This window comes from Periophthalmus magnuspinnatus, chromosome 4, assembly GCF_009829125.3.
Source record: "Periophthalmus magnuspinnatus isolate fPerMag1 chromosome 4, fPerMag1.2.pri, whole genome shotgun sequence".
Taxonomy (NCBI): domain Eukaryota; kingdom Metazoa; phylum Chordata; class Actinopteri; order Gobiiformes; family Gobiidae; genus Periophthalmus; species Periophthalmus magnuspinnatus.
The window spans coordinates 77,260-149,348 of record NC_047129.1 but is presented as its reverse complement, the minus strand read 5'-3'; the positions used below and the strand labels follow the sequence as shown (position 1 = coordinate 149,348).

The 72,089-nt window shown below is 44.4% G+C and overlaps 2 protein-coding genes and 1 long non-coding RNA gene across 3 annotated transcripts; 1 reads left to right on the top strand and 2 right to left on the bottom strand.

The window, feature by feature from the left end:
- The first annotated feature begins 17,663 nt into the window (after positions 1–17,663).
- On the top strand, positions 17,664–41,226 carry LOC129456191 (alpha-tectorin-like). Its single transcript, XM_055221326.1, has 16 exons — positions 17,664–17,847; positions 19,928–20,004; positions 25,817–26,038; positions 26,469–26,537; positions 26,855–26,889; positions 31,856–32,084; positions 32,257–32,401; positions 33,885–33,963; positions 34,504–34,566; positions 34,850–35,049; positions 35,890–36,012; positions 36,425–36,612; positions 37,734–37,885; positions 38,788–39,033; positions 39,783–39,942; positions 41,131–41,226. Exons 1-16 carry the CDS (start codon positions 17,664–17,666, stop codon positions 41,224–41,226), a joined length of 2,268 nt encoding a protein of 755 aa, XP_055077301.1.
- Positions 41,227–53,493: 12,267 nt separating this feature from the next.
- LOC129456187 (uncharacterized) lies at positions 53,494–54,143 on the bottom strand. The gene is made up of 3 exons (XR_008648679.1): positions 53,990–54,143; positions 53,859–53,905; positions 53,494–53,718 (listed from the first exon to the last, which is right to left on the bottom strand). It is a non-coding gene; the product is annotated as an uncharacterized LOC129456187 (long non-coding RNA).
- A 124-nt stretch (positions 54,144–54,267) lies between these two features.
- Positions 54,268–57,955, bottom strand: LOC129456190 (protein NLRC3-like). Its single transcript, XM_055221325.1, has 5 exons — positions 57,861–57,955; positions 57,622–57,806; positions 57,166–57,361; positions 56,305–57,112; positions 54,268–54,390 (listed from the first exon to the last, which is right to left on the bottom strand). The coding sequence occupies exons 1-4, from the start codon at positions 57,953–57,955 to the stop codon at positions 56,569–56,571; spliced, it is 1,020 nt and encodes a 339-aa protein (XP_055077300.1). The 3' UTR covers positions 54,268–54,390; positions 56,305–56,568.
- Positions 57,956–72,089: the final 14,134 nt, after the last annotated feature.

Sequence of the window (72,089 nt, the reverse complement as noted above, 5' to 3'; positions counted from 1 at the left end):
TCAAATATTCGTAGAAGACAAACGCTTTGATGTGGACGTGTGAAAAAATTGACAGGACCCTTATTTGTGATGGGGCACAATGTGAGAAAGTCACATGACTGTAGCTGTTATGGTTTAGGAGAAAAATAATGGGTGGGAAATGCGTTTCCATTCTTCTTCTTCTTATTATTATTATTTTGGTCGCGACTTTGAATCCACTTTTGACCCCCTGAACGTTAACGAAAAGTCAATTTTATTGGACCCAAAATTCAAGGTTGGTGAAAAATTTATTATTTTGATGTTCAAAAAAATTTATGTATCAAAATGACTCAATAGCGCCACCTCAAAATTTGAAATACATTGCGGCAATGAGAGACCTTTTTCATCATAGACAAATGAAAATTGGTACAAACATAGAACATGTCAAGACAAGTAAAAAAATTATACTATGACCCCACTCTAAACCCTACAGGAAGTCGGCCATTGTGGGCGGAACCCCATTTTTCCCAAATTTTAACTCTCACATTTGGATTTTTTATGTCGTGGATTTTCATTCAAGAAACTTGCAAAATGGTCACAATTTACTAGACCCATGTGGGATTATAGGGAACTCTTTTGGAATTTATGGAAGTTATAAAATGTGGGTGTGGCCAGCCTGCAAAGAAAAAATATGTTTTTTGAAGTTTTAAATGGCCCGTAGCTCAAACATGCAGTGTCCTAATTCCCGGCATTAATACACATTTTGTTCAAAATTTTGATCTGAGTGCATAGATATGCAATTTACATGTATCAAATATTACATTGCTCCACAGCGCCCCCTTGAAAATTTAAAAAGGCACGGGAAAATATTACTTTGTCACAAACATTTGAAATTTGGCAAGGACATCCCTCCTCCGATACTGAACAAAAAAGTCAATGACACTATACCTCTATTTTGAAAGGTGTTGCCATGACAACATCTGACATTTCTCTTTGAAATACATGGGTTTTGGATAAATAGGATGAAAAATATTTACTCTGTCAGAGACCATTGAAATTTGGTACACATATTCCTCTCATCATACTGAACAAAAAAGCCAATGAAGACAAACTTCTATTTCCAACCGTTCAGGCGTGACAATGTGATAAATGGTCCCATTCGAATGAATGGAGTAGTATTACTCAGTCGCTGATTTTGGGGGAAGGCGCGATGTAAGCGGGAACGAAAGGCAGGATCTCCGCGGTGGCGTGTACCCCGCGGTCGCAAGGGGTGGCGAGGGCCTTTATCACTGCTTGCAGTTTTAATTATTATTATTATTATACGTGCCGGATTGAAGTCATTTTTGACCTCCTTAACGTTAACGAAAAGTCAATTTTATTGGACCCAAAATTCAAGGTTGGTGAAAAATTTATTATTTTGATATTCAAAAAAATTAATGTTTCAAAATGACTCAATAGCACCACCACAAAATTTGAAATACATTGCGGCAATGAGAGACCTTTTTCATCGTAGACAAATGAAATTTGGTACAAACATAGAACATGCCAAGACAAGTAAAAAATTATATTATGACCCCACCCTAAACCCTACAGGAAGTCGGCCATTGTGGGCGGAACCCCATTTTTTCAAAATTTTACCTCTCACATTTGGATTTTTTGTGCCTTGGATTTTCATTCAAGAAACTTGCAATTTGGTCAAAATGAACTACACCCATGTGGGATTATAAGCAACTCTTTTGGAATTTTCTAAATTATAAAATGTGGGCGTGGCCAGCCTGCAAAGAAAAAAGACGTTTTTTACAGGTTTTAAATGCGTGTAACTCACACAGTTATTGTCCTATGTCCCGACAGGAATATACTTTTTTATTCAAACTGTTGATCTGAACACATAGATATACAATTTACACAGGTCAGACAATAAATTGCTCCACAGCGCCCCCTTGAACTTTTGAATTGGACCAAAAAAATTACTTTGACATAAACATTTGAAATTCGGCAGGGACATTTGGCTTGGCAAACTGAAGAAAAAAGCCAATACAACATACCTCTATCGGCAACTATGTTACCGTGGTAACATAATAAATGTGTCATTGAAATGAATGGGGTTCAGAGTACTGGACTTTGTTGTAGACTAAATAGATGCTCTACACTCATCAAACTATGGCCTAAAATTCAAAATTGGCAAAAAATTTAGAATTCTCATGTGCAAAAAAATTAATGTGTCAAAAAGACTCAATAGCGCCCCCTCAAAATTTGAAATACATTACGGCAATGAAAGACCTTTTTCATCATAGACAAATGAAATTTGGTACAAACATAGAACATGTCAAGACAACTAAAAAAATATATAATGACCCCACCCTAAACCCTACAGGAAGTCGGCCATTGTGGGCGGAACCCCATTTTCCCCAAATTTTACCTCTCACATTTGAATTTTTTACACCTCAAATTTTCATTCGAGAAACATGAAAATTGGTCAAAATGAACTAGACCCATGTGGGATTATAAGATACTCTTTTGGAATTTTCTACGTTATAAAATGTGGGTGTGGCCAGCCTGCAAAAAAAAGCCATTTTGTAAAGTTTTTAATTGCATGCAACTCACACAGTTAGTGTCCTATGTCCCGGCAGGAATATACTTTTTTATTCAAAATGTTGATCTGAATGCATAGATATACAATTTACACAGGTCAGACTTTATATTGCTCCACAGCGCCCCCTCAAACTTTGATTTTCGTGGGGCTGAATGTCTCCAGGAGCTGGACTGACCACCCCTCAATGGGAGTGTCACATGCTTACTTTGAAATGTATGTCCTCTGGTCATCTCAAACTATATAAACTGGGTGCTTTCCAGCATTCGGGGTCTGACATAAGGGGGAGATGTTATTGGTCCTATTTCTTGCAAGAAATAAACTCTTTGTCTTTGCTTCAACATTCATCAGAGCCTGCAAAAGGAGTCTTATTTCCACGACACAAACAACTTGTGTATAATTTATTTCCTCACAAGGGATAACAGTTAGCTTTGATGCACTGTATTTGTAGTGACAGGTAATACTTTGTTTTGGAGTGGGACAGTGATATGTCCTCGCTGATGCTTCTCCTGTATTTTTACCGCAAGCTGCTGGAAAAAAGTGGGCAAAGAAAATCAGTGTTGAGGAAGCTACAGAACATCTGGTGAAATATCACAAGGTTTGTTTAAAAAAGCCTTGCACCTTTTTATAAGCAGGTGTCTCATAAATGATTGTTATATTTTGTGTTTATTTCAGTCCTTCCAAAGTCTTGAGGATCACAGCCATATGAAATCCACAGCCATATGTCCTCGACCAGGGAACACCAAAAGCCCAAGTTTCATTGTTTTTAACAAAAAGCTTCCCTGCCAGTCAGGCACAACTTTGAAAGTGTTTCCCATACTGTTTTCAATGTAATTTTGTCATTAGCTTGAGGTATGATGACTCCCGGTCCAACAAGATGTTTAGATGTCACCTTTGCGCTCTGTTATTTAGCGCTGCTTTGCTTTTCTTCTGGCATCTCAAATGTATCCATGGAATGTGCCCCGGGAAATTTCTAAGGTAGGTAGGCTGTGGCTTAATGTTCAGTTGTTTTTTTGTTTTGTTTTTTGTGTTTTTTAAATGCATGTTCAAAAGTACAAATGTATTTTAATGGAAGTAGATACAAATGTTTTATTTTAGTATTTGCTAAATAAAATGTCTTATTTTGGCAGATAATGTCTCTTCTCTATAATTTTATATGGATAAAATCAATATTATAATAAACCCCCAAATCTCAACTCCCCAAAAGGGTAAAAAAAATGGCCCAAAAACAACTCCAAAAAAAGACAACTTCACATCTGGCTCAAATCCTTCTGCACCACCAACCATATCCCCTACATCAGACATGTCCAAAGTCCGGCCCGGGGGCCAAATGCGGCCCTTGGTCAAACTTCATCTGGCCTCTGTCATAAAATCAATAACTTCTGGCCCGAACATATACTTACTACCGAGAGTCCCTAAAATTGGGGTGCTGTTCCTAATTTACCCACTAGAGGGCAGGAGCACTCTACGCGACATCACCCCGTGTGACCTTTTACCCCCAATTTTCTAAAATGGCGACAATAAACAAAAAAAGGAAAGTTGACTGCGAGGGTCGACGCTTCAAAGATGGGTGGAAATTGGACTATTTCTTCACAGAAATACGTAACAACTGTGTCTGTCTCATTTGCAAAGAGACAGTGGCTGTTTTTAAAGAGTTCAACGTCAAGCGTCATTACCAAACGAGACACGCTGACATGTACGACAATGTGACAGGGGAGGAACGCAGCAAGAAATTGACGCAACTTGAAGCTAGTTTAATCTCACAGCAGCAGTATTTTGCAAGAGCCCGAGAGTCAAATGAGAATGCCACAAAGGCTAGTTACGAGGTAGCAGCATTGATCGCAAAGCATTACAAACCTTTCACCGAGGGTGAATTTATCAAAGGCTGCGTCATGACTATGGTGAAGAAAATATGTCCTGAGAAGCAGCAAGAGTTTGCTAAAGTCTGCCTGGCACGTAACACCGTGTGTTCTGACCTGTCTATTTTGACTATTTTCTGTGTTAGTTTGGCCAAGTGCGCTGGCCCTTTAAGAAAATCAGGACGTTGTCCCTACAGGTCACGTGCGGTAATGCGTGTGTAACAGACATAAGTGTAACAGAAAGGTCTTGTTCGGCTGACATGTGTTAGTCACGCTGTAGTTCATGAAGGCATTTCCTGTAAGTATACAAGTCTAAAAGTTAAAGATATTCATAATAAAATGTGTTTAAGTAATTAAAAAGGTACAAAAAAAGAACAATTCACAGGCTAATTTACATGCTATTTATGTTGCGTTGCTGGCCTGAATTTGGTGTATTAGCATGTTGCTATTTGCCGTTTCCCGTGTTAAGTCGCTAATGTACTGTGTATTATGCTGTTACAGTTTCACACCTGCCATATAAAGACAGTCTACACCCATCCTGGCGTCAGTGACTTATTGTGTGGAGGTGTTTAACTCCTGGATAGTAGAAACGGGGTTCTACGACGCCAGTACAGTGAAAAGGAACACCCTACAACGAACTCCTGACCCGCTGCACCGTTACACGCTACATCCACGCTAGCACGACGGACGCAGTGCCACCAAGACAGCGTAAGGGCACTTCACATGAGCACAAAGATGGAAAGAGACCAGTATGAAGCCAGATCTTCAGTGTCAAAGAAATCAAGCCACTCCTCTGCCGCAAGTGTTATTTTAGCAGCTGCTGCTGCACGGGCCAAAGCACAGGCTGCCCAAAAGAGAGCGGAATATGCTAAGAAAGAAGTTGAAATTAAAGTGGAAAAAGCTAAATTAGATGCAAAACTTGATGTTTTAGCAAAAGAAAGTGAAGCTGAAGCTGCAGCCGCTGAAGCAGCAGTTTTGGAGTCTGCTGCTGCGGGTTTGGACACAAGTGATGAACACCTGATGTTGCCACAACAGGCAGAAAGTTCCTTCGAGCGAACTGCAGAATATGTAAAGAGGCACCAGGCACACAGTGATTCTGGTCATTCAAAGGACATTCAAATTGAAAAAAATATGAATGCGATACAGAAATCACAAAATGAGCTGCTCACAGCAAAAGACTACAAGTCACCTAGACCCCCAGATCAAAGACATTGTTCACCTGAAAGACAGAAAGAACAGCCACACCCTGTAAACGATCAGCTATACAAAGGCCATGAGTCTCCTAGGTATATGCCTCCCTCTGCTGGGCGTTTTCGGTATTACTCTCCTACGCCAAACCATTCCAGTGACATTAATGAGCTTGCCAAATATTTAGTGAAGAGTCAGTTGTTAACATCAGAGCTCACCAGATTTGATGACATGCCCGAAAACTATCTATCTTGGAAATCATCCTTCATCAGTGCTATCGAGACACTTGAACTTAGGCCAGCAGAAGAAATTGGCCTCCTGATAAAATCACTTGGTCCACAGTCCACCAAACATGCACATCGCATAAAAGCTGTAAATATAAACAAACCAGGTGCAGCATTAGAGCTTATCTGGGAGAGACTAGAGGAGATATATGGGTCACCAGAAGCCATAGAGGGCGCTCTTTTTGCCAAACTGGATCAATTCCCTAAATTAGGGCCCAGAGACAATCAAAAGTTAAGAGAACTCAGTGATTTACTACAGGAGATTGACTCGGCAAAACAAGAAGGGTACCTGCAAGGACTCTCTTATCTCGATACTGCAAGGGGGATCGCTCCTATTGTGGACAAGCTGCCATTTGGGCTACAGGACAAGTGGATGATGGAAGGCTCCCACTACAAGCAGCGATATCATGTGACCTTTCCTCCATTCACCTTTTTTCTACAGTTCATACAGACACAAGCAAAGGCACGTAATGACCCGAGCTTCAATCTGCTGACACCATCCACCTCAGGAGTCAAAAAGGACAGGTATGGAGAGAGCAACAACAATAATCGCAGAACTGTTTCAGTTCACAAAACTAATGTCACAGCACCACCCACTGAAGGACCAGATAAACAATGTCCTGTGCATAACAAACCACATGCCTTACAACAATGCAGAGGCTTCAGAGGAAAAACATTACAGGAACGAAAGACAATATTAAAGCAACACAAAATCTGCTTCAAGTGCTGTGCATCTAACAAGCATGTGGCTCGTGACTGTGAAGCAAACGTTCAATGTTCTGAATGTGACAGTGACAAGCACCCAACAGCCATGCATCAAGATGCTCCTCGCTTCTCCAAATCCCCCCAACCTCCAGCCGAGCACGGCGGGGAGAGACAAGAAGAACAGGAGGCAGCAGTCATTTCGAGTTGCACTGAGGTCTGTGGGGAGGGTTTCTCTGGGAAGTCATGTTCAAAAATATGTCTAGTTAATGTCTACCCTGCCGATGACTCCAGCAAGCGGCAGAGGATGTATGCCATGCTGGATGACCAGAGTAATGTATCGCTGGCACGCTCTGAGTTTTTTGATATGTTCAAAGTCAATGGTAATGCAGCACCATATACCCTCCAGACATGCAGTGGTATAGGTCTCACTTCTGGTAGAAGAGCCTATGGTTACGTGATAGAGGCTATAGACAGCTCTCTTGTTATACCCCTGCCCATGTTGATCGAGTGCAACATGATTCCCAATAAAAGAGAGGAAATTCCTACTCCATCTGCCGCTCAGGCACATCGCCACCTTGAGAGAATAGCACACAAAATACCACCTTTGGACAATGGTGCTGACATTTTGCTATTGCTTGGAAGGGACATTCTGAGAGTCCATAAAGTGCGCAGTCAGATCAATGGCCCGCATGATGCACCATATGCACAGAGACTAGACTTAGGCTGGGTGATAGTTGGAGATGTATGCTTAGGCAGCACTCATAAGCCTTCACATGTCACCACTCTTAAGACTCACATTCTGACAAATGGGAGGCCCACCCATTTTCCCCCATGTGAAAATCACTTCACTGTCAAGCCACACACCAGTCTCTCAAACAGACAAATAAGGCTCAGCGACTCAAGCATTAAAGGCAACACACAAAATGATAGTATGGGAAATAATGTGTTCTGCCAGACCAAAGATGACAACAAGCTTGCGCCTTCAATGGAAGATCTGCTGTTCCTCAAAATGATGGACAATGAGTGTTTCCAGGACGAGTCGCAAAGCTGGGTAGCTCCGCTACCATTTCGTCAGCCAAGGGCACTGCTGCCAAACAATCGCCAGTATGCGATTAGCCGCCTCAAGTCACTTGAACGAACTCTAAACAAAAACCCTGAAATGAAGGCTCACCTGATAGACTTTATGCAGAAAATGCTAGACAATAGGCATGCAGAGCTTGCACCCCCAGTACAAGAAGGCAAAGAGTACTGGTACTTGCCCTATTTTGGAGTATACCACCCACAAAAGCCATCACAGATACGAGTGGTATTTGATTCCAGCGCGCAGTTCGAAGGTACATCACTCAACGCTGCTCTGCTCTCAGGACCTAATTTAAACAATAGTTTATTAGGTGTGCTTGTCAGGTTCAGGAAACATGCAGTCGCAGTCACCGCAGACATCCAACAGATGTTCTATTGCTTCCTGGTGCGTGAGGACTGCAGAGATGTACTCAGGTTTGTCTGGCACAAGGACAACGACCCACAGAAAGAGCTTATTGACTATAGGATGCGTGTACACGTGTTTGGCAACAGCCCCTCACCTGCTGTAGCCACATATGGGCTGAGGAGAGCAGCACAGCAAGGAGAGGCCAAATACGGCAAAGATGTGCGCCACTTCATCAAACGTGACTTTTACGTGGATGACGCCTTAAAGTCTGTCCCCACCAAGCACGACGCCATCGACCTTCTGAAACGCACACAAGAGATGCTGGCAAACTCAAACCTCCGCCTCCTCAAAATAGCATCAAACGAAGTTGAGGTGATGGACGCATTCCCAGTTCAGGACCGAGCCAAAGACCTCCAGGATCTGGACCTGTTCAAAGACGACCTCCCAGATCAGCGCAGCCTCGGAGTAAAGTGGAATATAATGAAGGACTATTTCACTTTTTACATTCCTCACACTGAAAGGCCTTACACCCGAAGGGGAGTCCTTTCAATTGTGAACAGTGTGTTTGACCCGCTAGGGTTTCTGTCCCCAGTCGTTATTCAAGGACGACTGCTCCTCAGAGAACTATCATTACAGAAAACAGAGTGGGACTCACCTCTTCCAGAGGACCTAAAAGGACGGTGGATAGAATGGAAACTGTCTCTTCAATGCCTCAGCGAAGTCCATGTTCCCCGCACATACACTAAAATGTCATTGTCTCAGTCTAAATGTGTAGAACTTTGTATCTTTTCAGACACATCTATGAAGGCGATATGTGCAGTCTCATACCTCAAGGTCACTGCTCATGATGGCACAACAGAGGTTGGGTTCGTCCTAGGTAAGGCACGTCTTGCTCCACAGCCAGAGCTTACAGTTCCTAGGCTCGAACTCTGTGCCGCAGTAATGGCAGTCGAAATGGCAGAGGTCATAAGTGAAGAGATTGACCACCCCATAAACAAAACTAGTTTCTACACTGATAGCAAGGTGGTTCTAGGTTATATCCACAACCAGTCCAGGCGCTTTTATGTGTATGTAAACAATCGTGTGCGTCGTATTAGAGAGTCAACTACTCCAGAGCAGTGGCATTTTGTTACTACGGATCAGAACCCTGCTGACCACGGCTCACGATCTGTTCCAGCTGCCGAGTTGCAGAACACAATGTGGTTTACAGGTCCAGCCTTCCTTCAGCGCTCTTCAGACATCCAGCCAGTGCCACCTGGATTTGAGCTGCTGGACCCAGACAACGATGCAGAGGTACGCCCAGAGGTACACCCAGAGGTAAAGACATTTTGCATTGACATCTCAAAAGGCATTATGGGCTCAGGACGTTGGGAGTGTTTCTCCACATGGCGCTCATTAAACAGGACTATGTCAAACTTGATGCACATTGCACAATGCTTCTCTCAAACTAAAACTGACCTGAACTGCACAGGATGGCACATCTGTAAAGCAGCCATCACTCCTGAACTGTTAGAGCAAGCAGAGACATTAATCATTAGAGAGGTGCAGTCTGAAACATATACAGAAGAAATAAAATGCATCACAGAAAAGCAGAACCTTCCTAGAAACAGCTCAATCATAAAGCTCAACCCCTTCATTGGAGAGGACAAGTTGTTGAGAGTCGGTGGCCGTATTAGCCGCTCTGGGCTGGGTGTGAAAGAAACTAACCCTATAATCTTACCAGGCAGCCACCACATCACTACCCTCCTTGTGCGCCACCACCATGAAAAAGTTAATCATCAAGGCAGGCATTTTACCGAGGGTGCTGTCCGAGAGAGTGGCCTGTGGATTGTAGGAGCAAAGAGATGCATTGGAAAGGTCATAAGCAAATGTGTGACGTGTAAAAAACTGAGAGGGAAATTTGAGGAGCAATTGATGAGCGACTTCCCTGTAGACAGACTTCAAATAGAGCCCCCGTTTTCTTACGTGGGTATGGACATGTTTGGCCCATGGGAGGTAACCACAAGGCGAACAAGAGGGGGACAGGCCAACAGTAAGCGGTGGGCAGTACTATTCACATGTTTATGCACAAGAGCTGTCCACATTGAAGTAGTGGAGGAGATGAGCTCGTCAAGTTTTATTAATGCGCTGAGGCGTTTCTTTGCCTTGCGAGGTCCTGCAAAACAACTGCGCTCGGATTGTGGCACTAACTTCATTGGTGCCCACAAGGAAATGATTGCAAACACACCAGAAAAGGACAAAATACAACACTTTTTGCTGGATCAGAAGTGTACCTGGATCTTCAACCCACCCCATTCTTCTCATATGGGGGGAGTATGGGAACGAATGATTGGATTGGCACGCCGGATTCTTGATAACATGATGCTGCAAGCTGGTCGTGTTCAACTCACCCACGAAATCTTAACCACATTCCTTGCAGAAGTCGTGGCTATAATAAATGCACGCCCATTGTTACCTGTATCATCAGACTCTGAGCATCCTCACATTCTCTCACCTGCTATGTTGCTAACGCAAAAAAACACATGTTATGTCCTCCATCTGTGAGAATGTGAACCCCAGAGATATGCTCAAAAGCCACTGGAAGCGAGTCCAGTTCCTTGCGGACAATTTCTGGAGCAGATGGCGCAAGGAGTATCTCAATAGCCTTCAACTTCGTCAAAAGTGGCTTCATAAGAAAATCGACGTCAAGCAAGGGGATGTTGTGCTCCTTAAGGATAAACAAACAAGAAGAAACGAGTGGCCAATGGGTGTGATCATAAAGACAGTTCCGAGTGAAGATGGTATCATAAGAAAGGCTGAAGTTAGAGTTAGTTCCCAAGGGACTGTTAAAACTTATTATAGACCCCTTTCTGAGATGGTTTTCTTATTATCTAGTGATGTTTAAGTTCATAGTTGTGGTATCCCTAAGATACCAGGCGGGGAGTGTTCTGACCTGTCTATTTTGACTATTTTCTGTGTTAGTTTGGCCAAGTGCGCTGGCCCTTTAAGAAAATCAGGACGTTGTCCCTACAGGTCACGTGCGGTAATGCGTGTGTAACAGACATAAGTGTAACAGAAAGGTCTTGTTCGGCTGACATGTGTTAGTCACGCTGTAGTTCATGAAGGCATTTCCTGTAAGTATACAAGTCTAAAAGTTAAAGATATTCATAATAAAATGTGTTTAAGTAATTAAAAAGGTACAAAAAAAGAACAATTCACAGGCTAATTTACATGCTATTTATGTTGCGTTGCTGGCCTGAATTTGGTGTATTAGCATGTTGCTATTTGCCGTTTCCCGTGTTAAGTCGCTAATGTACTGTGTATTATGCTGTTACAGTTTCACACCTGCCATATAAAGACAGTCTACACCCATCCTGGCGTCAGTGACTTATTGTGTGGAGGTGTTTAACTCCTGGATAGTAGAAACGGGGTTCTACGACGCCAGTACACCGTGGCACGCAGGATTGAAGAAGTGTCGTCAGACATCAAAAGACAATTGGGAGTTAGAGGAAAGGAGTTTGAATTTTTTTCGCTCGCTTGCGACGAAAGCACAGACGCCTCGGACACTGCTTAATTGCTTATTTTTTTTGAGGGGAGTGGATCATGAAATGAACATTACTGAAGAACTACTTGACCTCCAGAGCCTGAAAACCCAAACGAGAGGAACAGACTTATTCTCTTCTGTTTGCGCTGCCATGGATGACATGAAACTCCTGTGGAATAAAATTTCTGGGATTATTAGGGATGGCGCACCATCCATGAGTGGCGAACGAAGTGGATTAGCGACACTAATATGTAACAAAGTAAGTGAAGAAGGGGGTAGAGCTGTAAAAATCCATTGCATCATTCATCAGCAAGTTCTGTGTGCCAAACATCTCCAATACGAACATGTTATGAAACCGGTGATAAAGGCTATTAACTATATCCGCTCCAGAGCGCTATGCCACCGTCAGTTTCAACAGTTTCTAAGTGAGATTCATGCAGAATATGGAGATGTTGTCTATTTCACTGACGTGCGATGGCTCAGTCGGGGTTCTGCACTGTCGCGCTTCTACTCTCTTAGGCAGCAAATCGGTGAGTTTTTGGCTGAAAAGGGACAACCTATGCAAGAACTAAGTGACCCCATGTGGCTAGCTGATTTGGGTTTTCTAGTTGATATTACAAAGCACCTTAATGTCCTCAACACCAATCTCCAGGGACCAGACGCAGTCATAAGCCAACTATATTCACAAATCAAAGCCTTTGGAACCAAGCTCAAACTGTTTGAAAGACACCTGTCGCAGACCCAGCCCAATACTGCACATTTTTCAGCGCTGCAAGAAATCATGGCCAGATTCCCAGAGAGCAATGTCAGTGCGCAAACGAGGAGGTACGCATCAGATATTTTATCTTTGGCTGAAGAGTTCACACGACGCTTTCGGGATTTTGCAGCTATTGAGAAGGATATCGCTTCTCTTTCCTCACCTTTCTCTGTGGACACAGATGATGTTCCAGACCATTTACAGCTGGAGCTCATTGAGCTGCAGTGTGACGCCGAGAGCCGCAGTCGGCATCAGCAACTTTCTCTCGCCAACGTTTACCGACAGTTGGATAAAGGCAGGTTTAGAGAGATTCGAGAGTTTGCTAAGAAAATGCTGAGCTTGTTTGGGTCGACGTATTTGTGTGAGAACACATTCTCGGTTATGAACTTAAATAAGAACCGTTTGAGGACACGGCTCACAGACTCTCACCTACGAGACATCTTGCGCATCAATACCACTGCCTTTGAGCCAGACCTGGCCTTTGTGCTGCAGTCCAGATCTCAGTATCACCCGTCACATTAATGCAGGCAAGTCATTTGTCATTTAAATAACTCTCTGACTTAGTTTTGTTTTGTTCAGTCACAAATTCAGACAAGTTGTCAGTTTTCACTTCAGAATAAACTGTTCAATCAACATTTATATTTGATGATATGTCATATATCAAATGAGCCCTGCACTTGTGGTTAATGACTATTGCTTACTCATTTCTGTTATTCAGAAATTCTGTGAACATTGAACTCCCATGATGATATAATTCATGTTCAAATGTAATTTGCACTCAAGAGTATAATTACTTCTGTTTAAGAAAAAAAAGTTAAGTGAATATTCAATTGCATGTGATATTCATGTTTCAAATGAACCAAAATACATGTTTGGTTGTTGAAATTAAAATAAAAAAGCAAATGTGAAACACAGAATGGCTTGCTAAAATGTGTTTAAATATATTGTTGCTCTATGTAATGAACGTCAGCCGAGGTCGGCCCCCCCACATTTGACCACATCAAATCCGGCCCCTTTGTAAAAAGTTTGGACACCCCTGCCCTACATAGACAATTTCCTTCTGTTCTTCAAGAGACCCGGACTGTTCAAAAAGGACCTTCTTCATCCAAATCTCCATGGTTCATTTCTTCTTTCCCAGAACATACAGCTCACAATAGAATCTACATGACGGTTTTCTCCAGAAACCCCATCACCATCGTCCACGCCATCAATAGAATCATCACATCATATCCCGGTAATTTTCAGCAGAGAGCGGCCTATTCACAAAAACTCTTACAATCGTACAGTTAACATCAATAATTTATCACAGCTCACCAAAATTAATTTATCAAAGATTCCTCCTACTCATCCTCCTTCAACAATAAACATGGCACTTTTAAATGTCCGCTCTCTGCTGAACAAAGCTTTTATTGTCAATGACTTAATTTTAGACCACAAACTTGACTGTCTCTTTTTAACGGAAACTTGGTTGGGTGGAGATGGACCGGTTGTTCTCAATGAGGCCTCCCCCTCTGATTTTAACTATGCTTTTTCAATTAGGGGTAGTAAAAGGGGAGGTGGCACTGCTTCTATATGTTCAAGTACTCTGGCCACCAAACCTATTTTATTTAATCATTTTAAAAGTTTCGAATACCACGCAGTTGTTTTTAATAACCCACAAATTTTAGCAGTAACAATTTACAGACCACCAAAAAAGTGCAGTATTTTTATCAATGAATTTTCGGAATTTTTATCAATTCTACATAATTCTTACAATATGATTATTTTAACTGGTGATTTTAATTTACATGTAGATATTTTAGACCCTGTTGCAAGGGAATTTTTAAATGTTCTTAATTACATGGATTTTACCAACTCACAACAGAGGACACACTCTGGACTTGGTCATCACTCATGGCCTGTCTGCGAGTGTGTCCTCTGTTGTTGACCTGGCTGTGTCAGATCATTTCTGTGTGTTTTTTAATATCACTGGTTTTATTCAGCGGGAGACCTCTGTGAGAACTGTGAGGAAGCGTCATCTTACCCCAAATTTTATTCAAATTTTAGAGAACACTCCTCCAATTGTTTTACCTGCCTCCTGTGATTTTATTGTTGATGATTTTAACAGCAAACTTCAATCCACTTTAGATACAGTTGCTCCTCTTAAATTAAGCAAGGCCCCCTCCAAACCTGTGGCACCATGGAAAACTGAATCAATAAAACAACTTAAACGAAATTGCAGAAGGGCAGAAAGAAAATGGAGGAAAAACAAAATCACAATTAACTTTCAAATGTATAACCAACATGTAAAAACATATAATAACGCCATCAGAAACAATAGAAACTCATATTTCTCCAAACTAATCACAAACAATAAAAACAACCCCAAAATTCTTTTCTCCACTATCGACCATCTCACTAACCCTGTTTTTAAGAATTCCAAACTCCCTCCCACTGACTCCCTTTGTGAGCAGTTTGCAGACCACTTCATGGGAAAGATAAACAAAATCAGATGTGACATTTTATCTAACCAAACCACTGTTTTTAACACATCTGATTGTTTGTCTTTACCAGAGGAAACACTGGACAGTTTTGTCCTGGTTAATGCTGAGAGGCTTGATGAAGTTTTCTCCTCAGTGAGACCCACCACATGTCTTGTTGACCCCATTCCAACACGGTTCTTCAAGTCATTTTATGAATCTTTTAGAGACGAGCTTTTAAACATGATGAACTACTCTCTTCAGACAGGGGTCTTTCCCACTGCCTTTAAAGCTGCAGTGGTGAGGCCCCTGCTGAAGAAGAGCAATTTAGATTTGAATGATTTTAACAATTACAGACCAGTGTCTAACTTACCATTTTTAAGCAAAATTTTAGAAAAACTTGTTTTTACACAGCTTAATTATTTTTTAAACACACAGAACATTCTTGAAGAATGTCAGTCTGGTTTTAGAGTAAACCACAGTACAGAGACAGCCTTGACAAAGATTTTAAATGATTTTAGACTAAATTATGATTCTAAACAGGTGACAGTGTTGGTTCTACTGGATCTAAGCGCTGCCTTTGATACAGTAGACCACACTATTCTTTTAAACAGACTCAAACACCTGGTCGGCCTCTCTGGTACTGTACACAAATGGTTTACTTCCTACCTCACAGACAGAACATTTATGGTAAGCTTAGACACCTACTCCTCTCAGGTTCATAAAATCACATGTGGTGTGCCCCAGGGTTCCATTTTAGGTCCTATACTTTTTAACCTGTACATGCTCCCTCTTGGTGATGTCATCAGGAGACATGGAATCAGCTTCCACAGCTATGCAGATGATACACAGCTTTACATCTCCATGTCTCCTGATGACACCAGCCCAGTGGATGCTCTTTTTAACTGTATTTTAGACATGACATCCTGGATGGCACAAAACTTCCTCCAGCTTAACCAGGACAAAACTGAGGTTTTAATCATCGGTCCTGAGGCCCAGAGAGAGAAACTTTTACCCAAATTACAGTCACAGTCTTTTAATCCATCATCACAAGTAAGAAACCTGGGCGTTATTTTTGACTCTGAGCTGACTTTTATTCCACACATTAAAAACATCACAAAAATTGTTTTTTACCATTTGAAAAACACAGCCAGAGTCCGTCCCATTCTCTCTCGGGCCAACACAGAGACGCTGATGCTTTTATCACCAGTCGTATAGACTACTGTAATGCCCTGCTCTCTGCTCTTCCCAAAAAGGCGATTTCAGGTCTACAATTATTACAAAATTCAGCAGCACGTGTCCTGACTAAGACCAGGGGGCGGGGCCACATTACACCGGTTTTAGAATCCCTGCATTGGCTCCCTGTGTGTTTCAGGATCGATTTTAAAGTTCTTTTACTGGTTTTTAAACGTCTTAATGGTCTTGGGCCTTCTTATCTTACAGAACTGCTTTTATCCTATGAACCCTCGCGGCCCCTGCGCTCCTCCGGCAGCAGGCTCCTAGTCATTCCCAAAGTCAGGACACACACTCATGGAGAGGCCTCTTTCCAGTTTTATGGCCCCCGTCTATGGAACAGTCTGCCGGAGGACCTCAGGGCCGCAGAGAACATTCAGGTTTTTAAAAGCAGGCTCAAGACCCATCTTTTTAGCATAGCTTTTGATTAGTATTTATCACTTTAGTTTACTTCTCTATTTATTTAGTCTTATTTAGGCTGGCTAGTGTGTTTATGTTTTACTTATGTTTTATTTACTTGTTTAGTTTTGACTTATTTTATTTTTTATTGATTATTTTATTATTTATTTATTTTATTATTTATTGACTTATTTATTAGTTTTGACTTATTTTATTATTTTAAATCATTTTAGATTTGCCATTGTTTCCTCTGAGGAGCCCTCTGCACCGGGAGCTGTGGCTGCTGGGCCCTGGCTCGTGGGCCCTGGCTCGTGGGCCCCGGCTCGTGGGCCCTGGCTCGTGGGCCCTGGCTCGTGGGCCCTGGAGGTTTGGTCTTGACCTCATCTCTTCTCTGGGCCCTGGGCTGGTGTCCTGTGGCTGTGGGTGACCCTGCTCCTGGTGCAGATGGTTCCTCTGGTGGTTCTCTCTCTCTCTTTATCCAGCCTATGGCACTTAAACATATTTAAATGAAACCAAAGGTATTTTAACATGTGTTGGGGTGGGGGGTGGGAGTGGTGGGTGGGACTGATTTTAATGCTTTGTAAAGCACTTTGTGTTACTTTTTTTGTATGAAAAGTGCTCTATAAATAAAGTTTGATTTGATTTGATATATTTGAGTAATCTTTAAATCGCTTCTCTGCTCCCATTGGGCAGAAGTCAGCAAACTCTTTTCTTTTATTACGTTGTTTTAGATTAATATTGTGATTTAAAATGTGCACAATTTTTATATTATTAAAATAAAGGCAGAACGAAAACAAAACAGTGAGTTGTAATATGTCTACTTGGTAAACTCCTGCAGTTGGCTTGTACTGTGCAGCTGTGTTGTTCTCATAATCGTCTTACAGGGGACAAAATGACACATAACAATCTCAAAGTCTGACAAAGTAGTTTCAAACACAACATGCAAATAAGGAAAACCTGTTCTGTACACATTCTGAAAGGCACAGATATTGTAACAGGGATAGAGTGACAGTCAAACTGCCAAACCCGATTTCTGAAACAAGAAACTCTGAGTTGATCCTGTCTGAGTGGGATAACTCTGAGTTCGTCCATCCTCCTTTGTGAAACAGGGTTGATTCCAACGCAGTAATTATGAGTTGGTCAACTGTAACATTTGTTGATATAGCGCTTTTCCACCTTCAAGGCACTCAAAGCGCTTTACATCAAGAAATCACTCACCCATTCACACACAAAGGAGATGAAGTGTCTTGCCTAAGGACACAGTCAAAGTATTCTGGATGAAATGCCTGATGGCTGTGGTAATGGGAGTGAGTTCTGTGAACAAGTCAAACAGGTGATTATGAAACAGAAAAAAATGCGCCGCCAGGCTCAGGTCAAGAGTCTTAAGAGGGAGGCCAGGACGGACCATCTCATAACGAGTGACACGGCGCATCTCTACTGCACGGCTCTTCGGCTCTCCTCCTCAGGTGAGTCTTAAATAGTGTCGGGCAAAAGATCGATTAAATTGATAAATTGAATTCAAATGAGTTGGGAAAATTTCCACTTTTTCGTACATTTCAAAGTCTTATAACGACTTATTCTCTTCATTGAGGAATGTGAAATTTGGCACAGTGATTCTTCAGGTCGTCCCCGTCAAAAAAGTCCGAGGTGCCAGCTTTGTATTTTGCACGGTGTTGCCATGGCGATGCCTGGAAAACCCATGTTTTTGCATTTTGTGCATCAGCACTTCCAATGTGTTTTGACTTGTTTGGTGACAAGTGCAGCCCAAAGCCGCAATAAAAAAGGGACAAGTGGCGCGTTAGCGCTACCCACAGGGAGTGCGGGGTCGGCCGAGTGCGAAGCACGGCCCGCGAGGACCGTTCGATGCCGCTTGCGGCTTTAATTATTTTTTTTATTTTTATTTTTACTTAACTACCAAGCTACAGATTTTAGACAGACCATAAGCAAAAACTATTCATATTGCTACCTTTTCTTAAAGCGCAGTTATTGAGCTTATGTCTGCTCTATAGTTATAAACACCCGTGGATCATTATGTTAGAATTTGTACATTTTAAACTGCAATATTCATCTAAAACAACTTAATAAAAGAAACTAGTTAACCTCATCATAAATGTCATCACAAGAGAGAGGTGCATGTTGTCAGCCTCTCCTGTGGATAGCTGCAGATCACACTAGTGAGCAGCGGATTTTTTGAAAACGTGACGCTGCCGAATCCTAGCAGTATCATCAATTAAGAAAATAAAACTGGAGAACGAAATTAGCACAGAGCGTGTACTGGTGGCAGTGAAAACGGGTTGATCAGGAAAATGGTGTCTTGAAAATAAGTAGTTAAAGGTTGCTCAAACATGCACGAACCACTCCAGATACAACTTTGAGAAATGAGAAAGAAACAACTATAACATGGTTAAAAGCCTTGAAAAATGTATTTTGCAGAATAGGTCTGCTTTACAAGAGTGCAAGTTTTCAGAGAGCTCCCATAATCCTTTATACCTGTTGTGTTAAACAGACATGGGGGCAAGTCAAATATCTAGTTATAGTGTGTTGTGTGTATGGACCTTGTCACTAATGTAAATGATCGAGGAAAACATTTATGGGCTTAATGTTTAGAGAGTTCTTATGACATTTTTTTTTTGTTTTTAGTTTCTCAGGGACCAAACGCACTGAGGGCGCACTGCTCCCTGCTGGTTTAACATGCTCCTGTTGGTGCTCATCGCGGCTGGACTCTGTTCCACCGAAGGTACAAGCTAAGAATGAAAAGCACTTTGGTATTGTAGTGTGAGCTCTGTGAGTACTGACTGAGTATTGACTGTGTGTATCAGGCGTATGTGAGTATCGATTGTGTGTGTATTAGATGTGTGGGGGTGTGTGTGAGTATCAGTTGTGTGTGTGTGAGTATCAGTTGTGTGTGTGAGTATCAGTTGTGGGTGTGTGGGTGTGTGTGTGTGTGTGTGTGTGTGTGTGTGTGGGGGGGGGTGTGTGTGTGTGTGTGTGAGTATCAGTTGTGTGTGTGAGTATCAGTTGTGTGTGTGAGTATCAGTTGTGGGTGTGTGGGTGTGTGTGTGTGTGTGTGTGTGTGTGAGTATCAGTTGTGTGTGTGAGTATCAGTTGTGGGTGTGTGGGTGTGTGTGTGTGTGTGTGTGTGAGTATCAGTTGTGTGTGTGTGAGTATCAGTTGTGGGTGTGTGTGTGTGTGTGTGTGTGTGAGTATCAGTTGTGTGTGTGTGAGTATCAGTTGTGTGTGTGTGAGTATCAGTTGTGTGTGTGTGAGTATCAGTTGTGTGTGTGTGTGTGTGTGTGTGAGTATCAGTTGTGTGTGTGTGAGTATCAGTTGTGTGTGTGTGTGTGTGTGTGTGAGTATCAGTTGTGTGTGTGTGAGTATCAGTTGTGTGTGTGGGGGTGGGGGTGTGTGGGTGTGTGTGTGTGTGTGAGTATCAGTTGTGTGTAGTATGTGTGTGTGTATCGATTGTGACTATGATCTGTGTGAGTGAGTATCGGTATCGGAGAATCGGCCATGTCTGCTGACTGACTGACAATGATTCTGTTGCAGGGGCTACCTATCAAACACTGCTATCCGTGAGCTCGTGTCCCTGGAATGTGTACGGAAAAAACTATTCTGCCATTTATGTGAGTATTACACAAGAACTTAAAGTGGGACTATAATATGATTTATGTGAGTATTACACAAGAACTTAAAGTGGGACTATAATATGATTTATCTGAGTATTACACAAGAACTTAAAGTGGGACTATAATATGATTTATGTGAGTATTACACAAGAACTTAAAGTGGGACTATAATATGATTTATGTGAGTATTACACAAGAACTTAAAGTGGGACTATAATATGATTTATGTGAGTATTACACAAGAACTTAAAGTGGGACTATAATATGATTTATGTGAGTATTACACAAGAACTTAAAGTGGGACTATAATATGATTTATGTGAGTATTACACAAGAACTTAAAGTGGGACTATAATATGATTTATCTGAGTATTACACAAGAACTTAAAGTGGGACTATAATATGATTTATCTGAGTATTACACAAGGAGAACCTAATTCAATTCTATTTATTTTTTTAAAGCCCATAATCACAACAGAAGTTGCCTTTTAGGCAATAAAAGTTTAATAATTGATTTAACAAACAGAAAGTTAGAAAATCAATAATGAAACAGACATTGGAAAAAAAACAAACAAACAAGCAAATGGATAACTGTCCCAGAACATGCCCTGTCCTTAGACCCTCCTTCTCACCAAGGAAAAACTAGAAAAACAAAAACCAAGTTGGGAAAAAGAGAAAACTCAGGGAGGACAACAATGAAGGAGGCTTATCCATAGTAGGGCAGGGGTCATCTTAGCCAGGAGAGGGAAGGGAGCGTCCAGCTCCACAGAACAGGATCAGGGCACAGGAAGGGCATCTATGGTCCAGTCATGACTGGACAGTCATAGCAGTGAACAAACTCCAGGTGAACTGAAGAGTGAATGTTGTTGACAGGGAAAGTAGTGGAAACACAGGATAGTGCTCAGGTTACCATACTTCCGACAGCATAGCTGCTTCTAAGGCAGTGTAACTAAAATTATTGATTATATTTCTGCTCCTAACTGGTCTGGCCATAAGCTAATTCAAAGAGGAACGTTTTAAGCCTGTTTCAAATGAGACTTCAACAGGAGCTGATGAAGAGCCCGGCTGTTGCATTTTGAACTAGTTGAAAGCTTTTTGTAGAGTTATTAGGACACACAGTTTGTAGGGAATTACAGTAATCAAGCCTTGATCTAACAAATGTGTGAATAAGTTTTTCAGCATCATTTTTAGAAAAGATTGTTCTGATTTTGGCGATATTACACAGGTAGAAGAAGGCTGTTCTACAGGCTTGATTTATGTGTGCTGTGAGTGAAGGCGCTTGGTCAAATAAGACTCCAAGGTTCAGTCGAGCTGGAGGCTACACTGACACTGTCCAGAGTGACTCTGGTCAGATAGAAAGTCTCACAGGCCTTTGGGGCCTAGAACAATGACCTCTGTTTATTTGGGTTAAGAAGCAGATAATTAAGTGTCATCCGGGTTTTTGTGTCCTTCACACAGGCACTAAGTCTGTCTACTCCATCAGTCTGATCTGGTTTCATTGATAAGTTCAGCTGTGTGTCATCAGCAGAGCAGTGGAAATGAATGCCATGTTTTCTGATAATATTACACATAAGTGTGAACAAGATTGGGCAAAGTACAGAACCCTGTGGCACACTGTAGGCATCTTTAGAACTTGGCAAAGACCTCTGATTTACATTAATAATCTGGTACCTATCAGATAAATAGAATTTAAACCAGCTGAGGTTTGATGGGGTCAAACACTGCACTGAAGTTCAACAGAACCAGAACTTAGACCAGTCAGCAGATAATAATAAATCATTTGTGACTTTAAGAAGTGCAGTTTCTGTGGTGAGCTCTGAATCCTGATTGAAAAACTTCAAATAAATGATTAGCCTGTAGGTGGTGACAAAGCTGCTACTACCACTGTAGTTGGGTAATAGATCAGGATCAAGATTATTTTTTTCCGAAGTGGTTTAATCACTGCATATATTTTGTTTTAACAGACATTTTTGAGGACAGGCTGAAGTTAGCTCTGCTCGTCCACAGCAGTGAACCTCCTGTCACTGATGGATTTATGTGGGACACCATTTTACAGTCTGGGCTTTTTATTTATCTCTAATGGTTGTGATTTAAAAAAAAAAAAAAAAAAAAACTTAAAAACTTAAGAAAGTCGTTGCAGCTGAGCAAAGCAGGAACTGAGGGACCTGAGGGAGGATTTAAAGTAGGACTACGAATAAAGTAGGACTACGAATAAAGTAGGACTACGATATGATTTATGAGGATTACACAAGAACTGAAAATATAACACATCACTGCTCAATAATGTAAAGCAATACATTAAAAATGTAAAATAAATGTGAGGATGAAAGAGAGACAGAGAGGAGGATGAAGAGGAGAGGAGGATGAAGAGGAGGGGAGGATGAAGAGGAGAGGAGGATGAAGAGGAGAGGAGGATGAAGAGGAGGGGAGGATGAAGAGGAGGGGAGGATGAAGAGGAGGGGAGGATGAAGAGGAGGGGAGGATGAAGAGGAGAGGAGGATGAAGAGGAGAGGAGGATGAAGAGGAGAGGAGGATGAAGAGGAGAGGAGGATGAAGAGTGGGGGAGGATGAAGAGGAGGGGAGGATGAAGAGGAGACGAGGATGAAGAGGAGACGAGGATGAAGAGGAGACGAGGATGAAGAGGAGAGGAGGATGAAGAGGAGGGGAGGATGAAGAGGAGAGGAGGATGAAGAGGAGAGGAGGATGAAGAGGAGGGGAGGATGAAGAGGAGGGGAGGATGAAGAGGAGGGGAGGATGAAGAGGAGAGGAGGATGAAGAGGAGAGGAGGATGAAGAGGAGGGGAGGATGAAAGAGAGACAGAGAGGAGGATGAAGAGGAGGGGAGGATGAAGAGGAGGGGAGGATGAAGAGGAGAGGAGGATGAAGAGGAGGGGAGGATGAAGAGGAGAGGAGGATGAAGAGGAGAGGAGGATGAAGAGGAGAGGAGGATGAAGAGGAGGGGAGGATGAAGAGGAGGGGAGGATGAAGAGGAGAGGAGGATGAAGAGGAGAGGAGGATGAAGAGGAGAGGAGGATGAAGAGGAGGGGAGGATGAAGAGGAGGGGAGGATGAAGAGGAGACGAGGATGAAGAGGAGACGAGGATGAAGAGGAGAGGAGGATGAAGAGTGGGGGAGGATGAAGAGGAGGGGAGGATGAAGAGGAGACGAGGATGAAGAGGAGAGGAGGATGAAGAGGAGACGAGGATGAAGAGGAGAGGAGGATGAAGAGTGGGGGAGGATGAAGAGGAGGGGAGGATGAAGAGGAGGGGAGGATGAAGAGGAGGGGAGGATGAAGAGGAGAGGAGGATGAAGAGGAGGGGAGGATGAAGAGGAGGGGAGGATGAAGAGGAGAGGAGGATGAAGAGGAGAGGAGGATGAAGAGGAGGGGAGGATGAAGAGGAGGGGAGGATGAAGAGGAGGGGAGGATGAAGAGGAGGGGAGGATGAAGAGGAGAGGAGGATGAAGAGGAGGGGAGGATGAAGAGGAGGGGAGGATGAAGAGGAGAGGAGGATGAAGAGGAGAGGAGGATGAAGAGGAGGGGAGGATGAAAGAGAGACAGAGAGGAGGATGAAGAGGAGGGGAGGATGAAGAGGAGGGGAGGATGAAGAGGAGAGGAGGATGAAGAGGAGGGGAGGATGAAGAGGAGAGGAGGATGAAGAGGAGAGGAGGATGAAGAGGAGAGGAGGATGAAGAGGAGGGGAGGATGAAGAGGAGGGGAGGATGAAGAGGAGAGGAGGATGAAGAGGAGAGGAGGATGAAGAGGAGAGGAGGATGAAGAGGAGGGGAGGATGAAGAGGAGGGGAGGATGAAGAGGAGACGAGGATGAAGAGGAGAGGAGGATGAAGAGGAGGGGAGGATGAAGAGGAGAGGAGGATGAAGAGGAGAGGAGGATGAAGAGGAGGGGAGGATGAAGAGGAGGGGAGGATGAAGAGGAGGGGAGGATGAAGAGGAGAGGAGGATGAAGAGGAGAGGAGGATGAAGAGGAGGGGAGGATGAAAGAGAGACAGAGAGGAGGATGAAGAGGAGGGGAGGATGAAGAGGAGGGGAGGATGAAGAGGAGAGGAGGATGAAGAGGAGGGGAGGATGAAGAGGAGAGGAGGATGAAGAGGAGAGGAGGATGAAGAGGAGAGGAGGATGAAGAGGAGGGGAGGATGAAGAGGAGGGGAGGATGAAGAGGAGAGGAGGATGAAGAGGAGAGGAGGATGAAGAGGAGAGGAGGATGAAGAGGAGGGGAGGATGAAGAGGAGGGGAGGATGAAGAGGAGACGAGGATGAAGAGGAGACGAGGATGAAGAGGAGAGGAGGATGAAGAGTGGGGGAGGATGAAGAGGAGGGGAGGATGAAGAGGAGACGAGGATGAAGAGGAGAGGAGGATGAAGAGGAGACGAGGATGAAGAGGAGAGGAGGATGAAGAGTGGGGGAGGATGAAGAGGAGGGGAGGATGAAGAGGAGGGGAGGATGAAGAGGAGAGGAGGATGAAGAGGAGAGGAGGATGAAGAGGAGAGGAGGATGAAGAGGAGGGGAGGATGAAGAGGAGGGGAGGATGAAGAGGAGGGGAGGATGAAGAGGAGGGGAGGATGAAGAGGAGAGGAGGATGAAGAGGAGGGGAGGATGAAGAGGAGACGAGGATGAAGAGGAGGGGAGGATGAAGAGGAGGGGAGGATGAAGAGGAGGGGAGGATGAAGAGGAGACGAGGATGAAGAGGAGAGGAGGATGAAGAGGAGACGAGGATGAAGAGGAGAGGAGGATGAAGAGTGGGGGAGGATGAAGAGGAGGGGAGGATGAAGAGGAGGGGAGGATGAAGAGGAGAGGAGGATGAAGAGGAGGGGAGGATGAAGAGGAGGGGAGGATGAAGAGGAGGGGAGGATGAAGAGGAGAGGAGGATGAAGAGGAGAGGAGGATGAAGAGGAGGGGAGGATGAAGAGGAGGGGAGGATGAAGAGGAGGGGAGGATGAAGAGGAGAGGAGGATGAAGAGGAGAGGAGGATGAAGAGGAGGGGAGGATGAAAGAGAGACAGAGAGGAGGATGAAGAGGAGGGGAGGATGAAGAGGAGGGGAGGATGAAGAGGAGGGGAGGATGAAGAGGAGAGGAGGATGAAGAGGAGGGGAGGATGAAGAGGAGAGGAGGATGAAGAGGAGAGGAGGATGAAGAGGAGAGGAGGATGAAGAGGAGGGGAGGATGAAGAGGAGGGGAGGATGAAGAGGAGGGGAGGATGAAGAGGAGAGGAGGATGAAGAGGAGAGGAGGATGAAGAGGAGAGGAGGATGAAGAGGAGAGGAGGATGAAGAGTGGGGGAGGATGAAGAGGAGGGGAGGATGAAGAGGAGACGAGGATGAAGAGGAGAGGAGGATGAAGAGGAGACGAGGATGAAGAGGAGAGGAGGATGAAGAGTGGGGGAGGATGAAGAGGAGGGGAGGATGAAGAGGAGGGGAGGATGAAGAGGAGAGGAGGATGAAGAGGAGAGGAGGATGAAGAGGAGAGGAGGATGAAGAGGAGAGGAGGATGAAGAGGAGGGGAGGATGAAGAGGAGGGGAGGATGAAGAGGAGGGGAGGATGAAGAGGAGGGGAGGATGAAGAGGAGGGGAGGATGAAGAGGAGGGGAGGATGAAGAGGAGAGGAGGATGAAGAGGAGGGGAGGATGAAGAGGAGGGGAGGATGAAGAGGAGGGGAGGATGAAGAGGAGGGGAGGATGAAGAGGAGGGGAGGATGAAGAGGAGACGAGGATGAAGAGGAGGGGAGGATGAAGAGGGGGTGTTGTGTGTATATATTTTTTTCCTTGTATGTTTAGTCTAACAGCTCTGTGTCTTTTCCAGGTTTTCTCAGACATGACCTCGGTCTCTCTGTGCACACAAAACTCCACCATCGCTAACGTCTCTAATCTCTGCGTGATTCTGAACCTGACCAATATGGATATGGTTTTTGTGAAGTTATCCAACTCTACAATGTTCTTCAACAGTTCCACCACCAACGAGACGATAGGAGGACTGTCCACATGCTATTATGAAGTAAAGATATACGGGGGCATTATTCCAACGGTAAGAAAGAAGAGAGGAGAGAGGAAGGGGTGAGAGGGGAGAGAGAGGGGAGGGTGAAGAGGGGTGGAGAGGAGGAGGATGAAGAGGAAAAGGAGGGCGGAGGAAAGGGTGAAGAGGAGGGAGTGCTGAAGAGGAGAGGAGGGTGAAGAGAAGAAGACAAAGAGCACAGGAGGGTGAAGTGGAGAGGATGAGGAGAAGAGGAGCATGAGATGGGGAGGAGAGGAGGGAGAAGGGGAAGGGAGGGTGTGGAGAAGTGGAGGATGAAGAGGGGAGGTGGATGAAGGGCAGGTGAGGGAGAGAGGAGGGTGAAGGGGAGAGGACGGTGTTGGGAAGTGGAGGATGAAGATGAGATGAGTGAGAGAGAAGGATGAAGGGGGAGGGGTTAAAGGGGAATGTGAGACCACCCTAATGCCTCTGTCTCGTTCTGCAGGCCAAACTCTTTCTCCGAAGCTACGGCAATCACGGACATGTCAATGCCACGGCAATCAGTCCCTTCAAAGTGAGTTTCGGTTCTTCTCTTTTCTTCCAGTCTGACTCTGGTGTCCTCCCCTCATCCTCCCCTCATCTTTCCCTTCACCCACTGTCCTCTTCTCTTCGCCCCTCCTCTCTCCCCCTCTGTTCCTCTTCCCTCCTCTCCTCCCCTCCCCCTCTATCCTTTTTTCCTCTCCCTCTGTCCTCCTGTCCTCCTGTCCTCACCCTGCCCTCTTCCCTCCCCTGTTCTTCCCTCTGTCCTCACCCTCTATTCTTTTCTCCCCTCCACTACTGTCCACCACCCCTTTTTCCTCCACCCTAACCCCCTGTGTAATGTCTCTCCAGATCCAGTTTAAGGTTAACTCGGACGTGAAAGCAGAGTATGATGTTGCACTTGAATCATTCGTTGATTTTTGGTTAAGCGGATGCACAGGTAAGTTTTATTCACTTTGACCAATGCGAGAAGAAATATCACCCCTCCAAGAAATACCACTGCTTCAACGAGTCCCTAACTGTAACTTAAAGCCCGCCATGCGCTACAGGATCATCTGCTCCATTTAGGGCTCGATTTGCTCCTGCTCGACTTTGGGAAAACGTGATGTGATTTTGGATCCTCATATGCGATTTTTAAACCACAGTGCTCCTCGTGTGTGGTGTCAGCGCGACTCTAAGCTGCTCCGTCATATCGTAACCACAAAACATCACCACGGCAACAGTCAATAAAATAGTCTCAGGGCAGACGGAGGCGCAAGATACAAACTCGGGAAATAACAAGAATAATTAGGCGGCTTTGTGACTCATAAAGTTGAAGTTAAACTGCAGCGTCCTTATTATCCATTAGAATGTGTCCTTTATTCACAGATGTTAAAAAAGGAAAAAGGAGAGAGTAGTTCCTCGCGTGTGTCTGTTTACATCCACACAGCGAGGATCGGGCTGAAGCTGCTGCAGATTAGCGATAGTGACTCCACTTCCTATCACCAGCCTTTTGTGCATTAAAAGTATTTATCTGAACTACTACGTTTCACAAATAATAATAATAACAACACAGTTTTGACTTGCATCTAAACTAGAAATGCAATGCTCTGATCTTCTGAACTCTCTGAACTCAAAGTGAGTCGATTTACTGTTGAAACAGCTAACGCCAGGTGCACTCACAACTTTTAGCTTGTGGTGCACTGTCTCTTCACTGCCATATCCCGCTGCAGTCTTTGTGCACTGAGATTCAAAATCTCATCTGATTCTCTTTGTGTCTGTGGTGTGCGCTTTTTGCTGCACGTTTAAAAACCATTAAGACTGAAACATTTTTTGGTGAAGTTTTTATCATTTTACTTCCTGGTTAGACATGGACGTATTGACACCACTGAGGTATAAATGGTCGTACTGTAGGCCGTAACCACGCCAAAACAAGAGCAAAACAACAACAGTCTCAACTCACTAGAACCTGTCTCCAAAACAGACCAGTAACTGACGAGTAGAACCCATCCCATCCTTGGCGGCATAGCAACCAAGGGACACATAGTAGTTACATTAACAACATACCTCAACGCGGCCACGTCTGAACTTCAAACCGATGTCATCGCGGTAAAAGAGTTTACGTCGTGAGGACCAGATTTTTGGAGTGAGTGTGTACAAATGTCGAACCCCACAACTTTATAAATATCCACCCACACAAAGGAAACACAGCACATAAGAGCACGACAAACAAAATACACATTACACTCCACACACCATTATATTTAACATTGAACAAAACAAATCTTACTTTAGTTCGTACAAACAAAAAACTATTAAATAATTAAATTGGAAGTAAACCACCTAAAATTGTTGTAATGAAAAAGTGCACAATCTCTAGTGGAAGCCCTCCAAGTATTTGTTGACCTCTGAAGAAAAAAACAAAAAAGTGTATGAGTGTGTGTGTTAATTTCATTGTTTTAAGACAGGGGTGTCCAAACTTTTGTCATTAAGGGCCACATATAAAAACACAGACAAAGCTGAGGGCCGATTGAGGCCCATAGACTGGTCACTAATACAGTGAATACTTCAAATCTGTGTGTTTATTACAAGTTAGACTGAACCACTAGACCTTTATTCACGCTTACATCCTCAGAGGGACACATTCAATATTTGACATGGGCTTGTTAAAGTAGATTTTCAGAAATGTAAAATAAAAAAGTACTGTTTAAGGTAATATGGGCCAATTCACCTGGAAGCTTGAGGGCCAAGAAAAACTGGTCCACATTCGGCCGCAGTTTGGGCATGCCTGATTTAAGTTATTTGATTATCCTTTTCCCAGTGCCTTTTTATTGCGCATTGACATTACAATAAAATATATATATACAGGTAATTCCATAACCATCACCGAGCAACCATAATGCAAAAAATAAAAAATAATAATGTTATAATTAGACTAATAAAAATAAATGCAACACCTTTATTTTGTTAAATGATGGTTTAAACTTGATGCTATGGGCAGAAGTATTACATTTTAGAAACCTGTATTTTTGTTCTCAACGTTTTTTCCCACAAACTGCTAATTTACCGATGTAAAGCTCTGATAAATATTTACCACAGGGACTATCCCACCAAACCAAGTAAGAATTACAACAACATCAAACACGTGCACTTTAAAAACCAACATAAAAACTGTGCAACAGCTATTCTCCTTGTGGAGCCAGAGACCATGGACTGTATATATAAATGGACATAGCTAACCTGCTAGCCACCACGTTCCATTCCACTTTCTATTGAAAAACTGTCATCCATCTCTCTGTAACTGCTGCAGTGAGCCTTGTCATTTTGGTCTTAAATATTCGTGTTAACCAACTCTACATGATCCTGGTATTTTTTATTACGCTATTTTGTCAGTAAATCAAGATATGTACATTAATAACATTAATATGTACAGCATTGCTAAGCACTAAATACTTTTAGCTTGAGGATATGAATAAAAATATATTTAGTAGAGTTATTTCACTTTTTTTCTTTGCCATATAATTCCATAGATCTTACTTCATGTATTTGATGTCTGTTTGTATATAAAATGTAGAAAATAGTAAACATAACTTTTTTTTTTTTTTTAAACAAACATTGAATGAGATGATGTGTCTAAACATTTGATTGTTAGTGTAAATGCATGTAAACCCAGGAACTATCCCCACTAATCCCAATAACACATCTGGATACGTTGATACATACTTGGATATTAGCTTCATGTAACAAGGGAGGCGTTCAACTGCACTCAGTTAGAAACAGACAGGAAAATATTAGACATGTGTTTAGACGTGTTCTCACTCATTTAAGTTCAGCAGTGATAATAAACTACGCCCTCTTCACTGAGTGATGCTTTCGTTTACTCCAGTACGTTAAAGTGAAAACTACCAGCGCTTCACTGTATAAATTTGCCCTGCAGAGAACAAAATAACTTGTGAGTAACACAGTTCGTAGCATGTTTGAAAATCAAATGCTCAAAGTAAATGAGATGTCACTGATCTATATGTGTGATAGTAATTTTTATTAGTAATTATTGCTGCAACGTTTTAGTCCACATGCTAAATAACTACTCGCCTCGCAGCTCTCGTTCGAATCTTTTTGGATCTTTGATCTGTTGTAGACTGGGACTGGGACTGAGTGGTCTGACAGAGTTTGAATTTGGTTGTTTAGCTCACTGGTTTTACTCTGCAAGTAAACGCAGTTGTAAAAAAGGCCCCCTTGTGGCCCCTTCGAGCCACAGACCGTGACTCTTACTCTCTCTCCTCATTTGCTATGCACCGCACTTTACCTGGACTCTCATCCAATCAGAGGATGCCTTGGACTTTCCTTTGTGCAGAAGTTGGCAGTCGCTCGGAGAGTTCGCTACAAGCAGCAGTGTTTGTGTAGTTCCTGTTGTTGAACTGCTATAATAGTTTAATAGCTGATTCTGTGTATTGTGTGCGTCTAGTGCAAGTAAGTGTGTGACCAGTGCGAGTTAATAGTGCATTATTTAATTGTATTTTTAATGCCTTTGCTTTGCTTATTTAGCTTTAGCCAACTGTCCTTCGACGCCTTGTGCCTCCCATCTCATTTATATTGTAAAGTTCATATTTGGCAATGTCAAACGGGTTCACTATTTCATTCCTTTGTACTGTGCATTGTGCATCTTCATACTAGCGTTAGTTCTGACGTTTACAAGTTACGCACTGCGTGCGCCTTAATTGGTTGTAGGCCCCGCAGCACATCACGTGGCTCCAGCGGCCCTTGTTATTTCTGTTCGTGGCCGATAGAGGGAGCCATTCGTGTAATTATTTTCTTAACCACTAGATAGAGCTATTTCTCTGAATGGCTTGTCATTGGACATAAGCTGACATTAATATTGAGGCTTTTTGTTTCATTGGATTTATGTCGTTTTTATTAGTTTGTAACTGTTTTATCATTGTTCATCATAGTGTGTTATTTGTACATTTACGTTCATTCATTGTTGTTTGTATTTCTTCTTGTTTCAGAACCACACACACATACACATCCATATTCACCATTCATAATAAACATCACAAAATCAAGAGAAGCATTATCGTGATTCTGACCGATCACCTGCTGTGGGTTCTACTGTAACGATACAGAAAATTAATATATCGAGGAAACCCATCCTTCCTCACAGCAGTCAAAGAGAAAGACACACACACAGGAGATACACAGAGTTTATATTCAAACCATTTTGTCATATTGACATAATTCTCTCCCATCATCCAGACGACACTGACTCTACATTCTTGGATCCCAATACAAAAATGTGCTCCGGTAGCACATTCAAGACATGCTCTTTGTCGACAAATCTCCTCGAGAAAGCAACATGTTACGGGGGCTGTGACAATGCAACGTAGTAAGTAACTATTATTGAACATTAATGAGGTCCATATGTGTGAGTCTATGCATGTGTGTACAAGTACACATGTACACGTCCACTAGGACCCTCCCAGCTTCCCCGGCTAGTCACGCTTTAAAAATATCAAAGTTACAGGTGTCCTCTGCGGAGCTAGCAAAATCTTTGATCATTGCCCTGCCATGATGGAGCCCAGCTAAGGAGATTTTGGATGAAATTAACCAAGAAAAAGTGTGAGGAGTGGATGTGTGCCTAGTGAGTGTGGTGTGTGTGTATTGGTGGCGGTCTGAGTGGTCAATGACACAGACTGGCAGTCTCGCTTCTGTTGGTCTTCCCCAAGGCAGCTGTGGCTACAATCTTAGCATACCACCTCCCAATGTGGAATGAATGAATAATGCACAAAATTGTAAAACGATTTTGAGTATCTGCAAAAACACATCATTATTATAATTATTTGGAATTCAAATAACTGGTGTTGTCTTTTCCCTCAGCTGTAGGCCAACCACGTGCTCAGTGTTGGGCAACAGAGTTGTCGACATACTCGGTTTCAACACCTCAGTGTTTGACTATTGTGCTTACATGCTGCTGTCGGGCACCGGATTAAAGCTGGGGGCAGTATTTAGAGACCGTCGCCGTGGAGACTTTCCATTGCTGGACCATTTGAAGCTCAGTTTAACAGACACAAATATTACCCTGGGACCAGGGGCAGCACGAATGCAGGTGAAGACACTCCCGAAACATGGCAAAAAGCATTTTGTGTCACATTTGGAATGATTTTTGGCACGTTTCTTGCTTTAAGTGCGGGGAATCTTCATGAGGGTGGATCAGAAACATGTCCAGTGAACATATAAGTGGGAGCCTGAGCTGTAGTTTTGTGCTTAATTTGTTGCAGGTGAATGGCTCTACAGTAAACATCAGCACTGCTGTTATGCCACAGGGAATTAATGTGTCTAGAAGCTCCAGCGGAATCTCTCTTCACTACATGGAAAAATTTGATCTGGTCTATGATGGCTACTCGGCAGCCCTCTACCTCAAAGGTACTCTGACATGTGTCTCATGTCCCCATGTTTCCTTTGAATGAAATGGACCATGCATTTCTCTGACTGGTAAATTTGCCTGTAAATTACATCCTTTTGAAGTTGTTGAGAGAAGACCTGCTCCCAGCTGGTTGTAAAGTATATTAAAGCAGCCCTGTTATGCAAAATTGACTTAAGCTGTTTTCCCTTCTCAATTACTGTATTTGGAATGATTCATGCATGTTTTAGTCATTTCTAATCGCTTATTAACAAGACGCCTTTTTGCTAAAGAACCCCCACCCTTTCACTGCCACTGATAACACAACCCCTGCTCTGTACTTTGTTTTTCAGTTTTATTTTATTAATCGCTCATATGTGTAGGATTCAGCAGCGCCATGTAGTCATTTTGGTACAAATGGAAAAAAAATCTACTACTCGCTAGTGTGATCTAGGCCTCTCCATAAGAGACGAGGACGACAGCTGCATGGCTCTTTGTTGCAATGATGTTTACAGCGACGGCAGCTACATTTGGGCACTGCAGTTTTCTAACGCAGAAGTCAGAGGCCTTGGTCCTTTTATTAAGTTGTTTTAGATTAATATTAAGATTTAAAATATGCAAATTTTAAGATAATGATTCACAGGTGTCATATAACTATACAGCTTCTTTAAAATGCCCATTTTTGGCTGGATAGAGCAGGTAGACATCTCCAGAATGAAACAAGATTTTGAAATCTCATAACTCATACATCACACCCAGAGGAACACTGCCTGCTCTATTTGGATCTGGATTTAATCAAATACAGAGCTTAAATAGTTGAAAGGGGTTAGAGAGATTCGCTGCAGAGAAGTGAAGAAATAAAGAAGTAAATTTCTTATACATTTTTCTAATAGACTTTCAGATAGATAAATAAACTAATTAAAAGTTTGAAAGCTCAAAGCTAGTCAGCTCTTTGGTAACTAATGACCTATAATTTTATTTTTAAAAATGTGTAAATCTCTTAGTTATTAAAGCATTTCGCAGAATCTAGAGTTTTAAATGTGCTTTTTGGACTTAAAATAACCACATTATGGATATGAGTGAGCATGTAGCTTGAGAGCCTCCGCGATGCCTTTGAACTCTTAATATTAGATTTTTTCGAAAAGTCCATGGGAAAAATGAGCTCCATTAAATGAGTTAAAATTGGTCATTGGTCTTTAGGCCTGAGTCAAGGCTTGTGATTGGTCTTTAGATCTGAGAGGGTGGAGTTTGTGGAGTATCAGAATCAGAATCAGAAGACTTTTATTGCCATAGTCTGTGAACACAGTTCACAAACTAGGAACTTGCTTCGGTGAAAAAGTGCAACATAAACACACTGAATAAATACAAATACAAATACAAATAAGGGCATGCACAAAGTTAAAAAGATATGCTTAAAAAAATCAAATGAAATACTTAGAGGGAGAAAAATGTGGGCAGGTCATACAGCAGCACCATATTTATATGTGCTGACTCTTCTGTCCACAGACTTGACTGGAGAGACAGGTTTGTGCATCAACTCTTCAGATGTGCAAAACTCTAATTCCTCTTTATGGAGCGAGAATGGGTAAGATGCCTCCTTCACAAACTGAATTAAAATTTGCTTGTCAGAAGAGGACAGCACTGTACCACCATGTCATTATAAGGGGCTACTTGATAGACTGCCTGAATATCTCACTTGAACTTTTAACAAGAGATCTCAGGGTTGTCTGCACTCAAATTGAAATAGAAAAGAAAAAAAAAAAAAAGCTTTTGGTTATTTTTGCACCCCAAAAATTGACATCTATAATCAAACTTGCTCCTGTTTTTAATGTTTTAAATGGACCTATGCAGTCATTTGTTTTGTGTGTCTTTGTTTGTATAGTTCTTTTAACAGGGCACCCATTAAAAAGAGTGTGGTACTGTCATTGGACTGTAGAAATGAACATAAATTAATGCACAATGGCAGCAGTTTTTTGTGTCATAATTTTCCTCTACTCTTAAACTGCTAACCCTGAAGTTTATCTCTGCACAACCATTCTGAAATACATGTGATTTTAGTTAGTTTAGTTCATTTTACATATGAAAGATAAGCATGATAAGCATCTGAATGTGTTTGCTGCTGTAGATGTGGCGCACTGTCCATAGACTTTACGAATGTTACCGATGACTGTACCACCGCCCAACAAAGGTAAGCTGCTGCAACACCTCACACTTAGACACACATACATGTTTATTTAAGTCAGAGGTAGTGATCCTTCAGCACTACTTTAAGTTAGAGTCATGCTATACTTTGGTTCTGTTATTCTGAGCACATCTTAAGATATTTAGCATGGGTATTTGGTCTAGCTTCATTTTTTATTAACTATATCACTTGTACATACACTCATTTCCTTGTGGATTACTAAATAAAGTTAGTATAAGTCTAAATTTTGTGAAAGCGAACACAGTGATCACGTGTGTTTTATCCACAGTTGTATGCTCATGAACAACACCCTCTTCTCCGCGTGCCACTCTCTGATTGACCCCGCTCGGCTTATGGGGATTTGTCAGGAGGATGTGTGTAAATATCCCTTAAAAGACGGCTATGACTGCGCGTTCCTCCAAGCCTACGCCTCCGCCTGCTCCATGTTTAACATCACACTGTCCCAGTGGAGAACCACAGCATCATGTGGTGAGGACGAGTCTTCATTCTAAATCTAGTCCAATGCATCTTTATTACTTTGGCTCTTCTCCTCTGGCTCTCCTCTTCTTGTTCTGCTCTTCTGGCTCTGCTCCTCTGGCTCTGCTCCTCTGGCTCTTCTCCTCTGGCTCTCCTCTTCTTGTTCTGCTCCTCTGGCTCTGCTCCTCTGACTCTTCTCTTCTTGTTCTGCTCCTCTGGCTCTGCTCCTCTGGCTCTTCTCCTCTGGCTCTCCTCTTCTTGTTCTGCTCCTCTGGCTCTGCTTCTCTCTCTCCTCCTCCTCTGGATCTGCTCCTCTGACTCTGCTCCTCTGGCTCTGCTCCTCTGACTCTCCTCTTCTTGTTCTGCTCCTCTGGCTCTGCTCCTCTGGCTCTTCTCCTCTGGCTCTCCTCTTCTTGTTCTGCTCCTCTGGCTCTGCTCCTCTGACTCTCCTCTTCTTGTTCTGCTCCTCTGGCTCTTCTCCTCTGACTCTCCTCTTCTTGCTCTGCTCCTCTGGCTCTGCTCCTCTGACTCTCCTCTTCTTGTTCTGCTCCTCTGGCTCTTCTCCTCTGGCTCTCCTCTTCTTGTTCTGCTCCTCTGGCTCTGCTCCTCTGACTCTCCTCTTCTTGTTCTGCTCCTCTGGCTCTGCTCCTCTGGCTCTTCTCCTCTGACTCTCCTCTTCTTGCTCTGCTCCTCTGGCTCTGCTCCTCTGACTCTCCTCTTCTTGTTCTGCTCCTCTGGCTCTGCTCCTCTGGCTCTGCTCCTCTGGCTCTTCTCCTCTGGCTCTCCTCCCCTCTTCTCCTCTATGCTCCCCGCCTGTGTGCTGATGTGATGTGTTCTTTCTTTGCGTTGCAGCTACAAACGTGAGTCTCTGTCAGGAGACTTACTGCAGTGACCATGAGTTCTGTGGACAACACAACTTAAACGAGGTGTGCCTCTGCCGCGCCGGGTTTAACGCCAGTGTCAACAGCACTTTAGGTAGGAACTGCTTTTGAATGAAACCCAAAACTTTATGATCCAAAAATAGTAGATCTTATGATTATTTACTGGGGATTACTAAATATTAGAAAAAGTATAAGTCACACCAGAGAATAAGTCGCACCAGCCAAAAAATGCATAATAATGATGAAAAAACACATTTCACATATAAATCGCATCTGAGTATAAGTCGCACCCTTGTCCAAACTATGAAAAAACTTATAGTCTGGAAAATAAGGTAGTTAAATATGTTATGTTCAAATCTTCAAAGTCTGTTTCTAATCTGGTCACTTCTGGAAGGGTCTACTAGTAAAACATCTTGTAAAGGGTCTACTAGTAAAACTCACTTCAGTGCACTCCTCTCTCTGCTCTTAGTGGTGAACTGAGGAACTGTCCATTTGTTTATGTCCAGGTGAGTCCACGATGTGTTACAACAACTCCGCCTCCCTCAATCTCACTACGTGCCTATTGGTTGAGAAAGGAATCAATTACGAGGAGTTACGCCTCAATGATCTCAACTGTACCGGCCAATTGGACCCAGTGACCCACATGCTGCTCTTTGGGTTCGACTCTGGCAACATGTGTGGGACCAATATCACGGTATGGGCAATTTATCCATTTTATTTGATTTTTTTTTAATAAAATTCAGTCATTTTCCATTTTGCATCAATAGTCAATGATGAGCTTTGTTTAATGAAGCCAATCTCTCAGTAAAAGTGTTTTGGAGTTGGAGTTTGGAGTTTGGAATAAGCTATGTTTTTCACATACACTACCAGTCAAAAGTCAACAAAATATATATTTTTTATATTTATTTTGAAATCCTAAAAGTAGCCTTAAAACATATTTAGAAGAGTTATTTCATGTTTTTCTGGGCTACATAATTCCGTATATCTTACTTTGTACATTTTGTGTCCTCTGTGTGTATACAAAATGTACAAAGTAGTAAAAATAAAGAAAAAAAACATTGAATGAGAGGGTGTGTCAAAAATTTTGACTGGTAGTGTGAATTTTGTCATATCACCCAGATCTATAGCTCACGGTGATCATTTTTATATTTTAAGTGGACATGTTAAAACAGCATTACCTCATCATAAACATATTCAGTCATTCGATTGATTCATGATCCATGTTTGAGTGATCCTGTATTGTCCTGATCGAGCGCTCAAAAAATCACATCTCACAGCTCTGTACCAAAAATACATGTTCTGAATACTAATAATATTAATCAGAACGTATTCTTGTACAGCTACTTTTTCATTTGGTGGTATTCAGAATACAGTTACTTTCCTAAACTCAATGGAATACATGGTGGTACTTCATCATGTCATTTTGGCTTTGAGCTGCTCAGTATCAGTGAGAAAAAAACAACAACAACAAAAAACAACAACAACACACAGCTCTTGCAATGTGTGTGTGTGATTTTTTTCATCTGTAATTACACATAAATTAATGCATAATAATATAATGCAAATTAGTGTAAAAGCATTCTAAGTATTCAGAATATAGTAACTGAATAATAGAAAATACATTTTAATTTGGGTATTCAGTATTCTGTAACTAAATACAATTTCATTGTTCCCAATTTCTTTGTGATTATTTGAAAAATGAAGGTTCCAGGTCATACATGTAGGGTTAAAACATGTCAGTGCAAAGTTTGTATGAATAAAAGTGTAGTTTCCTCAGCGACAATAAAGTTTTCTTGTGGTGCATGTGTGTGGCAGGTCCAAGGCGATCAGCTGATTTATGAGAACAAAGTAGTGCTCACGAACAACAGCGGGAGTATAATCACACGCCATGACCAGTTTGAGGTAAAGTTCTCCTGCAACTACAACCAGCCTGACACCCGGACTGTGGCCCTCAAGATCAGAGACAGGTGTGCTCCTAGTCCTGGTTTAGTCCTGGTTTAGTCCTGGTTTAATCATGGTTTAATTATGGTTTAGTCCTGTTATTAGTCTTGGACTTAGTTGTGGTCTTACTTCTATTCTTAGTCCTGGTTTAATCCTGGTTTGGTCCTCTTTTAGTCCTGGTTCAGTCCTGGTTTAATCCTAATTTAATTATGATTTAGTCCTGGTTTAGGACAGGGGCTCAGTGGTTGAGTGTTGGTCCCAACCCAAAGGTCGGTGGATCAAGCCCCGCTCGGACCAAGTTCTGTCGTTGTGTCCTTAGGCAAGACACTTCACCCACATTGCCTAGTATGAAAGTGGTGTGTGTGTGTGCGAATGATAGGTGGTGGTCAGAGGGGCCGATGGCGCAGATTGACAGCCTCACTTCCGTCTGCCCCAGGGCAGCTGTGGCTACAATAGTAGCTTACCATCACCAAGTGTGAAATGAATGAATAATGACTATAGTGTAGAGGCTTTGAGAGGCTTTGACAAGCCTGTAAAGAGCATTACAAGTGTAAGGCATTATTATTATTAGTGCTGGTTTAGTCCTTGTTAGTCCTGGTTTAATCCTAATTTAACTATGGTTTAATCCTTGTATTAGTCTTGGTCTAAGTCCTGGTCTTACTTCTAGTCTTAGTTCTGATTTAGTCCTGGTTTAATCCCATTTTAGTCCCAGTCTTAGCCCTGGTTCAGTCTTGGTGTAGTCCTAGTTTCAGATCTTAGTCCGGTCTTAGTCCGGTTTTAGCCCTGGTTTAGCCCCAGTCTTAGTCCTGGTCTTAGTCCCAGTCTTAGCCCTGGTTCAGTCCTGGTATAGTCCTGCTTTAGTCCCAGTCCTGGTTTTGTTGTAGTTCAGTCCTAAAAGCTCTCCTGTTTTGTCATGTGTCTGGTGCAGCTCTGTGGTAGAGACTGTTGTTGCTGGAAACTGGTCTTATAATTTGACCATGAAAGCCTACAAGGACTCAACCCGGACCCAAGCCATCACCCCGAACACGACGCTGCAGTTGAAGGAGCCAGTCTGGGTGGAGCTGACTGCCGAGGGAGTGGACCAAAACACAGTGTCCCTAGTTACAGACAACTGCTGGGGCACCAGTCAAAAGCTGGCCAACTCTACGCCTAAATATTACCTGATCAAAAATGGGTGAGATACTGGCTGAATGTCCACATTATTCCCTACCTAGGGCACTATTTAGCGGTCACGCCATTTTTGTGCTGCCTGCATGACCTGTGAGTGAAAAAACTGCAAATTTCCCACAATGCACCTTGTAAAGTAGTGTCCAGTTATGGTCACTAGATCAGTCAACATAGACCACAATGCATTCAGAGAGTTGGAAAAATGAACAGTGCAGCAACAGGTCTTTAACTGGGCACAATACGACTGAATAAAGCAGATAGAAGCTCTGGTTTATCGCACTGTTAACCCTGATTATGAATAAAACACTATTAAATAAATCGGTGCTGTGTTAAGTTGCTAACGTTAGCCGCTTACTTTAGCTCGAGCTGTTAAAAGAGCAATAACTTTCATAAATAATCTAGTCCGTTTACGTGAGATCCATTTGACAAAAACTTGTGCGGTTGTTATTAGTCCATAAATATTTGTCAAATTGTCACTGCAAACTCCACGATATTAGTGAGAAAAAAGACAACATCATTCCTGCCTCAAAAATAAAGCATTTTGTAATTCTATGCAGTATTTTTTCACTAAAATATACTGCAACTCAGTGTTGAAGTATTATAAATAATACAAAACACATTTTAAATGAAGTACTCTGTATTCTGTAACTAAATACATTTTAAACGTATTCTTCCCATCACTATGTATATAATACAAACACTGGAGTTAGTTTTTCTCTTTTTTAATTCTTATTCTAATGTTATTGTGATGTGCAGCTGTCCGAACGTCAATGACTCCACAGTGACAGTCCATGGGAACGGTGTGGGAATCTCCAATTACTTCTCCTTTCAAATGTTCCAGTTCACCGGCGTCTCCACTGACGTCTACCTCCACTGCTCTGCGTCTCTGTGCGTGACTGCTAATAACTGTACCCAGGTAAGTCCAATCTATAACAACTCACTCTGAATTAACCCTCATTTTACAGAATTGTAACTAATATTCTAACAATATAGTAATTGCATTTAGCCAAAACCATATTTGCAATATGATTTTTTTCAGTCACCCATGCTGTGTGTGCCGGGGGACAAGGGTCAGGCGCTTTATCAGAGGCCTGTAGCAATAATTACTATATCAACTTGCTGTTCAATGTATGATGAAAAGAACAATACTTTTTCAGGCTCAATAAGTATTTTGTATACTTTTGTTAGCTAACTGCAACAGCAAAACTCCGCTTTGGCCACCAAAAGCTTATAATCTTATCATGATAAATAATTAGAATGCTCAGAATGCATAAGGTAAGTGAGGAATAACTGAAAACTGTTTAAAATGAACTGTTCAGAAAACATCAGGTACAGGGCCTTAAAAAAGATGCATTTTTCCATAGTCTGCGTCAAGGCAAGTCAAGTTTATTTGCATAGCACAATCTGTACACAAAGTAATTCAAAGTGCTTAACAGAATAAGAAAGACATTAAAATAACAATACAACAAATCAAAACATAAATAATAATTATAAAAGTAACATTGAAAGAGAAAAGTGCAGAATAAAAACCTTTCAGTCGTCTGCACAGATAAACAGAACTGTTTTGAGCCTGGATTTAAACATTGTCAAAGTAGAGGCCTGTCTCACATCTTCAGACTGTTCCAGGTTTTAGCTGCATAAAACTCAAACACTGAGTCTCCATGTTTAGTCCTGACTCTGGCACCAGCAGGAGGCCGGTCCCTGAAGTCCTCAGAGTGTGAGATGGTTCATGTGACACTAACATGTCAGAGATGAACTTTGGTCCATGGAGAGACTTGTTCACAAGCAGAGCTGCTTTAAAGTCTATTCTCTGAGCCACAGGAGCAGAGACCTGAGCACAGGACACATGTGTGAAGTACTTCCTGGTTCTAGTCAGGACCTGAGCAGCAGCGTTCTGGATGTACTGCACCTGTCTTAAAATGAAGTTCATCTGGTTTTCAGACAATTTATTTTAATAGATTCTTTCTCCAGACCAAGCTTTAGTTTGTTTTCATATCTGACAGTTTGGACTGCTCACTAGTGGTTTTCCTCAGAGTAGTCATGTGATGTTGCAAGGCTGTCCGGTCAGCTGATTTAAACAGGTTTTGGGGCTGTATTCCTACAGGTGGAGGCAGGACAAAAGCACCATCTGCAGTCTGACTTTTTCAGGACAGCATCCTGTCCAGGCACAGTCGTCCTGCCTTCACCATTAGGAAGATAGTGCCAAAACCTGCTTAAATCTGTTGACCAGACACCCACAGCACATGACCCTTCTGCTGTGAGTGAGCAGAAACTGAGACTGAAACTGTCAGGCATAAAAATAAACTAAACCTTGGACTGAAAAAGGGAATCTATTGAAATAAATGTCTTAACGCTCGTTTGGAAAGGCCAGTGAGCAGACTGTTGCAGTAGTCTAACCAACTGGAGACAAATGCATGGATAAGTCTCTCTAGGTCTGGTTTATACCTTTGATTTTTGACATGTTTTTTAGACGGTAAAAAGCTGCAGATGTTATTGATTTGATGTGGCAGATAAAGTTCAAGTCAGTCCTTCAAATCAGGCTAGAAATCTAGGGGTAGTCCCTAGATTTCTAGCCTGATTTGAAGGTTTTATCACCACCTCTCTGTGTGGCAGACATGTGGGGGAGTAAGACGCCGCCGGTCCCTGTATAAAACCCGCGACCCCGGCCTCATCACAATGTCCTGGAGCAACTAAGCCCAAAAGGGACCAACCAGGTTAGATACTGCTCTGTTTTTTATTCAAGAGGGGGTATTATGCAAACATTTATTTTCTACCATGTTCCAATACTGTTCCCTCATCAAAAACAAGACGTTTTAGATGTCACCCATGCGTGTTTCAGTAATTTAGCGATCTCTCCTGGGCCCTAATCCAACCCACTTTACATTAGCTGTAAGATTCTTAATAGGTGGTTTTCTGCAAATATAGCATTTTCAAAACAATAAAAGGTAACATGGTGATCTGGATATGTCATATATGCCCCATAGAAGTAAAATACCCCCTCTTTAATACCCCATAGAAGTAAAATACCCTTCCTTTAATGTACCTGTGGCTCTAACTCCATCTCTGCTTTTAGGATGTGCTCATAAAATGTCCTGGAGAAGTTTGTGAAGACTGTGTGGATTTTAACTTTTTTCCGAATGCTGAGGGGTATTTTCAAATGTAATGATGGTAGCATTAGCCTCTATAATTTTGACAAAATGGGAAGTTTAGAAAGTTGGAAAGATAAAGAGCAGCATGCCTTTTTCTACAGCGGAACAGTGGCTAAGAGTGCGAAACTCTTGCCTCACAGCCAGAAGCTCCCAGGATTGATTCCCAGACTGGGTTTTGTTAAATGTGATTTGTAAAACTGAATCTATTTCTTTTTTCCTATTCTGTTCTATATCTGTTTGCATCAAAAAAAAAAAAAAAAAATTGAATAAAGGTTGTGGTCAAAGCTGTGTGTCGTCATTGGTGACATAATTGTAGAACGATAAACAAACTTCACAGTGTGTACATGTGCTCTTGAGATTCAGGCCAAAATGTGAGTTGGGGTCAGGCGTTGTGTGGGCTCATTTTATTTCATTATTTTGTCATCAGGCTGTTTCTAGTTAGCAAGAAATAATCTCAAAATTATGTTAGAACTTTAAACATTTTTATTTTATGTCAGTTTATCCAGATTGGTAGAAGGATGATAGATTTTTTGATTGCTTATTGTCACAAAATAAAAACCAAACAAAAATCATAATATTTTCCCCCCTGGATGCTGACGGTGATGCTAAGGCTCCAAGACAAAGATCAGGGACACTTTTGTCCTGAGGGCTGTTACTCACCTCAAACTTCCCTCACACTGGATCTTATGACGTTACCACTGGGGCAGCAGTGAGATGTTTGTTTGAGCTTTTCTATTATTATTGTATTTTACTGCTCAGTTTGCGTTAGTTGCCCCTCAGGGACAATTAAAGTATTATTGATTGATTGATTGATCAAGAAAAAGGAAAACAAAAGGAAAATGCACTCAATTTTTTATTGCAGCTAAGATCAGTCCAGTTTTAAATATAGGTACATTTTATATCAGGAAATAAATAGTTATTATGGCATTCTTTTAACATTACATTTCTATCATTGTCAGTACAAAAGTCTATTATATATTTCATAATTTAATTTTCATAGATAAGAATAATTTAGTCGTGGTTGCTTCAGCAGAACTAGATGAGCTCTCTCTTGCTACAGCCCTTCTCACAGCACAAGTCTGAGATCTTCAGAGCGGTGCGTCTCATACGAGCAGACAGGGGGAGCCAGCGAGCCACCAGAGCCTCCATGTCCTCCCCCGTGCCCCATGTCGCCCCCTGGCTATGATGGGACAGGGGAGGGGCCAGAGGAAGCGTCCTGCTCTTGGCTGGATGAGGCAGGGACATCTGTGGGTGTATAATGAAAATATCAGTGCTTTTGATACTTTGCAGTGACATCATGTGGAGGGTGTTCTACATGTATGTGTATGGCAGAATGTTCATCAGTTACCTTGGCGACACAATGTACACATTAGTAAACACTGCCAAAAAAGTTTTAGGATAGTCTGAAAGCTCAAGAAAAAATACAACATTAATTTAAACATCACATTTTCAGGAGCCAGTGATCAATACAACCATTTGTGGTCCTGTTAGGCGTTGTTGGCTAATGCTAGCTAGCATGTGACTGTAATGTTATTTGAGAGGAACTTGTTTAACTGCATGAACAAGCTCACCTGTTGTAATTCCAGCTAAATTGTATGTTCTGATCAGATTATGTTAAAATAAAGTTCAAGTTAAAGTCTAACATAGCGGTGCACAATCTCAGTGGAGGAACTACTTTGTTTCCATTTTGCCATATGAAGCTAATTTGAGCTAAATAAAAAAAAAATTAAAAAAAAAATTGGCTTTTCGTATTTAGCAGTAGTGACCCTGCAGTTTATCAGCTTGTTCCTTCACGCTTATGTCTCTGTAAGAGCTTTACTCTACCATCCCTATTGATACTTTGCAGTGAATATCGTCAACGTTTTTTCTTTGGGTTTTAAGACTTTTTGGTTAGTGTTTGCTAATGCAAATACTGGTACCTGCTGAACATTCCACCATAGACAGACATGCAGAACATCCCCAGTATGATGTCACTGCAAAGTATCAATAGCAACAAAGGTTTGTCAAGGTTTTTTAAAAGGAAAACGTGGCAATTCCTCAACTCTGTTAGCATCTCTAAAATGGTAATACATATCTTATTGTGAAATGAATATCATGATTATTGTGTCGTGAGATTTATTATTATTTTATTTATAATTTTTATTTATTATTATTACAGCTGATGTCAACAATCCTTGGGGGTGTGAAGCTAACTGTAGGCACTGCTCTTAGACTTTAATCTGAGCTTTATTTTAACATAGTCTGACCAAAAAGAACTGACTTCGGTGTAGGTTAACTGATTTGTGCTGTTTTTTTCTTGAGTTTTCTGACTTAAAATGTTTTTGACTGTGTTTGCTACTTCCATCATAGACATACATGTAGAACACCCCCAGTGTGATGTCACTGCAAAGTATCAATTAGTGACCCTGTGTGTGATGATTCATTCTCACCTCTCTGCTGTGGCGCCTCTGGCATCGGCACGGCCCTCCTCAGCCTCGAGTTCCCACAGTAGGACACGGCATGTCGAATCAGGTCTCTCCCACACATCTTAATCTCTCTCATGCCCCTCCACCTCCACAACCACACCCACCACGACCAGACCCACCACCACCACCGTCAGGCACAGCACCCGTTTGAGCCCAGACATGCTTCACTGTGAGCGGGTTACAGCTTCAAGAGAATGTTGGAGGACCACTGAAGATGTGGAGGTTTTATAGTGGGCCATGGGTGCTGGGGAGACAAATTCTTCTCGTGATGGTCAGCCTTGGCGAGGGAAAAGAATGCCCTGACCCTGCCCCGTCAAGGATAAAGAGCTCATTAAGATTACAGCAGACATGATTTCTGCTCCAAAACATGCAGGTGTGCGTAAAATGAAGAACAATATGGTGATTCATGGTGATAGTGTTTGGTCATGAGGGTAGAGGAGGAGGAGGGCGGCTTCAGTGAGACATCTAGGAATTACAAACAAAGTAATGTCTGGAATGTGGTGTATCAGTCCTAAAACATGTACAGTGGCATTGGAGCAGACATATTGTGCTTCTGTCTACTCTATAGTTATAATCTATGACACCTGTGGATCATTATGTTTTCACTTGGATATTTTAAATCGCAATATTGACAACTTAAAAGAAAAATTTCATAAAATGTGCATTGCACCTATGTCCGACACACAACGGCTCGACAGCGCCACCTAGAAATTATGAGATTTTCAATTTAATAGGGAGGCCCGACTCAGATTTTGACAAAATTCGCACCAGTGACAGAGCTCATTGTGAGAAGCAAAAAACATAACTATAGCGCTGCCCTATGACAGACAGGAAGTCCGCCATATTGGATCAAAAATTTGCCGCTTCATTCGCAGCGTGTTTTCAAAACGCTACTAGTCTCAGGTTTTTGGTCCAAATGAGCTCAGATTTCACATGCCATATCTATACACAAGGGTTTTCATGCACTCATCGTTGCGGAAGCAATAGGCCCTACGCCCTGTAGGGGCTCGGGCCTAATAATAATATTTTTAGCAAAAACAATATATCCGATAACATTACAATGGCATATTATACGTTTTTTGAAAGCTCTCGACCTTCCCCACGTCACCGTGAGGTCAATGGCGAATGACGAGCGCTAACGCGCTCGTCATTCGCCATGGCGTCGGGGTCCGCCATTGACCTCCCATTGACTTCCATTCATTTTAGCAGTAACAAGTATGGCCCATGCCTGCGGCATGGGGGCTTGGATAGGGCTCGATGCCAGGAGTGTGTTTGGGGACATGAGCGCTTCGCGCTGCGTCAGCGTCAACATTGAGTCAAGAACAAATATGCATGTCCCATGCCTACGGCATGGGTTGCTAGGACACAGGAGTCTGTGCAGGGGGCGATGGGGGGGGGCGATGGGGGGGGGCGATGGGGGGGGGCGATGGGGGGGGGCGATGGGGGACGACTCCTCCTATTGACTCCTGTTAACGCATGTCAGCCATGCTAGCAACTACAAATATGCAAACCCATGCCGTAGGCATGCTAGGACACAGGAGTCTGTGCAAGGAGACACAGGAGTCTGTGCAAGGTGCGGTGCTGCCACGAAGACAGTCTGCAACGATGAGTGCATGGGCGAAGCCCATGCACTCATCGTTGCGAAAGCAATAGGCCCTACGCCCTGTGGGGGCTCGGGCCTAATAATAATAATAATAATAATAATAATATTTCATGTACCGGTATATGTTATTTCTTCGCCTGGAATTTTCCACACTATGGCATTAAACTTCTCTACCTTGCATTCTTGTCTTGTAGTCAGTTGGCTCTGTGCACAGTAGTACATTAGCTCAAAGTCTGTCCCATTTCAGCACAAAGGCGGCTACACAGAGAACTCCCCTTCGTCGGCTGAAGTGTGTATTCTGGATCCCAGGCAATTTTTTAAAAACAATTTCTAAAAATATCCAAAATACCCTAAAAGGCCTATGTCAACAAAATAAAAGGAGATATTTAAATCAGGATCTTTCTATTTTTTTTTTAAATTTAGGATTATTGGGATTATTTATGTAGCCTATATATTTTATGGGAAAATACTAACTGATGAAAAACGTAATTAAGTACGCTAAGTAAACAAGAAAAAGTTTCACATTGATATAGTAAAATGTAAGGTTTTTTTCCTATTTACCTCACCTTGTTTTGTTTTTTATTCTATTTAATCAAACTTAAATATATTCAAAAGCAATATATATATCGATGCCCCTTTTTTCTTTAAATTATTTTGATGCATTATGGGTAATGTAATGTGTATCCTTGGTAAATTAGCCACCTTCTAATCAAAGAGAATATTGAGTGATGACCTCAAGGGTGTTGTGCAAACTATGGAAATAACTAGTCACCTGGATAAATCTACACTATGTACCTCTGTATTTTTAAACAGGATATCGGTCGCTGTCTGGACACCACTCCCTCGTCGTGCCTTGAGCCAGACAGTAGGCTACGGTGCAATCAGATTTATTTATTTTAGGGATGCGTGAAACAAAGGTGCTCATTGGTCACTCGATTTGAACACAAGGAAAATTCTCTCATGTCAAAGTTTAGTGTGTTGCTCATTGAAACCCACTGAGACACAGAGAGAAACATGCAAATCCACACATTAAAGCTCTATGTGCAGTGGACACAAATGATACAATAGTCACCTCTTAATCAGGAAAACCAGGTACTGGAAGTTAATGTATTATTAGTTTGTAACTGTTCTATATATTTCACAAGAAGTATTCCACTGAACAAAGGTCATTGAACACAAAGGACAAAAACTGTGAACTGTATTTTAAGTAACCCTTTTTATTGGATTGGGGGGGGTCTGGTCTGCTGAAGGAGGAGCCCTCTCACCACCAGGGGAAGGAGCCCTCGTCACCACCAGGGGGAGGAGCCCTCGTCACCACCAGGGGGAGGAGCCCTCGTCACCACCAGGGGGAGGAGCCCTCGTCACCACCAGGGGGAGGAGCCCTTGTCACCACCGGGGGGGAGCCCTCGTCACCACCGGGGGGAAGCCCTCGTCACCACCAGGGGAGGAGCCCTCGTCACCACCAGGGGGAGAAGCCCTCGTCACCACAGGGCATGGCAGGGGTAGCGGGGTGGGGCATGGCAGGGGCATCAGGGAGGGGCATGGCAAGAGCAGCAGGGAGGGGCATAGCAGGAGGAGCGGGGAAGACCTTAGCAAGAGGAGTAACGCGGGTTTTTGCATAAGGAACAGGGCGGGCTTTAGCAATACAAACACAGAGAAGCTTAAAAAGAGGAGCAGAGAGGGACATAGAGGGAGCGGAAGAAAGGGGCATGTCAGGGGTAGCGGGGAGGGGCATGGCAGGGGCAGATGGGACGGGCACAGTGGGGGCAGAGGGGACGGGCACAGCGGGGGTAGTGGGGAGGGGCATGGCAGGGGCATCAGGGAGGGGCATGGCAAGAGCAGCAGGGAGGGGCATAGCAGGAGGAACGGGGAAGACCTTAGCAAGAGGAGTAACGCGGGTTTTTGCATAAGGAACAGGGTGGGCTTTAGCAATACAAACAGAGAAGCTTAAAAAGAGGAGCAGAGAGGGACATAGAGGGAGCGGAAGAAAGGGGCATGGCAGGGGTAGCAGGGAGGGGCACGGCGGGGGTAGCGTGCAGGAGGTCTGGACGCGTGCAGGAGGTCTGGACGCCTGCAGGAGGTCTGGACGCGTGCAGGAGGTCTGAATGCCTGCAGGAGGTCTGTGTGCGCGCAGGAGGTCTGGACGTGTGCAGGAGGTCTGGACGTCCGGAGCACAGCTGGGCTGTGTCTCACACAGATCTGTGGAGAGAAACATTTGTGTCAGACACTGATGCTGCAAACAAGCATCACATAAAGGAACACAGCAAACCCAAGAAAAGGGGCCTAAATGAAAACATAACATAACATAAATAAAAACTGTAGAGACCAAAACGCTTCTCACGTTTGTTTCTAAAATTTCAGTTCATGCCAAAAGCTGAACACACATGGCAAAACAACAATTGTTGAGCTCTTTGCACACATGTTATAATAGAAGGTACTGCTTAGTTTTGTTCTATTACCCCCAAATGCATGTGAATGTTTTGAAATAATACATTGGTAGTTGGCCTTACCCAGTTTTTTGGCCTCTCGATGTCTAACATGTCTGCAGTACTAGATCAATAGTACTTTGATTGATTTATCCAACTCTTATGTATTACCCTGAACTAATATAGTGAATTTGTCTTGTTTTTAGGTCAGCTACATTTGCAGTGAAGACATATTACAGTGCTTTTATAAAGAGGTACTTAGTTAGTGAGTACATGTCTATTTCAACATACACATTCATCTGACGCACTGTGTGGACCTTAAGTCCAGAATTTTTATAGTTTTTTTTAAAAAGAACAAAATATTGAATAATGCACAAAATCTTGTATGTTTAAATGACAAACCATAAAAATTAGCAAAACAAAATTGTATCTGAAGGAGCAGCACAAGAAGCACAAATATTCAAATAATGTAGTACTGTCAACAAAAGCTTGTAATCTTACTCACAGTGAGAAGAGAAATTAGACAAAACTTTAACTCAAGTAAGAGTACTGTTTCTTCAATAACAGGTCAACTAAAAGTATAAGTATGCTGCTAGAAAAGCACTGTGAAATCACGACCCCAGAAGGACTAATGTGAACTTGGGAAGTCACAAACCTCACATTTTTTTCTCACAAAAGTCTCGTGGTTCGAGTCAGGAGGCAGTCAGTAGAAGTTTGGGTGAAACTGTCCCAAAGTTATGTGTCTTTTGAAAAGAAAACATCGAATAAAGTTCACAAATGAAGGTTTTTGTCGCAGCCGAGGTTTGCAAAGTTTGCAGTGATACGGCAGCGTATGAAACACACCCTTGTAAACAACAACAACAGCACGCACGTGCGCACACACGCATCTTTGTGTCATCTATAACAGCCTGTAAAATATGATCAGCATCTTTTTTTTTTTTTTAACAAACTAAGATTACCTTTAAATATCGTAGGATTACTACTAGCCTGGGGGCATAGCAGGCATTAACAGCTGCTAGCCTGTCTGACCACGTTCATCCACACTACTGCTCTTTGCTTCATTAGGCCCAGGTGACAGTGGTGCAGATACATGCCCCAAAATGGAATAAATATGATCAGGACTGTATGCATCCCCCACAGATACGGCCTGACTGACAGCCTGACAGGTGGGCGGGATGGAGCCGCTAATAGCACGCAATAAACGTAAATCAGGACTAACAGTACCATAAATAAATGTAAATCAGGACTAACAGTACCATAAATAAACGTAAATCAGGACTAATAGTACCATAAATAAATGTAAATCAGGACTAATAGTACCATAAATAAATGTAAATCAGGACTAACAGTACCATAAATAAATGTAAATCAGGACTAATAGTACCATAGTGCTGTGACTCACAGGGTCACGGCTTCATCCACTGAGAGATAACAGTACATGTAGCCATGGTAACAGTACATGAATTTAACTTTTGAGTAGGCCAAGTACGTTTTACATTAAAACTACATTACTCAAGTAGTTCTAAAAATACATATACACATTCATCTGACGCACTGTGTGGACCTCTAAAGTGTCCTGTACAACACAGCAAAAAGCAGTAATACCCCATAAGGACTAACATGAACATGGAAACTCACAAACCTCACGTTTTTTCCTCACAAAAGTCTCGTAGTCCGAGTCAGGCGGCGGTCAGTAGAAGTCAGGGTTAAAATGTCCCAAAGTTATGTCTCTTTTCCGAAGAAAACGTTGAATGAAGTTCAGGTTTTTGCAGGCCGAGATTTGCAAAGTTTGCATAGATACGAGAGTGTTTGAAACACGCACTTGGCAACAACAACGACAACAGCGCGCACGTACGCGCTGACGTCAGTACGCGCTGACGTCAGTACGCGCTGACGTCAGTACGCGCTGACGTCAGTACGCGCTGACGTCAGTACGCGCGCATCTTTGCGTCTTCTATAACAGCCTGTAAAATATGATCTATAGCGATTTAGCATCTTTTTTTTAAATTAAACTAAGATTACCTTTAAATATCATAGGATTACTGTCGCTGCTAATTGCTGCTAGCCTGTCTGACCACTTTCATCCACACTACTGCTCTTTAGGCCTGGGTGACAGTGGCGCAGATACATGCCCCAGAAAGGAATAAATATGATCAGGATAATAAATAAACATAAATCAGGACTAATAGTACCATAGAGTGAGTGGATCAGAGGATTAGTGCTGTAACTCATGGGTCACGGTCCTCTCCCAAAGTGAGCCACGTGCTAACAGTATATGTAGCCATGGTAACAGTATATGTATAGAAGCCACTCTGCTGTGCATTACAGCTGCTGCACTGAGAATGCATTAGCCCAAAAATGAATTCAACTTATTTTACATTAAAACTAAATTACTCAAGCTGTTGTAAAAATGCATAATTAAATAAATAATTACTCAAGTAAATACAGTATTATGATCTTCTGTATTTGAATACTGAGCACTACCTGCCTAATCGTAAACGTGTCAAAGTAATACATCACCATGTTCTGTGGAGTAGTGTGTACTGTGCCTGAGACTTAGTACCTGCACACTCAGTGTAGCTCAATAGACCGAGCCCACATACAGAAACTGTAAGAGCCGTTTACCGTTTCAGTGTAGCTAGCTCCTCCCTTCAGATATATTAGGCAGTGTCCACCAACTGACCAGAACCGAAGAGGCGGCTCGGATGAGCAGCCAAACGTCTTCACTCTTACAACTTTTTGTCCTTTTGACAGATTTGACTTTTTGCTTTTAGTATGGATCAGACCTAGACGACTGAGGGATTACACACATATATTGTCTAATGTGGAACAGCTTATTATACTGTTTCTGTTTTTCCTTTAACAGATAATGTTCTGGAAAGAAGAGCAGAAATGAATACAACTGTGACCATTTACAAGTTACTGTAAGTCATTTTGCAATATTATATTTTAGAACAATATTTCAAATCAAGTTGATATAAGTGGGGCATTATGTGATTTCTGATGAACTCTAAGATGTTTACCCCCCATAAATTAAAACTAGTCTTAACTAGGCCTGTAAACGTTAAATATAACTACTGTTTATATCTGTTGGGATCATATTGTGGATGGTGTGTTTTAAGAGCAATAATGGGTATCACCAGCAGAGGGTGCTTGGTGCTTTCACCCACAGTAGCTGTAGCCTGGGCAGAAGTAGTACCGTCTGAGTGAGCGCAGAGCAGGCATCAACTGAGTTTTATTATGATCTTTTCCAGATATTCATCATGATGGCAGAGGATGTGTTTGACTCATTAAAGGTACCAGCCAGTTGGATGAGAAGAAACAACCAGACCCTCCTCCAAAAACAGGGCCCGAGGAAGAATCTCTATGCATCACTCCACCATTTTACCTTCTCCATTCAGGACCTGACCAGAGCCAACAAACACTCAAGAGGGAACACTGAGGAGAGTTTAAAATCTGAGTCCCACGAGGCCACGAGGGTGAGAGGTGTTCAAGTCTCACTTCTGTGAAGAAGGAGCAGTGCCATGGCAGCCCGCAGAGTACTCATGTCCACCACAGGACTGACCCACAACGGCTCTTTTAGGAGCCACGAAGTGAACTATAAAGAGCTTAACATTTTACAATCTAGGCTTATGATTCATTATATTTATTCACTTAGCAAACATTATACTACCTGCATTTTAAGATTGTATATTTTTGTGCTGTTCTTTGTTAAACATACAGATTCATTTAACTCTTGTCTATGCTTTTTTGATGTTTTATCTATGGTCTTGAATTGGTAAATGAAGTGAGCTTTTAGATATGTAACTATGGTATACATTGTGTTAACAATTACTGATATTACCCCTTACAAACTACACAGTAGAAGAAAAATGGTGCATCATGTGAAAAGTCGTAAACGTTTCATAATAAAATTTACACATTTTATTTTACAACAGCATCAAAATTTTGTAACAACAAATATGAACAAAAAAAGATCATTTTATAAACCATTTACATATATATTTAGAAAGGACCTTGCCTGGAGGAGGGGCGTGAGAAGTGAGGGACCATATGAAGTAGAGGAGAAAGGAGGGTCTGTTTCCTCCCCTGCAGCCTACACGGTAGGCTCCAAAGGTTCCAAGTTTAAAGGAAATAGTGTTTTTATAGAATAATTAGTGAATGGTAAATGTTACAAAATCATTACAATGAGGTGGCACCTTCTGCAGGAGAGGAAGCAGAGACAAGAAAAAGTGCTCATCCTCGGAGCACGAAGAGGAGGAGGAGGTCTGTTCTGGAGTGCTGCCAGCAGCTCCCTCTCGAAGCTGGAGGGTGACAACACCAGGGACCTCTTCTTCGCTCTCCTCTTCGGTGGCCTACAAAACAAAGTGTTATGAGAATGATGTTTAAACACAAGTTAATGGCCAGGGCTGGGCAGACTTTCTGACACACGGGCCACAATGGGTTTTAAAATTTGACAGGTTCAGATTTTAGATTTATTTGGTACACGTGAAATATTTATAATCATTAGAATCACAGACGTCAAACAAGGGGCACTTTCTCCAAATCCACCACTGCCATGGAAGAACCTTGAGACTGAAACCCAAAGTCAGGAAATAGAGGCTCAGTGAAGGAGGAGCTGAAGGTCTGGAGGTGGAACAGTTCTCCCTCAGAACGGACCTCATGGAAGGACAGAGATCCAGCCTCAGAGTCCAGGAACACAGACACTCCACCTGAGGGACGAGAGAAGGGAAGTGCTGTTTTCCTGTTGTCGTGATAGAAAGAGTAAAGTCCACCACAGATTCTCAAACTCCTCAAACTGAGTATTGCCTCCTGCTGTCTCTGTCTGATTCTTCTGTAACTCACTGCTATTTCAGCCCACCCCCTCCACTGCACCTCCCAGTAACAGCGCCCCCTCAGGCCAGTGCAGCTCAGGACAGTTGTCTGTAAATCTGTCCTCATGATCTGGATACTGCTGCTCCTCTCTCACACAGGTCACTGTCCGTTTGTCCTCAGACAGTTTGAGTTTTCTGTGAGCTGTGTTTGGATCCAGAGAAAACTCACAGGAATCTGAGGACACAAATATAAGACATCACTTCCTCTTCCTTTAAATATGAAAAATAGTTTTCAGATTCAGAGGAAGAACTGAAGCCTGATAAAGTTACATAATGTTACTTTCCTCATGAACTGAATGAAATACAGAGACTCACACTTCCTCAGACCTGGGACCATCCACTGTTCTCCAGCAGGATCCAACCTGAAACACACAAGTCCAGTTTAGACCAGAGACCAAGACCTGGACCAAGCATGGACCAGAGACCCACTGAACCAGGACCCACACCTGAGAGACTGCAGGGGGCAGTGTGGGTCGTCCCCTGGAGCGGTCAGGAGCTCAGCTGAGGGTCCTGGACGGTTGTAGCTCAGGTCTAACTCTCTCAGATGTGAGAGGGCGGAGCTCAGAGCTGAGGCCAGAGCAGCCCCGCCCCTCTCTGAGACCAGACATCCAGACAACCTAAAGATACACAGCATTACACTCATGTGGACAAAAGGGGCAGAGTGCATCATGGGAGTGTCTCACCTGAGTGTCTGTAGTCCACAGGGGGCGCTCTTTAGCCCAGAAGCAGCTCCACTCCTGAGTCCTGGAGGTCGTTGTGACTGAGATCCAGGTGTGTGAGACTGGAGGAGCTGAGGACTGAGGCCAGAGGACCACAGCTGTGAGGGGACAGGCCACAGCCACAAAGACTGAGGACAGAGAGGGACATTAGAAAATAATGCATTATGCAACAAACACCCAGTGTCAACTCAGGGTTACTCTCTATGAGAGCAGTGGAGGAGTGGAGCAGCCTGTCTCTGTCCCCTAAACGTGGACAGGACATTTCCTCTCGTTTACAGAACATATTACCAGTATTGATTAAAGAACAGCAGACTGGCTCTACCTCTGTTCATAATATCAGACTTCTGCTTGATGCTGTTGAAGCTGTTCCTGCTCTATGCTTTCACTCAATGTGGAGAAAGTATTTGACCAAATTTTTATTTTACATTGAATACATTTTATTTAGATTAAAACTTCATACATTTGGTCAAGGTAATATATACTGGACCACACAAACCAGACCCTGCACTGAATATGTTTCCACCAAGGGTAAAACAAGGCTGCCCTTTGTCGCCGCTTCTTTTTCCCTTATTGAGCCACTTGCTGAAGCTTAAGGGTGTCACTGACAATACTTGGTTTAGATACTGGAGAGTTACATCATAAGATAACCTTGTGTGCAGATGACCTGCTGACCTTGAAACATCAGTACAAGCTTTTATTGTTAGTTTTTGTTCTGGGTACAAGATTCATTTAGCTAAACACCCCGTCCTTAGAACATTTATATAAAGTCAACTTTCAACCTTATGTTGTAAAATGAAGCAGGACCTAGAACAATGGAGCTCACTTCTGATCTCTGGGTTAGGACTAATAGTGTGTGTTACCTGGGTTATTATATCCTATTCAAATAAGCCCTTCATTGTTTTACAAAAATGTGTTAAAAGATGTGAACAGATGATTTAGTTTATTCATTTGGATCAAGCACAGACCTAGACTTAGCAATGCTGCATTTGCAAGTTATATGGTTCAAGTCTGGTCAAGTCAAATGTATTTATAAAGCACATTTATAAATAATAATGAAAGTACTGCACATGGCATCAGGTTTGTGAAGTTCTAGTGGATTGTTTTGTGGGCTGAGTCTTGTACACTGTTAACCATAAGCAGAGTTGGAACAGAGCCCAGGAGAGATCGCAAGATTACTTAAACATGCATGGACAACATATAAAACCACTTGAGTTGTCTGTGACCACAGATGAACAACCATAGGATGACGTCTGATCCTATGCAAAACTATTTCAGTTTGTATTTGGACAGAAGCAGTACAGCTTCATACTGTGCACAGACTTCATATGTCCCCTCACAGCAGGAACTTCTTTGACCATTCTCTCTCCTCTTTGTCTCAAGTCATGTGAAAACTCATATGGAAACCTTAACTGACTGTTTATGTTGTGTCATAATCTTCAAAGATATTGGATTGAAATTGAAAGAAACATTGAGAAACTATTTGAAATGGATGTGCAAAGGGACCTTATTTCTTCTAAGTAAACATATTAAAATAGCTGCTGGTAAAAGACTCTGCAAATGAATGTTCTACTGGCTGCAAAGGATAGAATGTTGTACTGTCCCATCTGTCAGTGGTTGGAGCAAAATTGTTTTTGAGCTGATTCCTTTGGAATATTATTCATGTCTGTGTGGTGTCCACCACACTGACATGTTTATACTGGATTATTATACCAGATTATACTGGACCACATCTCTTCTGTAACCCGTTAAAAGGACTCTTGTAGGCTACATCATTGAGTTTTATTTGCATTCATGTTTTTGACACAGTTTGACACATGTTTTTGTCTTTTCGCTTTGAAAATCCATCCCATCACCTAAAAAAAAATCTGTTATTACTGATGACCGGGTTGATGTCTGTTCTGTTGTGTCTATTCTTTGACACTTCATTGTTTTAATGATTTTAAAGTCCTACAAAAATTTTAAATTTTATACAGTCTGAGGAGAGAGAGGAACATTAGAGACTAGAACCATGACAAAACAGTTTAAATACAGTCTGGACTCACAGGACTTTGGTGGAGGCTTTGACCACTGGCAGCAAACCCAGGTGAGCTGTCTCTGAGGCCTGGTATTTCCTCAGGTCAAACTCCTCCAGGTCTGAGTGTGAGGACAGTAAGAGGAAAGACAGAGCCGACCACTGAGCAGGAGAACTTAAGCTGGAGATCCGTCCTTCTCTCATGTATTTCTGTATCTCCTTCACCAGACTGTGGTCGTTCAGCTCGTTCAGACAGTGGAGCAGGTTCAGGCTTCTCTCTGCAGCCAGACCCTTTTCATTCAGCTTGTTTGATGTATTTTACTGTCTTCTGATTGGCCTGGTCACTTTCTGTTTGAGTCAGCAGACCCTGCGGCAGGCTCTGATTGGTCGGCAGAGACAGCCCCAGGAGGAAGCGCAGGAACAAGTCCAGGTGTCCGTTTGGACTCTGTAAGGCCTGGTCCACAGCAGAGCGTTGTAGAAAACTCAGTTCAGTCTTGTTTTTGAACAATCGAGGAAGAAAAGAAGTTTGTTGGACCTCCAGCAGGTTGACTCCAGACTCTGTGAAAGTCTGATGGACGTGAAGAGCAGCCAGAAACTCCTGCACACTCAGATGGATGAAGCAGTAGACCTTGTCCTGGTACAGGCCTGGCTCCTCTCTAAAGACCTGTGTGAACACTCCAGAGTACACTGAGGCCACTGCAGCGTCCAGCCCACACTCACTCAGGTCACACTCGTAGAAGATCAGGTTTCCTTTCTGCAGCTGCTCAAAGGCCAGTTTTCCCAGAGACCGCACCATCTCCCTGGTCTCTGGAGTCCAGTGAAGGTCCACCCCTGATCCTCTTGATATTTGATGTACTGAACTTTGGCCTGAAACACCAGGAAGTGGATGTACATCTGTGTGAGAGTCTGGGGCAGCTCTGGTTGTTCCGTTTGTTCCAGAAGTTTCTGTATAACTGTGGAGAGGATCCAGCAGAAGACCGGGATGTGACTCATGATGTGGAGGCTGCGGATGCTCTTGATGTGGGAGATAACAGCTGTGGCCTGGTCTCTGAACCTCTTCCTGAAGTACTGCTCCTTCTGTGGGTTGACTTAAGAGTCAATGTAGCCAATAGGGTTAGTGTTCAGTTAGTGCTCTCGCTCCTTTGTCCACACAGGGGTTCAGCCCCACACCGAACGGTATCACCTGTTATACTACGTCCACTGCCACCGCCCTAGTGTCCAACCAAGCCATACTGCCAACCGGCCCATGGGCGCTCCCGTCCCGTCTTGAGCGTCGAGACATGAGACATCAAACTCATCGCCATTGCCGTAGGCAATGATGAATTGGGTACCCATAGGTGGTGCATACGGGGAGCCCGGGCCAGGCAGCCACGATCTGCACCATGTTCCGGTGTCTCCCGCTTTAGAATCGCCCCGGTGATTGCTTGCGCAGACTGTGCCAGAGGACTGGCGCCCGGCCCCAAATGAGGGGGCCGAGGGGGCGCAACCGTCATCCAGACGTACCGCGGGCACCTGCTCCGCAAGCCCAGGATCCTGCCGCAAGAGACAACGACAGGCTGACTGGGAAGGGAGGGTCCCCTTCCCCACCTGTCCCCACCCTGGGGCTGGGTGCTAGGCCCCGACCGAGGGCCGTGGCCAAAGCCCATAAGGCAATCGGCTACGTCCCCCATGTCCGCAGGCATCGTTTATGGTCGGAACTACGACGGTATCTGATCATCTTCGAACCTCCGACTTTCGTTCTTGATTAATGAAAACATTCTTGGCAAATGCTTTCGCTTTCGTCCGTCTTGCGCCGGTCCAAGAATTTCACCTCTAGCGGCACAATACGAATGCCCCCGGCCGTCCCTCTTAATCATGGCCCCAGTTCAGAGAAGAAAACCCACAAAATAGAACCGGAGTCCTATTATTCCTAGCTGCAGTATTCAGGCGACCGGGCCTGCTTTGAACACTCTAATTTTTTCAAAGTAAACGCTTCGGACCCCACGGGACACTCAGCTAAGAGCATCGAGGGGGCGCCAAGAGGCAGGGGCTGGGACAGACGGTGGCTCGCCTCGCGGCGGACCGTCAGCTCGATCCCGAGATCCAACTACGAGCTTTTTAACTGCAGCAACTTTAAGATACGCTATTGGAGCTGGAATTACCGCGGCTGCTGGCACCAGACTTGCCCTCCAATTGATCCTCGTTAAAGGATTTAAATTGTACTCATTCCAATTACAGGGCCTCGAAAGAGTCCTGTATTGTTATTTTTCGTCACTACCTCCCCGAGTCGGGAGTGGGTAATTTGCGCGCCTGCTGCCTTCCTTGGATGTGGTAGCCGTTTCTCAGGCTCCCTCTCCGGAATCGAACCCTGATTCCCTGTTACCTCAACATTCTGCACATAAAAACAAAAAAAAGATCCAGACCTAAAATCATTAGCATTTTACCTTTTTATTTTACAGGATTTAGTCATGCTTTGTTTTTGATCCAGAAACGTGGCATCTTTTATTCTGCACAAGTGCATCAATATCCCGAGTAGCTGCCAATTTCAAAATGTCATTTAAGTGATTGTGTGTTAGCTTTGAGCGCAGCTTTGTTTTATTAAGGTTCATTATTACGGTTTCGAAGATGATGCAAGATGATGAAAAAAAAATTTAAAAATTCAATTTTTGCTGAGTGTATTTTTATTACAAATCAGCTGAGGGCCGGATCAAGTCTGTAGGCGGGCCGGATCCGGCCCCCGGGCCGCATGATTGACACCCCTGTTTTAGAGGCTTGTGGATGTGAAATGGAGGATCCAGATAGAGCAGTGGAGTGACTGGGGCAGCCAGGAGCCCCTGAGTTTAGGAAACAACAGCAGCCAAGGAATAATGGAACTATTACACACGTGTGGAGGAAAATTAGTCTGTTCTGGACCAAATCCACATCAGGGACATACAGGACATTTCTTCAGGAGAGACGTCTTGATTCACGTCTGAGACACTGTTCTAACGCAGGGCTGTTTTTAGAGGGATGTTTGTCACACATTAAGCTTTTAATATAAGTGCACCTGTCAGACCTGTGCACCTGTCAGACCTGTGCACCTGTCAGACCTGTGCACCTGTCTGACCCGTGCACCTGTCTGACCTGTGCACCTGTCTGACCTGATCATTTGTCTGACCTGTGCACCTGTCTGACCTGATCATTTGTCTGACCCGTGCACCTGTCTGACCATTTCATTTGTCTGACCTTTGCACCTGTCTGACCCGTGCACCTGTCTGACCTTTTCATTTGTCTGACCCGTGCACCTGTCTGACCAGTGCACCTGTCTGACCTGTGCACCTGCCTGACCTGTTCATTTTTCTGACCTGTTCATTTTTCTGACCTGTAAACCTGTCTGACCCGTGCATTTTTCTGACCTGTGCACCTGACTGACCTGTGCACCTGTCTGACCTGTTCATTTGTCTGACCTATGCAGCTGTCTGACCTGTGCATCTGTCTGACCCATTCACCTGTCTGACCTGTGCACCTGTTTGACCTGTGCACCTGACTGACCCGTGCACCTGTCTGACCTGTGCACCTGACTGACCAGTGCACCTGTCTTTCCTCTACACCTGTCTGACCTGTTCATTTGTCTGACCTATGCAGCTGTCTGACCCGTGCACCTGTCTGAACTTTTTATTTGTCTGACTTGTGCACCTGACTGACCAATGCACTTGTCTGACTTGTGCACCTGTCTTACCTGTTCATTTGTCTGACCGTGCACCTGTCTGACCTGTGCACTAATCTGACCTGTACACCTGACTGACCTGTTAATTTGCCTGACCACTGCACTTGTCTGACCCGTGCACCTGACTGACCTGTGCACCTGTCTGACCTGTGCACCTGACTGACCAGTGCACCTTTCTAACCTGTGCACCTGTCTGACCTTTTCATTTCTCTGACCAGTGCACCTGTCTGACCCGTGCACCGGTCTGACCCGTGCACCTGTCTGAACTTTTTATTTGTCTGACCCGTGCACCTGTCTGACCAGTGCACCTGTCTTACCCGTGCACCCGTCTGACCCGTGCACCTGTCTGAACTTTTTATTTGTCTGACCTGTGCACCTGACTGACCAATGCACTTGTCTGACTTGTGCACCTGTCTTACCTGTTCATTTGTCTGACCGTGCACCTGTCTGACCTGTGCACTAATCTGACCTGTGCACCTGACTGACCTGTTAATTTGTCTGACCAATGCACTTGTCTGACCTATGCACCTGTCTGACCTGTTCATTTGTCTGACCTGTGCATTTTTCTGACCCGTGCACCTGTCTGACCTGTTCATTTTTCTGACCTGTAAACATGTCTGACCACTTTACCTGTCTGACCCGTGCACCTGTCTGACCAGTGCACCTGTCTGACTCATGCACCTGTCTGACCTGTGCATCTGTCTCACCGGTGCACCTGTCTGACCAGTGCACCTGTCAGACCTTTTTATTTGTCTGACCTGTGCACCTGACTGACCAGTGCACCTGTCTGACCTGTTCATTTGTCTGACCCATGCACCTGACTGACCCGTGCACCTGACTGATCCGTGCACCTGACTGATCAGTGCACCTGACTGACCCGTGCACCTGTGTGACCCATGCACCTGTCTGACCTGTGCACCTGTCTGACCAGTGCACCTGACTGACCTAGATGTGGACCTGTGGACTTGTGCACCTGACTGACCAATGCACTTGTCTGACTTGTGCACCTGTCTTACCTGTTCATTTGTCTGACCGTGCACCTGTCTGACCTGTGCACTAATCTGACCTGTGCACCTGACTGACCTGTTAATTTGTCTGACCAATGCACTTGTCTGACCTGTGCACCTGTCTGACCTGTTCATTTGTCTGACCTGTGCATTTTTCTGACCCGTGCACCTGTCTGACCTGTGCAACTGTCTGACCTGTTCATTTTTCTGACCTGTAAACCTGTCTGACCACTTTACCTGTCTGACCTGTGCACCTGTCTGACCAGTGCACATGTCTGACCTGTACATTTGTCTGACCCGTGCACCTGTCTGACCAGTGCACCTGTCTGACTCATGCACCTGTCTGACCTGGGCATCTGTCTCACCGGTGCACCTGTCTGACCAGTGCACCTGTCAGACCTTTTTATTTGTCTGACCTGTGCACCTGACTGACCAGTGCACCTGTCTGACCTGTTCATTTGTCTGACCCGTGCACCTGTGTGACCCATGCACCTGTCTGACCTGTGCACCTGTCTGACCAGTGCACCTGACTGACCAGTGCACCTGACTGACTCGTGGACCTGTCTGACCTGTGCACCTGTCTGACCCGTGCACCTGACTGACCAGTGCACCTGTCTGACCAGTGCACTTGTCTGACCAGTGCACCTGTCTGACCTTTTCATTTGTCTGACCCGTGCACCTGTCTGACCAGTGCACCTGTCTGACCTTTTCATTTGTCTGACCTGTGCACCTGTCTGACCTGTTCATTTGTCTAACCCGTGCACCTGTCTGACCTGTTCCTTTGTCTGACCTGTGCCCCTGTCTGACCTTTTAATTTGTCTGACCTGTGCACCTGTCTGATCAGTGCACCTGTCTGAACTTTTTATTTGTCTGACCAATGCACCTGACTGACCAGTGCATCTGTTTAACCCGTGCACCTGTCTGACCCGTGCACCTGTCTGACCCGTGCACCTGACTGACGAGTGCACCTGTCTGACCGTTACGTCTGTCTGACCAGTGCACCTGTGTGACCCATGCACCTGTCTGACCTGTGCACCTGTCTGACCAGTGCACCTGACTGACTCGTGGACCTGTCTGACCTCTGCACCTGTCTTACCTTTTCATTTCTCTGACCAGTGCACCTGACTGACCAGTACACTTGTCTGACCTGTACACCTGTCTGACCCGTGCACCCGTCTGACCCGTGCACTTGTCTGAACTTTTTATTTGTCTGACCTGGGCATTTGACTGACCAATGCACTTGTCTGACTTGTGCACCTGTCTTACCTGTTCATTTGTCTGACCTGTGCACCTGTCTGACCAGTGCACCTGTCTGACCAATGCACCTGTCTGGCCCGTGCATCTGTTTGACCTTTTCATTTGTCTGACCCGTGCACCTGACTGACTAGTGCACCTGTCTGACCGTTACGTCTGTCTGGCCTGTGCACCTGTGTGACCCATGCACCTGTCTGACCCATGCACCTGTCTGACCTGTGCACCTGTCTGACCACTGCACCTGACTAACCAGTGCACCTGACTGACTCGTGGACCTGTCTGACCAGTGCACCTGACTGACCAGTGCACCTGTCTGACCAGTGCACTTGTCTGACCTGCGCACATTTGTGACCAGTGCACCTGTCTGACCCGTGCACCTGTCTAACCTGTTCATATGTCTGACCAGTGCACCTGTCTGACCTTTTGATTTCTCTGACCAGTGCACCTGTCTGACCAGTGCACCTGTCTGACCAGTGCACCTGTTTAAACCGTGCACCTGTCTGACCCGTGCATCTGTTTGACCTTTTCATTTGTCTGACCCGTGCACCTGTCTGACCTTTTAATTTGTCTGACCCGTACACCTGTCTGACCAGTGCACCTGTCTGACCTGTGCACCTGTCTGACCTTTTCATTTGTCTGACCAGTGCACCTGACTGACTCATGCACCTTTCTGACCTGTTCATTTGTCTGACCTGTGCATCTGTGTGACCCATGCACCTGTCTGACTTTTTTATTTGTCTGACCAGTGCACCTGACTGACTCGTGCACCTGTCTGATCTGTGCACCTGTCTAACCTGTTCATTTGTCTGACCCGTGCACCTGTCTGACCCGTGCCCCTGACTGACCAGTGCACCTGACTGACTCGTGCACCTGTCTGACCTTTTCATTTCTCTGACCTGTTCATTTGTCTGACCTGTGCACCTGACTGAGCAGTGCACCTGTCTGACACGCACTTGTCTGACCAGTGCACCTGTCTGACCTGTGCACCTGACTAACTTGTGCACCTGTCTTACCATTTCATTTGTCTGACCGTGCACCTGACTGACACGCAACTGTCTGACCTGTTCATTTTTCTGACCTGTAAACCTTTCTGACCACTTTACCTGTCTGACCTGTGCACCTGTCTGACCAGTGCACCTGTCTGACCAGTTCACCTGTCTGACTCATGCACCTGTCTGATCTGTGCACCTGTCTAACCTGTTCATTTGTCTGACCCGTGCACCTGTCTGACCCGTGCCCCTGACTGACCAGTGCACCTGACTGACTCATGCACCTGTCTGACCTGTGCACCTTTCTGACCCGCGCACATGTCTGACCAGTGCACCTGTCTAACCTGTACACCTGTCTGACCTTTTCATTTCTCTGACCAGTGCACCTGTCTGACCAGTGCACCTGTCTGACCTTTTCACCTGTCTGACCAGTGCACCTGTCTGACTCATGCACTTGACTGACTCGTGCACCTGTCTGACCAGTGCACCTGTCTGACCTGATCATTTGTCTGACCTGTGCACCTGTCTGACCAGTGCACCTGACTGACTCATGCACCTGACTGACCTGTGCACCTGTCTGACACGCAGCTGTCTGACCTGTTCATTTTTCTGACCTGTAAACCTGTCTGACCTCTGCATCTGTCTCACCTGTGCACCTGTCTGAGCAGTGCACCTGTCTGACTCATGCACTTGACTGACTCGTGCACTTGTCTGACCTGATCATTTGTCGGACCAGTGCACCTGTCTGACTTGTGCACCTGACTGACTAGTGCACCTGTCTAACCTGTTCATTTGTCTGACCAGTGCACCTGTCTGACCAGTGCACCTGTCTGACCAATGCACCTAACTGACCCGTGCATCTGTTTGACCTTTTCATTTGTCTGACCCGAGCACCTGACTGACCTGTTCATTTGTCGGACCAGTGCACCTGTCTGACTTGTGCACCTGACTGACTAGTGTACCTGTCTAACCTGTTCATTTGTCTGACCAGTGCACCTGTCTGACCAGTGCACCTGTCTGACCAATGCACCTAACTGACCCGTGCACCTGTCTAACCTGTGCACCTGTCTGACCTTTTCATTTCTCTGACCAGTGCACCTGACTGACCAGTACACTTTTCTGACCTGTGCACCTGTCTGACCCGTGCACCCGTCTGACCCGTGCACCTGTCTGAACTTTTTATTTGTCTGACCTGTGCACCTGACTGACCAATGCACCTGTCTGACCCGTGCACCTGTCTAACTGTTACGTCTGTCTGACCTGTGCACCTGTGTGACCCATGCACCTGTCTGACCTGTGCACCTGTCTGACCAGTGCACCTGACTGACCAGTGCACCTAACTTACTCGTGGACCTGTCTGACCAGTGCACCTGTCTGACCAGTGCACCTGACTGACCAGTGCACCTGTCTTTACTCTACATCTCTCTGACCTGTGCACCTGTCTGACCAGTGCACCTGACTGGCTCATGCACCTGTCTGACCTCTGCATCTGTCTTACCTGTTCATTTGTCTGACCCGTTTACCTGACTGACCTGTGCACCTGTTTGACCTGTGCACCTGACTGACCAATGCACCTGTCTGACTTGTGCACCTGTCTTACCTGTTCATTTGTCTGACCCGTGCACCTGTCTGACCCGTGCATTTTACTGACCTGTGCACCTGACTGACCTGTGCACCTGTCTGACCTGTTCATTTGTCTGACCTATGCAGCTGTCTGACCTGTGCACCTGACTGACCTGTGCATCTGTCTCACCTGTGCACCTGTCTGACCAGTGCACCTGTCTGACTCATGCACATGACTGACTCGTGCACCTGTCTGACCAGTGCACCTGTCAGACCTTTTTATTTGTCTGACCTGTGCACCTGACTGACCAGTGCACCTGTCTGACCTTCTCATTTGTCTGACCTGTGCACCTGACTGATCAGTGCACCTGACTGACCAGTGCACCTGTCTGACTTGTGCACCTGTCTGACCTGTTCATTTGTCTTACCCGTGCACCTGACTGACCAGTGCACCTGACTGATCAGTGCACCTGACTGACCAGTGCACCTGTCTGACCCATTTTATTTTGTTTTACATCACACACCTTGTAAATTATTGTACATAACTGTTCATTTGTCGGACCAGTGCACCTGTCTGACCAGTGCACCTGTCTGACCAATGCACCTGTCTAACCTGTTCATTTGTCTGACCAGTGCACCTGTCTGACCAGTGCACCTGTCTGACCAATGCACCTAACTGACCCGTGCATCTGTTTGAACTTTTTATTTGTCTGACCTGTGCATTTGACTGACCAATGCACTTGTCTGACCTGTGCACCTGTCTTACCTGTTCATTTGTCTGACCTGTGCACCTGTCTGACCAGTGCATCTGTCTGACCAATGCACCTGTCTGGCCCGTGCATCTGTTTGACCTTTTCATTTGTCTGACCCATGCACCTGACTGACTAGTGCACCTGTCTGACTGTTACGACTGTCTGACCTGTGCACCTGTCTCACCTGTGCACCTGTCTGACCAGTGCACCTGACTGACCAGTTCACCTGACTGACTCGTGGACCTGTCTGACCAGTGCACCTGTCTGACCAGTGCACTTGTCTGACCAGTGCACCTGTCTGACCTTTTCATTTGTCTGACCAGTGCACCTGTCTGACCTGATCATTTGTCTGACCCGTGCACCTGTCTGACCTGTTCATTTTTCTGACCTGTAAACCTGTCTTACCACTATACCTGTCTGACCAGTGCACCTGTCTGACCTAATCATTTTTCTGACCTGTTCATTTGTCTGACCTGTGCACCTGACTGACCAGTGCACCTCTTTGACACGCACTTGTCTGACCAGTGCACCTGTCTGACCTGTGCACCTGACTAACTTGTGCACCTGTCTTACCATTTCATTTGTCTGACCAGTGCACCTGTCTGACCTTTTCATTTCTCTGACCAGTGCACCTGTCTGACCAGTGCACCTGTCTGACCCGTGCACCGGTTTGACCTGTTCATTTGTCTGACCAATGCACCTGTCTGACCTGTGCACCTGTCTGACCAGTGCACCTGTCTGACAAATGCACCTGTCTGACCCGTGCATCTGTTTGACCTTTTCATTTGTCTGACCCATGCACCTGACTGACTCGTGGACCTGTCTGACCAGTGCACCTGTCTGACCAGTGCACTTGTCTGACCAGTGCACCTGTCTGACCTTTTCATTTGTCTGACCCGTGCATCTGTTTGACCTTTTCATTTGTCTGACCCGTGCATCTGACTGACTAGTGCACCTGTCTGACCTGTTCATTTGTCTGACCAATGCATCTGTCTGAACTGTGCACCTGTCTGACCAGTGCACCTGACTGACCAGTGCACCTGTCTGACCAATGCACCTGACTGACCTGTGCATCTATTTAACCCGTGCATCTGTTTGACCTGTTCATTTGTCGGACCAGTGCACCTGACGGATTAGTGCACCTGTCTAACCTGTTCATTTGTCTGACCCATGCACCTGACTGACCAGTGCACCTGTCTGACCTGTTCATTTGTCGGACCAGTGCACCTGTCTGACCCGTGCACCTTTCTGACCCGCGCACATGTCTGACCAGTGCACCTGTCTGACCTGTTCATTTGTCTTACCCGTGCACCTGACTGACCAGTGCACCTGACTGATCAGTGCACCTGACTGACCAGTGCACCTGTCTGACCCATTTTATTTTTGTTTTACATCACACACCTTGTAAATTATTGTACATAATGTCTTTGTCGATGGCACTTCTGTAAATAATCACAGCTGAGCTCAACTTGCACATTTGAGTCTGGTTTTCATTTAACACACCATCTTCCTCCGAGCCAACCTACATCTTCTGATACTAGCCCATTTCATTGCACTACTATTATTATTGGCAATTAATATATGATTTTCATATTGCTGCATTATACATGCTACATAAAAGTGGCGAGCTAGCCAGGAGGAATTGGGTTCTGTTTAATGTACATTGTGCCTGTTGTTATTTGTGATTTTTCAATACTCAATTGCTCATTTGAAACCCACAAAGAAAAAAATGGATGTATTTTTGGAAAAGGGCATCACAATTCCAAATGCTGTGTTGGTTGAGGGCATAACAGAGACAGTAGAGGATGAAATTATTGACTTCTTGAAACAATATGGTTCAATTAATAAGCATGTAGTTATTTCGGAACCTCAGTCTGAATTTGATTGCGCTCTTGTAGTTGAATTCACAAGCGGTGCTGCTTTGGAAGCTTTGCGTCCAATATTACCCTACACTTTTGTTACTGCTAAGAAGACCGATACTTGTCATATTTCTGAACTCTCTACGGTTTATACTGATCATGTTGCTAAAGCTACTACAAAATCGTACCTCTCTGATTTGCGAAACACTGCTAAACTCTCCGGTGTCGATTATACAGAAGTTCTTAAATCAATGATGACTCAGATTGGACTGTTCATCGCAGATCTTCACCCGACTGCTCCTGGTGACGAAGAACCGGCCAATGCAGAGCCCAATGCACTGCCACCAGAGACGGAGCCATCTGCATCTGGGCCTAAGCTCAAACTTTCCAGTAGCGATATAAATCCGCCGGGGATCCAGCGATATGTGGTGGAACACATTATGAAGAACGAGGAGGGAGTAGTATATCAGCGGCTCAGAGCATTCTCAGGACGACTGCCCAGACCTAACCATGAGTCTGACTATGAGACCTGGAGGACAGGTGTGGACCTGATGATGAGCGATCCATCTGTGTCAGATCTCCAGCGCTCCAGGAGGATAGTGGAGAGTCTTCTTCCTCCCGCAGCAGATGTGGTGAAGCACCTGAGGTTTGATACAATGCCTGCAGAGTATTTGGATACTCTTGATTCTGCATACGGAACTGTTCAGGATGGAGACAAACTGTTTGCGAAATTCATGGACACGGTTCAGGATGCTGGTGAGAAGGCTTCTGCTTATCTCCAACGGCTCCAGGTTGCCCTGAACTCTGCTTTGAAGAGGAGAGGAGTCATCGAGTCTGATATAAACCGACATTTGTTAAACCAGTTCTGTCGAGGATGCTGGGATAACACCCTGATAGCTGAGCTCCAGCTTAAGCAGAAGAAGACTCAACCACCTCCTTTCGCACAGTTGCTACTCCTGTTACGCACAGAAGAGGATCGGGAAGCTGCTAAAACTGTGCGGATGAGGCAACATCTTGAGCCTGCACGCCAGAAAGCCACCGCCCACGCGCAGCTGACTCATCCTGACGCTGAAGGTGGAGACGCTGTTGCTGCATTGACCAACTTTACTCAGCAACTGGCCGCTCAACTAGCTGATGTCCAGCGCCAGCTTGCAAAGTTAACATCTAGCCAGCCAAATGCCGCCTTCAAGCCTCCGCCATGCAGTAAGCAAGTCAAAGGGAAAGTCACTGTCCAGCCATCACGTCGACCTGCCTTCCCCCAGCCAAAGCCTCGTTACTGCTTCCGGTGTGGCGAAGATGGACACATCCGGCCTCAATGTGAAAATGAGCCAAATTCCGCTCTCGTTGCACATAAGAGGAAACAGTTTGCCAGAAAACAAAACCCCTCCACCAGCCATTTAAACTAAGTCCGGCTCCTGTTGTGGGGCAGACAGGAGCCAAGGGGGATCAAATCCGTCCCAAGAAAGAGAAGACGATGACCGTTAAGTGTGCTGAGGCGTTACAGTCCAAGAAGAAGACTCCTATCTGTCTTCCAAAAGGACTGGTGGGCTCAAAGTGCTCCTCCGTCATCCATGTTGCAGGACAAAGTCACCATTGTCTCCTGGATACGGGCTCACAGGTGACTACAGTTCCAGTCTCATTTTATAATCAGATCCTTAGTGAACAACCGGTTAAGCCACTTCATAACTTACTTCAGGTGGAGGGGGCAGCCGGTCAGGCAGTGCCGTACCCGGGTTACATGTTCATTTGTCTGACCCGTGCACCTGTCTGACCCGTGCACCTGACTGACCAGTGCACCTGACTGACTCGTGCACCTGACTGACTTGTGCACCTGTCTGACCCGTGCAACTGGCTTACCTGTTCATTTGTCTGACCGTGCACCTGTCTGACCCGTGCACCTGACTGACCTGTTCATTTGTCTGATCTGTGCACCTGTCTGATCTGTGCACCTGTCTGACCTTTGCACCTGTCTGACCTGTGCACCTGTCTGACCTGTGCACCTGACTGACCCGTGCACCTGACTGACCAGTGCACCTGTCTGGCCCGTGAACCGGACTGACCAGTGCACCTGTCTGACCTGCTCATTTGTCTTACCAGTGCACCTGTCTGACCCGTGCACCTGTCTGACCTGTGCGCCTGTTTGACCAGTGCACCTGTCTGACCTGTGCACCTGTTTGACCAGTGCACCTGTCTGACCTGTGCACCTGTCTGACCCGTGCGTCTGTCTGACCCGTGCGACTGTCTGACCCGTGCACCTGTCTGACCTGTGCACCTGACTAACTTGTGCACCTGACTTGTGAACCTGTCTTACCTGTTCATTTGTCTGACCGTGCACCTGTCTGACACGTGCAACTGTCTGACCTGTGCACCTGTCTGACCAGTGCACCTGACTGACCTGTGCATCTGTCTGACCAGTTCACCTGTCTGACCCGTGCACCTGTCTGACCAGTTCACCTGTCTGACCTGTGCACCTGAGTGACCTGTGCATCTGTCTGACCCGTGCATCTGTTTGACCTTTTCATTTGTCTGACCCGTGCACCTGACTGACTTGTGCACCTGTCTGACCAGTGCACCTGTCTGACCAGTTTACCCGTCTGACCTGTGCACCTGTCTGACCTTTTCATTTTTCTGACCTGTGCACCTGTCTTACCCATGCACCTGACTGACCTGTGCACCTGACGGATCAGTTTACCCGTCTGACCTGTGCACCTGTTTGACTAGTGCACCTGTCTGACCTTTTCATTTCTCTGACGAGTGCACCTGACTGACCAGTTTATCTGTCTGACCAGTGCAACTGTCTGACCCGTGCACCTGTCTGACCTTTTCATTATTCTGACCTGTCTGACCTGTGCACCTTTCTGACCTGTTCATTTTTCTGACCAGTGCACCTGTCTGACCAGTGCACCTGTCTGACCTGTGCACCTGTCTGACCCGTGCACATGTCTAACTTGTTCATTTGTCTGACCTGTGCACCTGACTGACCTGTGCACCTGTCTGAACCTTGCACCTGTCTGACCTGTGCACCTGTCTGATCTGTGAACCTTTCTGATCTGTGCACCTGTCTGACCTGTGCACCTGACTGACCCGTGCACCTGACTGACCCGTGCACCTGACTGACCATTGCACCTGTCTGACCTGTGCACCTGACTGATTAGTGCACCTGTCTGACCTGTGCACCTGACTGACCTGTGCACCTGACTGACCCGTGCACCTGACTGACCATTGCACCTGTCTGACCTGTGCACCTGACTGACTTGTGCACCTGACTGACTTGTGCACCTGTCTTACCTGTTCATTTGTCTGACCGTGCACCTGTCTGATCCGTGCACCTGTCTTACCTGTTCATTTGTCTGACCGTGAGCCTGTCTGACCAGTGCACCTGTCTTACCTGTGAACCTGTCTGACCTGTTCATTTGTCTAACCCGTGCATCTGTCTGACCTGTTCATTTGTCTAACCCGTGCACCTGTCTGACCTGTTCATTTGTCTGACCTGTGCACCTGTCGGACCTGTGCACCTGTCTGACCAGTGCACCTGTCTCACCTGTGCATCTGACTGACTCATGCACCTGTCTCACCTGTGCACCTGTCTGACCTGTTCATTTGTCTGACCCATGCACCTGTCTGACCTGTGCATCTTTCTTACCCGTGCACCTGTCTGACCAGTGCACCTGTCTGACCCGCGCACCTGTCTAACCTGTTCATTTGTCTGACCCGTGCACCTGACTGACTTGTGCACCTGACTGACTTGTGCACCTGTCTTACCTGTTCATTTGTCTGACCGTGCACATGTCTGATCCGTGCACCTGTCTTACCTGTTCATTTGTCTGACCGTGAGCCTGTCTGACCAGTGCACCTGTTTGACCAGTGCAACTGTCTTACTCGTGCACCTGTCTAACCTGTTCATTTGTCTGACCCGTGCACCTATCTTACCAGTGCACCTGTCTGACCTGTGCACCTGTCTGACAAGTGCATCTGTCTGACCTGTTCATTTGTCTGACCCGTGCACCTGTCTGACCTGTGCACCTGACTGACCTGTTCATTTTTCTGACCTGTAAACCTGACTGACCCGTGCGTCTGTCTGACCCGTGCACCTGACTGACTCGTGCACCTGACTGACCAGTGCACCTGTCTGACCGTGCACCTGCCTGACCAGTGCACCTGTCTGACCTGTGCACCTGACTGACTTGTGCACCTGTCTTACCTGTTCATTTGTCTGACCGTGCACCTGTCTGACCTGTGCACCTGTCTGACCTGTTCATTTGTCTGACCTGTGAAACTGACTGACCTGTGCACCTGTCTGAACCTTCCACCTGTCTGACCTGTGCACCTGTCTGATCTGTGCACCTGTCTGATCTGTGCACCTGTCTGATCTGTGCACCTGTCTGACCTGTTCATTTGTCTGACCTGTGCACCTGACGGACCAATGCACCTGACAGACTAGTGCACCTGTCGGACCTGTGCACCTGACGAATCAGTTTACCCGTCTGACCTGTGCACCTGTTTGACCAGTGCAACTGTCTGACCTGTGCACCTATCTGACCCGTGCATCTGTCTAACCTGTTCATTTGTCTGACCCATACACCTGTCTGAACTGTGCACCTGTCTTACCAGTGCACCTGTCTGACACGTGCACCTGTCTGACCTGTGCACCTGACTGACCAGTGCACCTGTCTGACTTGTGCACCTGTCTGACCTGTGCACCTGTCT

Coding starts and splice junctions, on each gene's coding strand:
- LOC129456190 (XM_055221325.1), bottom strand. CDS start 57,955: ATGCCTGCGGACATGGGGGACGTAGCCGATTGCCTTATGGGCTTTGGC. Junction 57,807..57,860: donor CAGCCCCAGGGTGGGGACAG/GTGGGGAAGGGG, acceptor CTCTTGCGGCAG/GATCCTGGGCTTGCGGAGCA. Junction 57,113..57,165: donor CCCCAGACTCTCACACAGAT/GTACATCCACTT, acceptor TCAAATATCAAG/AGGATCAGGGGTGGACCTTC.
- LOC129456191 (XM_055221326.1), top strand. CDS start 17,664: ATGCCTGATGGCTGTGGTAATGGGAGTGAGTTCTGTGAACAAGTCAAA. Junction 32,085..32,256: donor CAGGGGCAGCACGAATGCAG/GTGAAGACACTC, acceptor AATTTGTTGCAG/GTGAATGGCTCTACAGTAAA. Junction 34,567..34,849: donor TGTACCACCGCCCAACAAAG/GTAAGCTGCTGC, acceptor TTTTATCCACAG/TTGTATGCTCATGAACAACA.